General features: G+C 38.9%; 5 protein-coding genes and 2 non-coding genes across 8 annotated transcripts; 4 read left to right on the forward strand and 3 right to left on the reverse strand.

Annotated features, from left to right (window-relative positions):
* Window positions 1-12,483: 12,483 nt before the first annotated feature.
* Window positions 12,484-12,975, reverse strand: LOC148879818 (NAC domain-containing protein 91-like). Its single transcript, XM_088975269.1, has one exon. The coding sequence runs from the start codon at window positions 12,973-12,975 to the stop codon at window positions 12,484-12,486; it is 492 nt and encodes a 163-aa protein (XP_088831395.1).
* A 1,779-nt stretch (window positions 12,976-14,754) lies between these two features.
* Window positions 14,755-17,928, forward strand: LOC148879819 (small ribosomal subunit protein eS10z-like). Its single transcript, XM_088961527.1, has 5 exons — window positions 14,755-14,850; window positions 14,945-14,993; window positions 15,091-15,367; window positions 15,478-15,610; window positions 17,543-17,928. Exons 1-5 carry the CDS (start codon window positions 14,848-14,850, stop codon window positions 17,624-17,626), a joined length of 546 nt encoding a protein of 181 aa, XP_088817653.1. The 5' UTR covers window positions 14,755-14,847; the 3' UTR covers window positions 17,627-17,928.
* Window positions 16,771-16,865, forward strand: LOC148879820 (small nucleolar RNA snoR69Y). Its single transcript, XR_016106108.1, has one exon. It is a non-coding gene; the product is annotated as a small nucleolar RNA snoR69Y (small nucleolar RNA).
* Window positions 16,961-17,043, forward strand: LOC148879821 (small nucleolar RNA snoR53Y). The gene has a single exon (XR_016105996.1). It is a non-coding gene; the product is annotated as a small nucleolar RNA snoR53Y (small nucleolar RNA).
* An 8,471-nt stretch (window positions 17,929-26,399) lies between the features above and the next one.
* LOC148879822 (tyrosine--tRNA ligase, chloroplastic/mitochondrial-like) lies at window positions 26,400-28,794 on the forward strand. 2 transcript variants are annotated; one of them, XM_088961529.1, is made up of 2 exons: window positions 27,001-27,153; window positions 27,268-28,794. In XM_088961529.1, exons 1-2 carry the CDS (start codon window positions 27,098-27,100, stop codon window positions 28,697-28,699), a joined length of 1,488 nt encoding a protein of 495 aa, XP_088817655.1. In that variant the 5' UTR covers window positions 27,001-27,097; the 3' UTR covers window positions 28,700-28,794. The 2 variants fall into 2 exon arrangements, with proteins under 2 accessions (XP_088817654.1, XP_088817655.1); XM_088961528.1 differs by having other exon boundaries at window positions 26,400-28,794.
* Window positions 28,795-35,198: 6,404 nt separating this feature from the next.
* LOC148879823 (heat shock protein 83) lies at window positions 35,199-38,490 on the reverse strand. Its single transcript, XM_088961531.1, has 4 exons — window positions 37,757-38,490; window positions 37,515-37,656; window positions 37,110-37,390; window positions 35,199-36,984 (listed from the first exon to the last, which is right to left on the reverse strand). The coding sequence occupies exons 1-4, from the start codon at window positions 37,892-37,894 to the stop codon at window positions 35,434-35,436; spliced, it is 2,112 nt and encodes a 703-aa protein (XP_088817657.1). The 5' UTR covers window positions 37,895-38,490; the 3' UTR covers window positions 35,199-35,433.
* Window positions 38,491-55,089: 16,599 nt separating this feature from the next.
* LOC148879824 (uncharacterized) lies at window positions 55,090-55,491 on the reverse strand. The gene has a single exon (XM_088975279.1). The coding sequence runs from the start codon at window positions 55,489-55,491 to the stop codon at window positions 55,090-55,092; it is 402 nt and encodes a 133-aa protein (XP_088831405.1).
* Between the last annotated feature and the right edge of the window lie 695 nt (window positions 55,492-56,186).

A 56,186-nucleotide genomic window follows, 5' to 3' on the forward strand; every position in this document is an offset into this window, starting at 1 on the left:
CAACTCACCTAGAACCACCATAACAAGCTAGACTCAATCAAAATTGACCCACTCACCTATAACCCACCATTCTTAACCTAACCAACTTAAGTTTAATCAATTCATCTAGAATCCACCATTCATAGAAAGCCAAATCAAGTTGAAATTAACCAACTTACATAAAACCCAATATCTCTAGCCAAATACGTTCGAAGTTGATCTATTTGCCATGAACCCACCATCCTTAGCCAAATCAGTTCTAAATTAACCAATTCACCTTATAATCCACATAGAATAGACAAACCACTTCAAATTTGAATTTATCACCTAAATCAACCACCCTATGTAAACGAACCCAACATTATCTTGATTTATCTATACCCACTAGAAACCAATCCCAATCAAATCAAACCAACCCAAATTCTCCTAGATCCACTAGAAATCAACCTAACCAAACTCAAACCAATATAATTCATCTAAACCCTTTCAACCCAACTCACGTGCACCAATTATAAACCAAACCAACTCTATATCCACTAGGAAACACTCCAACCAAACCTAAACTAATCCAAAACACCTATCCTAACCAACTCAAACTTGAGCCATTCACTTTTTACCCATGTCCACTACCCTAACCAACTTAAACTTGACCCATTCATCTAAAACCCACCAACCTTATCACCTAGACGAATCAATTTAATTATGGATGTGATGATGGTTGATGCAAGTGTGCATCATGATTGTACAAATAATGAATGATGGATGTGGTGATGGTTGATGGAAGTATATATCATGAGGTAAGGATCACTTGTAGTTGGATTAATGTGAATAGATATAGAAGTGTTCTTTTCTTTGTAGGTGCCCATACCTTTTTATAGAAACTTAATCCAATCCAACGTGATTTACCTATGCCCAGTAAAAGTACATCAAATTCAAATTTTTCAACACTTGTAACTTAACCCAATTTACTTATATCTTTTAGAAGCCGATCCACCCCAATCTCCAACACTTAAAAGGACCAAATTCAACTTAATCCAATTCATTTATGCTTCTCAGAACATAATTCAACCCAAACCTCTAAAATCTACAATAACAAAAACAACCAAATTGTATCTCACTAATACCAAATTCACAACTCACCAAGACCTACAAAAGCTAAACCTATGCACCAAATCCCATATAAACCCACCCAAGTTACTTAGGCCTACATTTAACAAAGCTACCTAAACTTATTACAACTCAACCAAGCCTAACTGACCTATTCAAGACTATTAGAATTAAACACAATCTACCTCTAGCTTAACCAATTCAAACTTAACTTGTTCACTTATAACCCACCTCCATTAGCTTAATCAATTTAAACTTGATTTATTCACCTACAACCCATTAACCTTACCTAGCCAAATCAATTCAAAATTAATCACCTCACCTAGGACTCAGCATCCCAAGCCAAAGCCACTCCAAATTGACCCACTTACCTAGACTCCACCGTCCTTAGATTAACCAACTCAAACTTGACTAACTCAGCTAGATTCTATAATCCATAGAAAGCCAATTCAATTATAAATTAATCAACTTAACTAGAACTCAATATCCCTAATTAAACCCACTTAAAATTGATCCACTTACCTAAAACCCACCATCTTTAACCAAATTCAATTAAAAATTGGCCTATTCATCTAATAACCCACTTCCAATAGACAATTGACTCAAATTTGAACTAATCATCTAAAACCCACTACTCATGTTTAAATCAACTCAAAATTAGCTTAATTTACTTATACCCACTAGAAACCAATCTTAATCAGTACAAATCCACCCAAATTCTCCTAAATTCACTACAATTCAACCTATCCAAACTCAAACCAAGCTAACTCATCTAAACTATTATAGTCCAACACACTTGCAACAATTTTAAACCAAACCAACTGTAGAACCTCTAGGAAACACTCCAACCAAATCTAAACCAGCCTAAAACACATAGTTTCATAAGAAGTCAATCTTGCTCAATTCAAATTAAGCTAATTAAACCTAATTAAACTGACCTTACTAATCAAATTCAACCAAACCTACACCACTCTATAAAACGTAGATAATTTTAGTATGTTTGTATATGTTATATTCTTTTTATTTTATTTCGATTTTAATTTTTTTTAATTATTTTCTTGTGCATAGTGACCATGGATTAATAGCTAGTTCAATTCAGGATGTAGATAATGTTAATGGTACTATTGAAAAAACCACCAACAAGCCCAGTAAGTTTTTGCAAGTTTGATTTTATTTCTTATTTATTCACATCTGTTATCAAATAAAAAAAATATTTTATATTCATTTTGTCTTTTGCATCAGATACTTACTACCATAATAAATCCATCTCAAGTGCATATAGTGGAAGTTGGGAAGGGAAATAGGAAAGGGGAAGAGGAAGACCCTCTTCCAATGAGAGTTTTATTGTTTTATTTTAACTTTCTTTATTCCAAAACATAAATAATACATTGATTGTAAATATACATTATATTTTTTAATATTAAATTTTACTATTTAATGCATCTTTACTATTTAATTGTTACATGTATATGAATTAATAAAATATGTCATATTTAATAACATGTTCATTTAGACCTTATTGGGTTACAGGTTTTATACTGTCAAGGATGGGTAATTAGGCTAAAAGTACTAAACGTCGCTAAAAGTAATTTCTATGACATTTTTCCAAATGTCACCATAAATATTAATGTGTCTCAAATTTATCTTTTTAGTAGCATTAGGTAAATGTCCCCAAAATTTATTTTTTGTGACACTTATGAAGTGTCGTTAAAAGTACTTATTTGGTGACGTTTATGAAATGTCATAAAAATAATTTTATTGGCGACATTTAATAAATGTTGCTAGAAAATATTTTTAGCAATGATGAAGCACAATATATGCCCATCAATAGATAAAATATAGAATCTATTCACTCCTTCATGTCTGATGAGGTGGCTCTGACTAGGTTCAATCTTTGGTAAGCCAAGCTATGAAGCCGAGCTAAGGGTCCAAGCTGAGAGTTGCTGAAATGAAAGAGAGGTTAGAGTGCCTGGGCAAATTTTACCCAGGAAGACACTCTGATGCTTAAGTTAGTGAGTAGTTCTCTTAGAGAAATTGAGAGAGAGTGAGAGCTTATGTGTGCATACGTCTCAGAGTGTCCCTAAATTCATTTTATAGTTACTAGGTGTCCAAGTGTTGTTGATCAACGTCTTTGAGTTTTCTGCGGAGATGTTTCCACGGTTTGAGGGAGTGTTAGGCCATTAGTTGCTAAATCCGTGTAGCTGTTATACGTCGCCTGGGGGTCTTGTGGCACGCGGTTTGATGAGCTGTCCCAGTTGTTTCGATAATGGTGCTCAACCGAATATGGCGCGCGAGACGGTTTCGAGCAAGCTGTCATTGTTGGTGGGCCGAGCTCGCTTCAGCTTGGCCACGCACCTGTTATAAACTGCCACATGTTAAACTAGCGAGATGTCTTGCTGAGTTGGACGTTGCGTTGCTAACAACATCCACATGTCCTCCATCAAGTGGGTTTTAGTTTACCTTGCTTTTGTTCTTAGGTTCGGTTCGCCTTTTCAATCGGTTCGGTTCAGCTCGCGATTGTTGGTTCTGCTCGGTCGGTTCAGCTCATCCAGTTTGGCACGGTTGATTTTTCAAATTTTGAAACCGCACATCATTTTTTCAAATTTCCATGGTTAGCACGTGTCTGTTTGCAGTTGCCAGTAGCTTGTCAAGCGCAGGCGCCACTCAATCGTGGGAGACGTGCTCCTGTCACATTGCTTCCAAATATAAGTCGCTAACTCTCTTCTCGTAAGCTTTAAATATGGGGGACCTCGAGGTCCCCCCTTGTCACTATTCTTTGGATTTTTTTAGGATAGGTGTGTAGTGAGAGTTTGGAGTTTCCTACTGAGGCGAGTTCTGTTTTTCGTGGGTGAGTTGTTTTTTCTTCCTTTTCCAAATTCGGCAACTATCGCTCCGAGTCCCTCCTAGCGTTTTCCTGGTGAGTACTTCATTCTCGACATGTCTCACAATTCCGCTAAAAATAGAGTTCATTGTAGTGGGCCAGGGGAGGAGTCTAGCTCCTCTGGTGAAGAGTCTTTTGAGGCCTTTTATGATGGGGATTTGGTAGGCAAAAGGGAAGAGGTTGAGGCTACGACAAGTTCATTTGGGGGGACCGAGCTGTCGGGGGATGAGATAGTAGAACTATGCCATAGGTATGAGATCTCGGACGAGTACCAGTGGATCGCGCCTGGTCTTGGTAGCTATCCTTGGGAGCATGGCCCAGAGGGGCTATCTGACTATGAAGAATCTTTAGTGGCTAGTCTTCATTTTCTCCTTCATCCTTTCATTGTTGTAGTGCCGATGCGTTGCCAGGTGTCTTTGGGCCAGCTCGCCCCTAATGGGGTTAGGACACTGATTGGGTTAACTAGCTTGTTCCATCATTGAGATTTTTCTCTAAGCATTGAGGCCTTCTTAGATTTAGTGCATATGAAGCGGGTTTTGGGTCCCTTCTGTTTCTATCTTCCCTTCTACAGTGGGAGAAAACTTTTTAATTTCCCAAATAAGGTTAGGAATTGGAGGCGGCAATTCTTTTTCATTGAGAAGGCAGGTGGTTGGGACTATAGTACTGCCTAGTTCAGCAATCCTCAAAAGGTTCCTGAGTGCAAAGATGACAAGCTGCGGGTCGCTCTTCAGCAGTTTATCCAAGAACGTGTTAGAATTGAGGATTTTCTGGCTGAGCCGATGCTCGTGCAGGTGGGCTTGAGTAGGATAGGTGGATCGGATGTCTGGCCACTTGTTGCTCATTCAGTTCAGGTCACCTGTCTATTTATTTCTTCTGTTTGATTTGGTAACTAATATGTTTTGCTTTTTCCAAGTATGGCGAGCTTGGCTTCCATGATGTCTGCTGATGCTGAGCGGAGGTCTTCTTGCAAGAAGCGTCGAGCTGAGCGTAGGCTGTCGAGGGGTGGAGCTTCTTCTTTCAGGACTCCTCCCATTGTCGACCTGGAAGGAGAGGGGGATCCGATGCTTACAGAGTAGGATTCTTCTGACCTTCAGCCTGTGCAAGAGGCGGGCCCTTATCTCTCTGTCATCCCTCCTTTTGTTCCATGTAGTCCTGATGCGAAGGTGGTTGATCGGTCCAGTGATGCCCGGGTGGCGCTTCAAATCGGTAGGGGCATTCTTCTTCTAGCGGGCATGCAGCAGATCGCCGAGATGGATCTTGCAAATACTGGGGCTCGGTTGACCCAGTTCATTGTACATGTGCCTTCTCTTTCTCCTTCTCTCTCTTTTTTTTTTTGAAGTGCCTTACTCCTATCCTTTCTTTTTATAGGCAAACTCTTATGGGCAATCCTTACTGGATCGTGCATATTCCAACCAGAAGGAGTGAACTAGCCTGCAGACCAACATAGGTTTGCTTAACATCGAGGTGCAAAATCTCATGATGGACTCAAAAGGAGAGCGTGTGGAGCATCAGCGTTTGCAGCACGAGCTGTTAGAGGCGAAGTTGAAGTGTTCCCCGCGTACGAGAACCAGTGAGCAGTGGACGATATCCCTTCAATGGAGAGGGGTTTTGAGCTGTGTCGCCGCTATCTTAAGTCTCTTTTTCCCGACCTCGACATCAGCTCTGTTACTTCTCGGAAGGTGCCACTCAAGCTCGTCACCCAGGTGGACAAGGAGCCGCTGACCTCGTTAGAGGAAGAGGAAGATGACGAAGAGAGGTTTCAAGGGGGAGATGGCGAGGAGGCTCCGGATGACGCTAGTGGTGATGAGTAGCCTGCTTCTCAGCTCGACCGAGGAATCTGTGGTGGTCTTTGGTGGTTCTTCTCAATTGTTCCAGGGGCATTTATGCTCCTGTTAAGATCTTGGGGCATGCGTGCCCTATATTGTCCGAACTCATGAAACCTTGTTTTTAGGCACGTTGGGTAGCTCGTTCACCCACAATCCTTTCGCTCGAGATAGTCGAGCTTTGAGTCCTCATAATATTGCTCTATTGGTGACTTCAACTTGCCCATTGGCATGGGGATGTGCTACCAATGTGAATTTATGCCTTATTCCCATTTGACCACACCAATCTTGAAATTTGATATCTTCAAATTGTTTTCCGTTGGTAAGACAAAATTTGATATCTTCAAGCTTTGAGTACTCTTGGTAAGACAAATCTGCACACTATGCTCCACCAGAAAAAATTTTAAAAGTTGTGAGTTGTTATTGTTACTAAAGGTTCTACTTCCACCCATTTGGTGAAGTAATCCACAACTACTACCAAAAACTTCTTCTGTCCTTTAGTTCATGGAAAGGGTCCCAGTAAACCTATGCCCCACTGCACAAATGGTCATGGGCTATTAAGGTATCTTAGGTCGGCAATGGGCTAATGTAGGATGTTCACGTGTCATTGACACTTATCTTACCGTTGGACCAGCTCAACTCCGTCTGCTTTCATGGTGGGCTAGTAGTATCCTTGTCATAAGGCTTTCTGGGCAAGGGCCCTACTCCCCATGTGTCTTCCACAAAGGCCCTCATGGATCTCATGAAGAACTTGGCTCACTTCAGCTCGCCTCAGGCATCATAAGTATGGCAATGTGAAGGATCTTCTATAGAGCAACTCACCTACTATTACGTAACGAGCTTGTCGCTCTATCCGTCAAGATGTATTTCTTTCTGTTAGTAGTGTTCCGTGCTTTAGGTAGTTGTAGATTGGGTCAATCCAGCTCGGCTCTACGTTTACAATGCCAGTGATTTCCTCACCTATCCTTTCTATCGAAGGGTGAGGTAATTCTTCTATGTAAATAGTTCATTTTGTCAAGTCAATCATGCTCACAAGTTTAGAAAGGACATCAACATCTGTGTTTTCAAATCTCAAAATTTTTTGGAGATACCAAGAATCGAAACCAGGGAGTAGCTCTCTTACTTTGGCGAGGTATGCTGCCATGGAGGGTTCTTGTGCTCCATAATCTCCATTTACTTGGTTTACGACAAGCTGTGAATCACTACATATGATTATGTGTCTAGCTCCCACTTATTTTGTTAGCGCTAAGCCTACTAGTAGGGCCTCATATTCAACTTCATTATTCGATGCTCAGAATTGAAAATGGAGCACGTATTCTAGCTCTGTCTCGCAAGGTCCATATAGCATTAACCCAGCTCCACTTCCGCCCTGATTAGACAAGCCATCCACATGAAGTATCCAAGGCTTCTCATTCCATCCTACTATCTCGCGCACTGAAGAAGGTGCCACATTGGATGAAGCTTCTACTTCCTGCTCTGTCGGTTTGGGCGATGACAAGCTGAAGGTATACTCAGCAATGAAATCTGCCAGAACCTATGTTTCTATGGCTGTGTGCAGTTCGAACCGGATATCGTATTCTCTGAGCTCGATTGACCATTTAGTAAGCCTTCCTGAGACCTCAGGCTTTAGGAGGACTTGCTTCAAAGGTTGGTCAGTTTGCACCACTATGGTGTGGGCTTGGAAATAGGGCCTTAATTTTTCATGCGGCTAATACCAATGCAAAGGCGAGCTTATTTATGTTGGGGTACCTTGTTTCAACAGCATGGAGAACCCTACTGACATAATACACAGGTCGTTGTACTTTGTCTACCTCCCTCACAAGGACTGAGCTTATCACCTCGTCAGTTGCAGAGAGGTAGAACTTAAGCTCGTCTCCTTTTTCTGGCCTGATCAACAGGGGGGCGAGCTAAGGTATCACTTCAGTTCGCCAAAGGTGACTTGACATTCTTCAGTCCACTCAAAGGCCTAGTTCTTTTTTATGGCCTTGAAAAAGGGAAGGCACTTCCCAGCCAATTTAGACATAAACCGGTTCAAGGCTGCTACTCATCTATTAGTCTTTGGGTCTCTTTAACCGTCCTAGGTGGTCTCATATCTAGGATAACTTGGATCTTTTCTAGGTTGGCCTCTATACTACGTTGGCTGACGATGTAACCTAGGAACTTGCCAGAGCTTACACCAAAAGCGCACTTGTTTGGATTTAGTTTTAAATTATGTTTGCGTAGAACATCAAACACAAGTTTTAAATAAAAAACTAGATCTTTTGAAAAAAGTGTTTTTACAACCATGCCATCAACATAACATTTGACTTTATTGCCAATCAACTTAGAAAAAACAAAGTTTACTAAATGCTGATAGGTCGCCCCATCATTTTTTAAACCGAATGGCATGACCTTGTAGCAATACAAGCCTATTTCGGTGATGAAAGTGGTCTTCGGGGTCCATTAGAATTTGATTGTAGCCTGAATAGGCGTCCATGAAACTGAGCAGCTCAAAGCCTAAGGTCGCATCTACCAGGCGATCTATACTAGAAATGGGGAAGCTATATTTTGGATAGGCTCGGTTCAGGTCTGTAAAATCTATGCACATCCGTCATTTGCCACTTGCTTTCTTTACTAAAACTGTGTTAGCTACCCAGCTTGGGTATTGGACTTCCTCAATGAAGTCCGCTGCGAACAGCTTCCCTACCTCCTCGTTTACTATGTTCCACCTTTCCGGGGCAAGATTTCTCTTTGTCTGCTGGACTGGTCTAACTGTAGGGTCCACATTAAGCTTATGAGTTATCAAACTAGGGTTTATACCAAGCAAAAAATGTCTAAATTATTTAATAGAAAACTTTCCAATTTGGATCACAATGGTTCCTTTAGGTGGACTTCTATCTGGAGTACTTTTTCAGGTTCGGCTTTGGAGGCATGTACCGTTGTCGTGTTTTTGATTGGGCGAGCTCTTTCTTTCGTCTTTTCCGGTGGCGGTTCCAAGTCTATATCAATTGTTGCTTTGCCTTTGGATTTTAATGAAGCCAAATAACATTTTTAGGATTCCAGTTGATTGCCTCGTAACACTCCTACCCCGTATCTGTCGGAAATTTCAGTGCGAGGTAGTATGTTGAGACCACAGCTCGCAACGCATGTAGTATTGGTCATCCCAAGATTGCATTGTATGGTGACACGACAACCACTACCAGAAAATCATGCTCAAAGCGTATCGTGTGGGGTGGCGAGCCCGCCTCAACAAGCAACTTGATCCTGCCGATCGAGCAAACTACCTCACCACTAAATCCCACTAAGGGTACGTTGACAGGCTACAAGTCGCCTTTGCTAAGTTCCATCTTGTTTAAAGCTTCTACAAACAAAATGTCTGTCGAGCTACTTGAGTCCACCAGAATCCTCTTCACCTTGAAATCATTAATTAGCAGTTTTACCACTAGGGCATCATAATGAGGGTATTGGACCCTGCACACATCATCTTCCATAAAATAAATGACTTCCTCCTTTCGTGGGCGCTTACATGGTTGGTAGTTTTCTTGCTTCAATTCTCGTATTGCATTTTTCCCAGCTGATGTAGTGCAACCTGCTATTATTGAGCCCCTAACAATTACATTTATGGTCCCTCGGCCCTACCTCTCTTGTGTTTGCTTACTCTATGTAGTTTGATCCTGTTGCCTGGTGTCCTGAGGTACCTCCTTGTTGGTTCCTGCTTCGGGTTGTCACTCATCCTTGATGAAACATTTCAGGTAACCTCATTTGATGAGGTCTTCTATCTCGTTCTTTAAATTCCAACAATGCTCAATATCATGTCCAAAATCCTTATGAAAATGACAATATTTATTTGGGTTCCGAGTGTTGGGGTCTTCTCTCATCTTGGGAGGCCACTTTACATAATCATTGGACTGAATTTGCATTAGGATTTCCTTCCTCTTGGTGTTCAGTGGGATAAACACCCTCATGTTTGTTGGGGGCGTTACTACTCATTGTACTACCCTCCTAATCGATGACCTGTTTTTTTGGCGTGGCGAGCTGCTACGTCTTCTCCTTGGGGACTTGCTCTTTCTGGGTGACATGCTCCTTTGCTTGGTTCTACTAGTGCTTTCTTCGTCAGTTTGCTTCCTTTTGGTTGTCTCAGACTCTATGCCTATTGCTTCTTCCACTCTAATGAAATCATTGGCTACTTCAAGGAATTTCTCCATGGTAGTTGGGGGACGCAATTCAATTTCCCATTTCAACTCTTAGTGTTTTACCCCTTTCTTGGTCGCAATGAGCTATATAGAGGGATCCAAGTCTAGAATTTGTAGTTGTTTCATGTTGAATCGTCAAATGTAGTCCCTGAGTGTCTCATTGGGCTTCTGTATGATGTTGAATAGACATGTAGCTGATTTTGAATGCCGCTTGCTGGTGACAAACTGATTAATAAAGAGTCTGGCAAACTGTTCCCAGCTCTTTATAGACCCTAGGGCCAGCCTGGAATACCATAGCGATGCTTTACCCTTCAAAGTGGTGGGAAACACAATGTACATACTGGCGTCATTCGCCCCATATAGGAGCATAAGGGCCTGAAAGCTATTTGCATGTTCTACAGGGTCTGTTTTTCCTCGGTAGGATTCAAGGGTGGGGGCCCGAAAGTTCTTTTGGCCCAGGAGAGCTATACTTTCTTTTTCGCTCTGTGTCCATTTTTCTTCTTGGTATACTCGGCGAAACTAGCTGCATTGGACCTGGTTGGTGCATCTGCTTGACTCTCTATTGGGACTTGTTCATTTCAAACCGCTGCTTCTTCTTTGTCTGGGACCTGAATTTGGCTTCGCACTAGCTGAGGGGGTGGGTTTTCATGATTGGAGTTATGACAAGGAGGTTGCTGGCTGTTGCGAGGTTGACTTCCTCGCGGTATTTGCTAATTGTCTTGTTGAACCGGTTGATCTGGTACCGCGGGTGCGGTTGTCGATATTGCTGGTGCCGGTGCTGTTGTTGCTGCTACTGAAGAGGTTGTTGTTGGTGCCCAAAAATGAATACAAATATGTTTTCCCACGTTCACATTTGCTCTGTCATGTTGTGTATGCATCATACCAAATCATTAAAATGTTGTACGTCCACAGCTGCGGGAGATGCCATTGGAGGTTTACATTGTTCTAAGCATCAGCCGGTGGTAAAGGAACATCGATTTGGCCTATTGTGATCATTGGCATTTGGCCGTTGACGTTGTTAGCAGATGGGTTGCCGGAAGATGCCATTGAAAGGTTTCTTCGAGGAAAATGAGAGAGATAAAGAGATGAATTCCCATAGACGACGCCAATTGATGAAGCACAAAATATACCCACCAATATATAAAACACAGAATCTATTCACTCCCTTGTGTCTGATGAGATGGCTCGGACTGGGTTCAATCTACGATAAGCCGAGCTGTTGTACCAAGCTATGAAGCCGAGCTGGGGGTCCGAGTTGGGAGTTGCTGAAATGAAAGAGAGGTTAGAGTGTTTGGGTAAATTTTACCCAAGAGGGCACTCCGATGCTTAAGTTAGTGAGTAGTTCTCTTAGAGAAATTAAGAGAGAGTGAGAGCTTATGTGTGCATACCTCTCAGAGTGTTCTTAGGTTCTTTTTATAGTTACTAGGTGTTCAAGTGTCGTTGATCAACATCTTTGAGTTTTCTGCAGAGCTGTTTCTATAGTTTGAGGGAGTGCTGGGCCGTTAGTTGCTAAATTCGTGCAGCTGTTATAGGTCGCCTGTGGATCTTGTGGCGCACGGTTCGGCAAGTTGTCCCAGTAGTTTTGGTAATGGTGCTAAACCGGATATGGTGTGCGAGACGGTTTCGAGCGAGCTATCGTTGTCGGTGGGCCGAGCTCGCTTCGGCTCGGCCATGCGCCTCTTATAAATTGCAACGTGTTAAATTGGCAAGTTGTCTTGCTGGGTTGGACGTTGCGTTTCTAACAATGTCCACGTGTCCTCCATCAAGTGGGTTAACCAAAATGCCCCTCATCAAGCGACGTTTGCCAAGTATCGCTAAAAAAAAATTAAATGTCATCATTGTATAAAGTATGTGACTTTTGTAAAAAGGTTTAGTGGCATTTGCTAAATGTCATGAAATCTAACATAATCGTTGCAAAAGATTTTAAGACATTCGCAATCGTGACGATGATGTAAACATCACAAAAACCTTTTGGCAATGTTTCCTTAGCTTTTGGTGACATTTATGAAATGTCACGAAGAACCTTTTTTTTTTTTTTTTGTAGTGGTAGCTATAGGACCCTACCTCATAGATGGAGGAGCTTACAAACGGATCCCTCTGAATGGATGATTCTTGAAATTGATAACCTGTTATTATAGGACAATAACTGTGATGACCTATGAGATTGAAGAGTTGGGTTCTTGAATAATGTAAGGAACCATGGTGTTAAGATTTGATAAGTTTAGGCAATCTTCAATATGATTCTCAATATAAGGAGCTGGCACGCGAGCAAATAAGCATGACTAGTATTACTAATCTCATAAGCTATTGAGTGGTGGGCATGGATATAACGACGAACAGTTCTAGTCAGCATTATCCATTAGCACTATCTGAATTCTACAAATTAGAAGATAATTTTTCGGTCTTGGTGATCTTGCAGACTACAAATTGATTGAACCATTTCAGGTCAAAAACACAGAATCAAAATAAGGTGCACGGAATGAACAATAGAAGCAAGAAGAAAAAGAAAACAAGAAAACAACTAACTGACTTGTCTACTACGATTGGAAAGTGAGTGTTCGTGCATAATCCAATCTATCTTCAAAGCATTTTTGCAGCATCGATTACCATTTTTTACATACTGATTATACACCAAGCTTCGGGTGACACCCACTACCTTTTCCCTATGATTCTTAACATCAGTCTCCGGAACTAGCCTTCCAAAATCCCTCGCCGGCTCGACGATCAGGTCTCTATCCATTTGCCGACTTCCTTTTAAGGGGACAAAGAAGTAAAGAGCTTCATTACTTTTCTTGACTTCTTTGTCTTTGGTCCCGGCCACTATCATTCTATCAGCACCAAGAAGATTCCATGGCTCCACACTGTAAACATCGTAATCTTCAATGAGGCCAGGAACAATTCTTCCACCGTAAACCTTCTTCCTCAGATAATAGATGATGAGCTCCTGTGTCGTCGGTAGAAATCTAAAGCTTGTCATAATACGACGTCCACCTAAACAATTCATCTTCTTCATTCCGTTTGAGCTCCCGCTCCTTACTCTTATCTTCTTATAGCATTTGAGTTTATAATTACAGTTACATTGTTACCAAAATAGATGTTAGTCCAGATCTCCTCCTTACACGGACCTCCTCATTCCCAGCCATATATCAGGGACATCTTCCGTACATGTAAATTATTATTTAGGGGAGATGTTCCCAATACATGGTGGGATGTGGCCTATGAACTCGGTGTGAGGAACGCCCAATGAGAATTCTAATTACACCACACTTCCAAGTTCTAATTGATTTCTAGTTTATGAGTAAAGTGTCGTCAGTTCGTCTAAGTTTCAACTAAGGAATGACACGGCTAGTAGGACTCTCCAAACCGTGATGTGGTCTTTGTTTTGGTCCAAGTTTTCTTAATATCCAAAATTTTAGGGTCTCTTTGGTCTGCGGATAGGATTGAAGTCGAAATCAGAATCACTTGTTCCTAACACCTATTTGGCTCAATTAGAAAGTGGAATCGAATTCGAGTTGTTATCATTTGGTCGGTTCAATCGGAGTTGGAATCAAATCAACTAAAAACTTTCAATTTGTATTAATCTATGTATTATTTTACTATTACTTTATTAATATGTTATGAATATATAATTATTATTTTATTATATTTTATTATTATTTCATATTAGTTATTAATATTTTATTATTTTTATTTGTTATTTTAAAATTAATTTATTATATTTAATAATTGATATGTTAGCATTTTATTAATACCTTAATTATATTACATTAATATTTTATTTGTACTTGATTATTATTATTATTATTATCATCAAAAATTTCATTGGGCTACACTTTGGCTTCAATTTTATCTAAAAATAGTTAAAAAAACCAAAAATAATGCATGCATGGATTACACAACAATCTTAAAGCTGATAATACACTATCAAAAATTTCATTGGGCTACACTTTAGCTTCAATTTTATCTAAAAAAACAGAAATAATGCATACATAAATTACACTCAGTTTGTTTCAATTCAATTATGAATGTTACAATGTGTGCAACTTGAGTGGGTTGGGTTAGGATGAGGATAAATCCAAACCTAATCCAAAGTCTTAAACCTTATGCTTGGGCTTAGATTAATTTAATTATGATTATAGCCTAATTTCATATATTAATGATCTTTAAGTATTTTAAATATTTAAGTGATATTTACAAAAGTTGAAACATTTGTCATTAATAAAGTAAAATAAATAAAATAGAACACTAATAAATAATATAGAAAAAATAATTGTTTTATTAAGTACTAGCAATAATTTATTATTTTATTAAAAAATAATAATATAATTAATCCAAATTACTAAATTAGTAAAACATTTTTGTAATAAATTATTAAAATAAAGATTTAATTATTTTAAGTAGCATTACATTATTTCCTTAGTTATAAGTTTTGGTTAATTCACTTTCGTTGATAAATTCTATGTATCACAGGGGTCCCTATAGTGTGTATATATAATATTTATATATGAAATGTACTATAGAGTTGGATTTGGATTGGGTCGAATTGCCTAAAAAAAGTCGGATTCATAAATTCCAACCCTAACCCGAACATCAAACCGATTCTCGGTTAGGGTTGGATTCAGGCCAACCCGGCCTGCCTAATAAACGATGCATACAAAAGGGTTGCTCCGCAATCCGTACCCGACCGTTGGCCCCTCACCATCCTAGTCGCGGAAATTGAACGAGAACGAAACTAACCCTAGGTCCTATCCCGGCCCAACTCCAGCTATAAAAGAGAACATTTCTAGGGTTTTGGGGTCTCTACTGCGATTGAGTGAAGGAAAGACGACCGAAGAGCGACGGAACTGGTGTTTCCGCTTGTCGCCCATCTCTCACCTTCGCAACCATGGTAATGGCTCCATCTAATTTTTCTTCCAATGCCGCTTTGTCAATTACTTCAAAACCAATCCCGTTTGTTCATTCTCTCGACTTTGCTTTTGCAGATTATTCCAGAGAAGAACCGCAGAGAGATCTCTAAGTACCTCTTCCAAGGTCTCTCCTTTAGTTATGTAGGTATTTTTTTCATGTCTGTTACTACTCTTATTTACTGACGTTTGATTTCTCTTTTCGATTTATGGTGAATCTGCAGAGGGCGTTTGCTATGCAAAGAAAGACTTTAACCTTGCGAAGCACCCGGAAATCGATGTGCCGAATCTGCAGGTAATCAAGTTGATGCAGAGCTTCAAATCAAAGGAGTACGTGCGTGAGACCTTTGCTTGGATGCACTACTACTGGTATCTCACCAACGATGGGATTGAATTCCTCCGAACCTACCTCAACCTACCTTCGGAGATTGTCCCCGCCACATTGAAGAAATCTGTTAAGCCCGCCGGTAGGCCCATGGGACCTCCCGGAGATCGCCCACGGTAATTGATTTTTCTCACATTCATATCTGGTTTGATTGTCATTTGTCAATTCATTTTACTATTAGCCTTTCTAGTAATTGATCGTGACTAGTTTTTGGTATTGATTGTAGTGGTCCACCTCGTTTTGATGGAGACCGACCTAGATTTGGCGATCGTGATGGATACCGTGGAGGTCCCCGAGGACCTCCTGGTGAGTTCGGTGACAAGGGAGGGGCACCACCTGAATACCAGCCTTCATTTGGGGTAAATTGGCTTCTTATTTACTCGTTCTTCTTGGATTTATTTCCTCTTTATATGATTTTGTTGTAGTGAGTGAATTTTATTGGCTCATTGGGTCCTTTGCTAGTGGTATTGAGAGGCCCTCATGAGTTATCATATATGTGGCCGCTATGATGGAATTAAATCGCATCATGTTATAAATTATTCAATATCATTCGCTATTATAAATAATATTGAATGTTTCTGTTCCATAGTCTGTTAACAACAATAATAATAATAACAGTAAAAATAATATTTATATTGACTTGCATCAGTCCTTGTGTTGTTGTAAATGTTATTTTCCATAACCTCAAACTTAGCTCTGGAAAGATAGCTACAAGTTCTGAGAGGTGACGTTGTTTACCTATCTGTGGTCTTTATCCTTTTGTAAAATTGTGCCCTTACGTGTATGGTATTTTATGCAAAATTCTTAATTTGTCAAGTAGTTTACCCATTCAAAACTTGCTCCAAGAAGATGATCCAAGGCAGACGCATCTACTCGTACATTAGTTTTCATATGCATTATTCAAGGCTTGCACATATGCCTGCTTAGAAGTTTGGGAGGTGAATTAGACCAATCAAGCACCAACTGTAGGGCAAATGTGTAATCTCAAGATTGGTGCCCCTTACTTTGAGATGCTTTTTTTTTCTTGCTGAAAATTTTTAAGTATAAAAAGCATTCAGTGGCTAGAGCTGAAAATTTTCATGTATAAAAAGCATCAAGTGGCCAGTGGTCTATATATGTGATTGTGAGATCATAGGCAGGGTTTCTGTGGATTTAACAATCAACTAGCCTTTCATAACTAACTTAAAATGGAAACTGTTGAAGCAGATTTTGCATTGTGCATTTAGATTTGGGTTGGGATGGAGTGCTTAGTGTTTGGTCAAGCCTGTCTTTGGGGTTACAACTATGACTTACACTTTTTTCAGACTTTTGAGCCTATATTCTTGGCAGATATATGGTGTCTATTAACAGACATTAGTATTTGAACAAGCATGTTATCCACTTTGGTCTCTTAAAAGGTTTTCTCCAAGTAGCGAATCTTCTCTTCTGAATCTGAATCATGAACTATCTAATCGTTCTAACTTCTCTAGTTTTTATTCTTGAAACATCATATTTCCTCTTTTATTATTTATATATGCTTTTGTGGTGCAATGATGATATTGTAATTCCCAGCTCATTATGAGACCTTTATTTGGAGGTCCGGGAAAAGATTCCATAACATTTCTCTGAGCACAACTATCTCTGTCTTATGCGTTTCATATGTCTTATTTATTTTTATAGTTTTAATTTTGAAACCTATTTTTATGGTCTTATTATATTTTATTGAGATTGTTCCCAATGATGGTAACTTTGACCATGCTAATACTGATTATAGTTGATGATTGGATATCCATTTTAATATGCTGAGGGAACCATATATTCTTTTTCTTTGAAAATGAATATCAACAACTGCAACTTTTCTTATATTTATCAAAAAAAAACAACTGCAACTGTTTTTTCTTTGATACATATATTTTCTTCTATCAATGTTACTGATTTATTATGATGTTCACTTTGACCATCCAGCCATGCATGTTAAGTTTCTCTTTACCAAAACTTGTTTAGTTTCTAAGTATCTTCTCTTGATTTTATGTTACTTGTTCAGTTATCAGTTTTTCATGCTTTGTCAAAAAACTTCCCTGCTTTGCTCTCTCATTTTTCTAATTATTAGTTTACTCTCTCCAAAAATCTGGTCGAAATGGATGCTAATATTCGTGAATTGCATTGTTGACTCTTTGGTTAGAGTGCAATATAGAGCTGGCTAATATTCCTCCGAACATTTGGTTTCTGGAATTGCATTGTGAATTATATTTTTCCTTCCGTTTGATTCATTAGCACTCTTATAAGGTGTGTTAATTATGAGCTTTTTGCAGGGTCCCAGTGCAAGACCTGGCTTTGGCCGTGGTGGCGGTAGTTATGGTGCAGCAGCAGGGGCTACTAGCTCTAATCTTCCATAGATGATACGTTCAGTCTTGCAAATCATTTAGTTTTTTGACGGTTTAGTGGATGTAGAATCTAAGAGCCTGCTATTTCTTGAATTTGTTGCAGTTTCATAGCGTTAGTTTAAAGTTTTGAGCTTGTCATGGGATCTAATTGTGTCGATTCATTTTCAATGAAAAGAGGAACATAGAATCTCTCTTTGAATTTCCTCGACTCTCGATTACAGTCGTGACAGTCCGTCGAGATTTCGGTTGTTGAGTTAAAAGATTTACTATGTTTTAATTCTGGATTCAATTATAAAGATTATTATTTAGCTTAAGGCGCTTTCAAAAATGTTGAATGATTCAACAAATTTCATCCTATTACTTGTTTTATTCTGATCAAAGAAGCAATTTAGTATTTTTTGATGTTTGATCAACCGAACGCAAATTTAGTGAAATTCGTATTTGCAACCCATTTTAAATTGTGTTGTTTACAACGGATCACAGATTACCTACATTTTTTGTAAGCTGGTCTGCAAATAAACCAGAAGCTTACTAGCTGAGGGGCCCTGCTTCGTAGGGGCTGGAATGGAACCATGGACCTATTAATTCAGTCCCTGGCCAAATACCATTGATTGATCAACCATTCATTGACCTAAGCGGTTGAATCGTGGACCTCTTCAATGGGTTTTGGCCTTTTTGTTATTTTTTAATTGAGAACCATCTAGGAAAGCGGTTGTGTTTTATCCTAATTTCGATCCTTGGTTAAAAATCATTTAATCGATCAATGATTCATTGAACTAGGTGGTTGAACCATTTATTTGTTCATTGAAATTTTGTTGCTTTTTCTTAATTTTTTAATTTTTGTTGTTAAAATGGATCACCTGTTCGAATCGTCTACCCAAAAATTGGTGGTTAGAAAGGTTTCGTTTTCAGATGGTATGAATCACACGTTCGAATGATATAATACGTATGGTATTGTTTAATAGACCTCACAAATTTTTGCCTGTAATTTTTTTTGTCAGAACGGGTCGTCTGTTTTTTTATTTCTTTAATTGGGAATCGTCCAGGCAACCAGTTCTGTTTTACCCAAATTCCGATCCTTGGTTAGAAACTGTTGAATCGATCAATGAGCCATTGACCCGAGTGATTGAATCATTAACCCATTTAACCTGTTCAATGATTTTTGGCCATTTTTTATTTTTTTTAACTTTTTTTATCAGAACGAGTCACCCGTTCGAACCAGACAGTCAAACTATCAACCCACAAATCGGTGGCCAAAACGGTTCCATTTTCGAGTTGTATGAGTCACATGCTTGAATGACATAACATGTATGATACTGCTTAATGGACCTCACACTCAATTTTTTTGCCTGTAATTTTTATTGTCAGAATGGGTCGTCCATTCGAACCGGACAATCGAACCATCGACCCAAAAACCGATGGGCAGAACGGTTCCATAATTTTTTGCTTGTAATTTTTTGTTGTCAGAACAAGCTGTCCATTTGAACCGAATGGTCAAACCGTTGACCAAAAAACCAATGGCCATAATGGTTTGTTTTCGGGTCGTATGAATCACACGCTCAAATGACATAACGCGTATGATACTACTTAATGGACCTCACAAACTCAATTTCTTGCCTATAATTTTTATTGTCAGAATGGACCGTCTGTTCAAACCGTCGACCCGAAAATCGGTGGCCAGAATAGTTCCATAATTTTTTGCTTATAATTTTTGTTGTCAAAATGAGCCATCTATTCGAACCAGATGGTCAAACCGTCGATTATCAAAACGTTATTAACAACATTTATCAATAATAGTAAGTAATTATACTATTTAATTAAATAATCATTAATGATAGTTTTAATAATATTATTTAGTTATTTTTAATATAACAGTAAATATTAAATTTATGAATAGGATTTATTAACAATATTCATTAAATTAATAATTATCAAAATTAAATTAAATTAACAATTTTTATCAGTAAAAGTTAGTAATTATAATATTTTATTAAATAATCGATAACAATACTTTTAATAACATTTTTAATATAACAGTAATTACTAAATTTATTAACATTATTTATTAATAACAATATTTATAATTTTAATTTAAAGTAAAATTAAAGTAAATATCTATTTATTAACAATATTTATAATAACAGTAATTATTAATTATAACCACTAATTATATATTTATTAAATTACTGTAATAATCAGTAATTATTGTTCTTTTTATGACAATAATTACTGAGTTGCTCTAGGTGTGAATCTACTCGCACGAGTAGATTCCATTTCCTGCACGGAGAGAGCAGTTGTTATTTTTATGGCAATAATTACGGAATTCTAAGAGGTTCTTCACTTTCAGTTGTGACCCTTCTTCGAGATCTAACTTCTAACACTGTCTTCCTAATTTATTGATGTTGCCAATCTCTGATCCTTCTTCCTAATTTAAGCCTCTAACAGAAAAAAGGGTATAATTACTTGTAAATACATGAGATTTAAGAAAACTATTTGTATATATCCTAAACTTTCAAAAACTGCCTACACATATGTAGTTCCAAGTTTACCCTTCCATTTTGAGGACATTGTTGATCTTCTTCAAACTTCCCAATCTCAACTGAAACCCTAGAAAACCGATCTCTTCCAATCTTCTATGGTGTTTTCCAAGCACATTTGAGAATGAAGGGGTAATGGTGTGAAATATGGATTAGATCAAAAGGATGGAAGGTTAAAAACAGTGTGAAGTGTGAACTATGCATCTATGGGAATGTGTTAGTTGATATAACAAAGAAGGCAAATATCGTTTTGCAGAGAGTGAAAAAACCTATGGATTCACTGATTGGCTATGATGCCAAATGGACGGAAGAAGGGGTGCTTTGAATTATATTTCAAAGTGAGGAAATAGATTCATTGGTCGAATATGATGCTAAATGGGCAGAAGGGGTGCTTTGGATTATGTTTTAGAGTGAGGAATGATTCACTGGTTCGACTATGATACTAAATGGGCAGGAAGGGGTGCCCTAAAAATACGTCTCTGGCTCATCAAAGATCAATTTCTCTTAAAGATTAAGATGAACACTGATATAGTGACCTCGTTGACATCCTTTAAGAACTGTAGCTTGCATCGCACTTCCATCTGATACTGCATAGTTCCTAGAACCAAACCTTTTGATCACATCAACAACCGAGTAAATATGTAGGAGAGCTTTTTGCACCAGACTACCAGAGGCGGCTACTATGGGCCTATGGCTGCAACAATGGAGTTACCGAAGTCGCAAATTGCTCAAGATGGACAATGATGCATACGATATAGCAGATTCCTTTGTCGATCTTAAAGGCACGTATTTATATTTACTAGAAAAAGCAAATTAAGGAATGGTAATTATTTTTTAGTAAACTGTTGAAACCTCTCCTTAGAGTTTTTGAGTTTTTGACAGTTGCTGAAATCTTCCTTCAAGTTTAGTAATTTTAATTACCTCCTCTCCTCTTATCTTTTTAATATACTCTGATAGAATCTTTTGAAAAAAGGCATGAAAATGTCTAAAGTACCTATGCAATTACTATTTAAGTTGATTTTTATAAGAAAAAACAATACAAAATTTATGAACACTAAAAACAAAGAGAATTTAAAATTGCAGATTTATTTTGAGTGGTTGATATGAAGAATAAATTTGAAAAATAAATCAATTTCAGAAAAGAGATTGTAATTTTTTTAGAGTAGTGATTCAAATGAAGAGAAAATTTAGAAAACAAACATTTTTGTTAAAAATAATTACATGGGTATTCTGGACATTTTCAAGCCTTTTTTAGAAAATTATATTAGAGGGGTTCTACTTGCAAGTGTCATCAACTTCAGGGAAAGTTTCAACAATAACCAGAAACTTCAGGGGAGGTTTCAGCAATTTGAACTTGAATCGACTTTATCTATTATCAAACTCGATTGCATTCAGGTATTTTATACAACTAGCGGGGACCCATGCAATGCACGGAAAATCTGAAAATTTTAATAATTTTATTTATGATTAATTAATATTAAATTAATAATCAAAATTTGTTGCCAAATAACTAAAAGTATTCAAAGTTATTGTTAATATTTAAAATTTTAATAATTGTATTTTTCATTTAATGTTGATTTACAGAAATTCCCTAATGTTGAGCGAGTTTAGGGGCAAGGCACCCCACTCCTCATCAAGGATGGGGAATCCTCAAATTTTCCCGCCCCGTCCCCAATATTGGGTGAGTTCAAGAAAATGTGTAAATCGGGTCATGTTGGGCCGGCACAACACAACCCGCATGTGGCCCGCACTAAGTGTGGGTTATGTAGTGCTGGCCCACGGCGCATCCTGGGTCGTGCCTCCCTCCCTTGGAATAATTTTGGGGGTCAGTTAGGCACGGCCCACGGCCTGAGTCTGCATGGGCCCGTGCCATGCCGTGGGCCAAGCTGGTCCATGGGTCTAGCATTGGGTCAGGCCAGGCCACGGATCAGGCCAAGCTATAAGAGGTCCATTTAAGAAAAAATTGAAAATGATGTGTAAATTTTTATTTCATATGATTTTTTATGTATGCAATTGTTTATATATACAATTAGACCTATCCATAGGCCAAGTAGCCTAATGGCCCGGCCCGGCCTGACCCATTATTTTTCAAGCTTTGACAAAATTTCGGGTCGATGGGCTTGAGCTTGAGCTTTTTCAAATAAGCCCAGCCCGATACTATTACATATATAAAAGAGTACTTATGTTATAAATTAGTTTACTATTAGGAAATATAAATTAGTTTATTAATTTATTAAATTATTACTAAATTAATATAATATTAGTTTATGAAAGTGTACTAAAAATAAGGCATTTTGTGTACAGATCGGGCTTTGGGCTCGAGCTTTATGCTTTATATAAGGGTTGGGCTTGGGCTCAAGATCTAGGCCCGATGGTCGAATCGGGTTCGGGCTCGAGTTTGCACATTTTTTGTTGATAAAGAGGCCCTTGTTAATTATAAAACTATGATTTTTTACAAATTAAAATTGTTATTTAATTCTACTCTAGTATAACAATATATATGACATTTCTATATATTAATATAAAATTTGTTATTTAAATATTATATAATAATATTTACCATATATGCATATAACTTCAAAGCTGAGCTTATTAGGGGTTATTTAACTTGGGCTCTATCTACTAAAGTCATCATTGGACTCCAAAAGTTTGATACCAAATTAGACTTCGAATCTGATTATCCCTGATAATGTGTGGGCATGGTGCATATCTCAACTAGACCTAAGTCAAAAGAAAATAGTTTCTTGAGCCTGCAAATTTATAGATCTAATAGTTGCCTAAGTTATAAACAATTTATTACTTTTTATTAATTATTAAAATATTGTTAGCTATTAAAATATTGTAATGATTAAATTACTATATTTATTTAAAATACAGTAATTTCTGGAAATTATCATATTTTCATAAATATTTCTAATTTCTTGGCTAAAACTAATTAAATGTAATTTTTTGGTAATTAAATATAAACTTTTTGGTAATTAAATGTAATTTTCTACTATTTATAGCTTAAATTATAATTACTATTAATTATAGTTAAAAATTATCGTTAACTATATTACTATTAATAATGAAAACGCATATTTTTTCATTATTATTCAGTATTTTTTGCAATAAAATACAATTAATTTAATTATTTTTAGTATTTTAATTAAGCTTTAGGTTTTTCGGAGTTTTTGGATTTTTAATTAATTTTTGGTGTTTTTTCATTATTATTCAATAATTTTAGCATATGAGTATTTTTCAACAATTTTCAGTATTTTCAGCATTTGTTTTCGCATATTCTTTACTACAAAATCAATTTGCATTTGCTTTCGGTAAAAATAAATTAAATAACTACATAAATGCCATAGTTAATAAAAATACAACTAATTTTCAATATTTATCAATAATTTCTAGATTCGATATTATTTTAATATCTTTTTATATTATTTAATAATAAAATACTATTAATTATTTTCAGTAAATACCCTTATTAATATAAAATATTGTTAATTTTCAATATTTTTAATCATTTTTAGTATTTTAATTATGTTTAGGTTTTTCAGAATTTTCTGGATTTATAATTAATTGTTGGTATTTTTCATTATTATTCAATATTTTTTGCATATAACTAACATGTTTGAGTTCATTATGCACAATAAAGGTCTCAACTCATAAAAATCATTAATTATTAAAAATGCATTAATACAAAGTTCTCTAATAATATTTAAATTTCTTATTTGTAATTAATTGTTGGTATTTTTCATTGTTATTCAATAACTTTCGTAATTAAATACTGTTAATAAAATGGGTTCTGCATTTTAAATTTTCATTAATTTTTATCATTCTAATGAGTTCATTATGCACAATAAAGGTCTCAACTCATAAATTATCTAATAATATTATTAAAAGTTTAAAACTATCAATTAATATTTCTTATTTTTAAATTTCTTATTTTTATTAGCGTTTGTTAAGTATGATTTTTAAGTGGAATTGAAACACATTTTTAATATTTACTAAGTTTTGTTAATATTTATTTTTAGTCAAAGTTTAGTGAATTTTTAAATTAATATTTTTTTTATTATTTAACATGAACCTATTGATATTATTACTATTCTCTCTCTCTCTCTAAACCCAAAGGTCTCTCTCTCTCTCTCTTAAATGCCTTTATTAAATGTAACAATAGCATGCATTAAAATAAGAGGCCTCTTGGAAAATCCAAAGGTGTCTCTCTAATAGTGTGTAGCTTTATTAATCTAATCAATATAAGCAATAATTACTGTTTTATATTTTTAAAACAAAAGAAAATAAGAAAAAATGCAAAGAATGAAGAAAATAAATAAATAAATAGGTTCTCTCAAAGGAGAGGTATGCTGACATGGACAGACCAATTTTACTATATAATATATAGATTAGTAAAATAAAAATGATCAAATATATTATTTTATTAATAAAATGAAAATAGAAATGACTTGGATAGGCTTTATCAATATGATGAACTAAAGATAGCTTCAATGAGGCTTAAACTTAATGAGTTTCTAATTAAAATATGATACTTTAATAAGCTTTATCAATAAACATGTTGATTTTCTATATAGATATAGAGCTGTAAAACGGACCGTGTTGGGCCAACACGACACGGCCCACGCAAAATGTAGGTCATGCCTCCCTCTAAGATATTTTGGGGGGTCTACTCGGCATGGCTCACGGCCCGAGCCTGCACGGGCCCATGTTGTGTCGTGCTGTGCCACAGGTTTAGGTCAGGCAAGCTACAGACCAGGCCTTGGGTCTGGGTGGAATCGGGCCAAAAAGGCCCAAACTTTTTTTTTGTTTTGTTTTTTGACATTTTGATTTTATTTTTTTAATTTTTTTGTTAAGTAAAGCTAAAATACTTAATTTTCCTTTGGAAATAAATTGAAAAAAATAAAAAATTTAAGAAAGAAATGAAAAAATACTTACAAAAATACAAATTGTGCAAGAAATTGGAAAAATAGAAAAATTTTCATTTAAAATATAAAAAAAATTACAAATTGAAAATAAAAAATTACATTATTGAGAAAATAACAAATAACTTAAATAAAATTGAAAAAAAAAACTACTCCCATCTCTTGAATTCAATCGTCTGCTTCATCAGGTGTAGTAGTGCCATACCCTTGTTTGTCTTATAGTTTATCCTTAGAATCCAACAAATCTCTAAAATATGTCTTTTTCTTGTTTCTCTTGGAGTAAATGTCTGCCTAAGTGGCCAATGCCATCCTTGTTATTGAAACTAAGGTCAATCCTATACTTTTGACAAACAACTCTTTTTTCTTTCCCCTCAACCTCCTCTATTTTAAATACTTTTCAAATCGGGCTAGTGAACTTACTATTGGGGAATTGGTTTCAAGAGGATGAGTTGGTCATTTTTTTTTTTAATTCTAAAAAGGTAAAAATTAATTTAATTGCACTTACACGGCGACTGAATCAGAATCTCAACTTGATTTCAACGATTGAAGCCTCAAAGGCTTTGTAGCTCCTAAATTGCTAAGTGTATGTCACCATGACAATATGAGATGAGAGATTGAGAGAGAGTGAAATAATGAGAATAAAGAATTGATAAGAGAATTTAGAATTGATGAATTGGTGTGATGAAAATAGTGGAGGAAATGGCCATTTATAATAATTGAAAATAATTCAATTGCACAAATACCCTAAAAATTAGTCATTTTTTAATTGTTGAGAGGGATATTCTGGTCATTATAAAGTCATTTATCACTTTACCCAAATGCCCCCAAACTTTGTTATATTATAGGATATAGCTGTTGAAGGGGCATTATTATCTTTTCTTCGCCAAAATACATAAAGACCCCCCATATATAACTATTTATAGGCTTATGGTTGTTGATTGATAGGTATTTTTATAAAAAACCTCTAGAAAAGTTGAAACTAACCATTTGCAGGGGTCCCCTAAAGGCCCCAACTACTAGTTTTTTCGGATGGGCTGCACTCAATCTATTGTGGGCCCGTGGGCCGAGTCATATTGGGCCTTTTCGTGGCATGCTGCGGGGAAGGCCATACAAGTGTGCCAGCACGTGGGCCATAGGTAGCACAGCGTGCTGGCCCATGGACCTCAAACCCCTGGCCCACACCGCCCATACGGTTGTATCATGCCTGACACGACCTACACGACCGTGCCACGCCTGACACAGCTCAAGTATCGTCCGCCGGGCGGATACAAAATCATGGGCTATCTATAAAATCGAATGCCTCATCTAGCGACCCTAGACTCCCCAGCATCTTAACCATGCAAGCGAAATTCTCGGTGTTTGGCTGAATGCTATTTTGTTTGTCTAAGCTGTTGAAGAACTGGAAGGTCTAGTCAACAAATGCAGAAAGATGAAAGATCAAAGGCGACTACAGTGGGCTAATGAACACTGAACACCCAATTTTTTTCATTATTTTCTGAAAAAGAAGGTTAGATGTGGATTCTCATTAATTTCATATGCTGATGCCCGATGGCTGATGCTGCAATCATTGAACTCCAAGAACCAGCATTTTTAATCCCTGAACACCAACACAACAATTTATGCAAGGCCCATGTATGATGTATCCCTTCGCCTTGATCCTATAAAAACAGATAACCTCTGCAATCTGCATTGAGATACCGACGACATTATCTGTGTAACAGAAATATCCGCTTTTCATTGGTTAAAATTAAAAAAAAAAGAAAAAGAAAAGCTTGAGTCATGCTTACTTATTACTTTTGAACTGTTCGCCAAGAAAAAAACGCAAACAAGTAGAACTTTAGCTGGATAGTCTTCCATGTGTACGTGTAAACTTCTTAGTGGTTGTTGGTTGTTATTCCTCCTATAACTGCTACCTTGTAGACCTTCTCCCTGAATCCCTCCTGTCTGTACTCCCTCACAAGGTTGGGAGAAAGACCGCTTGCAGTTGTACAGCTTGGACTTGCAGGCTTGCAGCTTATGACATGGCAATCTCAGCAACTATGGCTGCTAGGAGGGTCTTTCACTGCAGTAACAATAAGCTCTCTTTCTTATTCCCTATTCACCCTCTAACTTCCACATTCCCCTCTCGCTGCAACAATAGTTGCTTTTTTCTCAGAACGCCTCTAAAATCTACCTTGTTCTTCCCTATCAGATGCATTCAGTCCTCACAAAGAGCCGCTGAAACGCAAAACAAAGATGGAGTTGTTGCTAATCGACCCAATGTTGTGGAAATTCTAGAAGAAAGGGGCCTTCTTGAATCGATCACCAGCGAGAATCTCAGGTCAGTTTGTTCAAACCCTAATCTCAGTCCTTTGAAGGTCTACTGTGGTTTCGATCCCACTGCTGAGAGTTTGCACCTGGGAAACTTGCTTGGTATCATCGTGCTGTCGTGGTTTCAGAGATGTGGTCACAAAGCTGTGGCCTTAATCGGCGGTGCCACCGGTAGGATTGGGGACCCATCTGGAAAAAGTGTAGAAAGACCTGAACTGGATGTTGAAATACTAGAGAAGAACACTGCAGGCATTGTCAATACGATATCCAGAATTTTGGGCAGATGTGATCAAATTAGAAATTTGAAAGCGAGTTCTGAGGGAGGATCAATTTTGGACGTGGATAGTGAGAAAAACACCACCTTGGGTCTGGACGTTGGTGATTCTTTTGTAATTTTGAATAATTATGATTGGTGGAAGGAAGTCAAGTTTTTGGATTTTCTTGGTAAAGTTGGTCGATTTGCCAGGGTAGGAACAATGATGGCTAAAGAGAGCGTAAGAAAGAGGTTGGAATCGGAACAAGGAATGAGCTACACAGAGTTCACGTATCAGTTGTTGCAGGGCTATGATTTTTTATACTTATTCGAAAACGAGGGAGTTAACGTTCAAATTGGGGGAAGTGATCAATGGGGTAATATAACTGCTGGAACTGAACTGATTCGAAAAATTCTTCAGGTAGAAGGAGCCTACGGCTTGACGTTTCCTCTTCTATTAAAGAGTGATGGAACTAAGTTTGGGAAATCCGAGAGTGGTGCCATCTGGCTGTCGCCCTCAATGTTATCTCCTTACAAGTTCTACCAGTACTTTTTCTCTGTCCCAGATGTGGATGTGGTGAGATTTCTAAAGATTCTAACTTTCCTGAGTATGGAGGAGATCAGAGAGTTGGAAGAAGGGATGAGGAAGCCAGGATATGTTCCCAATTCAGCTCAGAGAAGGCTTGCAGAAGAAGTGACCCGTTTTGTCCATGGTGAAGAGGGCCTATTGGAGGCCTTGAAGGCAACAGAAGCATTGAGGCCTGGAGATGAGACCAGGTTGAATTGGAAGACCATTGAAGGGATTGCCGAGGATGTTCCTTGCTGCACTTTAGCTTATGACCAGGTGTTGAATGCTTCTCTTGTTGACCTCTCTGTTTCCACAGGTTTGCTTGAGAGTAAGTCAGCTGCTCGACGCCTACTGAAGCAAGGGGGCCTTTACTTGAACAATAGTAGAGTTGAGAGTGAGGGGAAGACAATTGAGGTGGGAGATATTGTTGATGGGAAAGTACTATTATTATCTGCTGGGAAAAAGAACAAGATGGTCGTAAGAATATCTTGAATCTTAAGAGCTTTTAGCATAAATGCTGTATTTCATTTATTATTTTTGTGTCTTTAACCTTTTTTTCTCTCCAATACAAATCTCTAGATTCATCATATGTGATATTAAAACCCTTAAGTATGCTTGCTTCGATAGGAAAGAAGAGAGAAACAGAAACATTGAGAGTTTCTTTTAGGGATGTTTACTTTACCTCATAAGCACCAGGAGAATAGGAAGTAAGGTAGCTTTGGTTAATTGGGTAATATCAGATAAACATCACATTCTCCATTCTGTGATTACTGAAGTTACAGGACTGCAATAGGAGTATAGGACGCTTCCAAGCCCAAAAAGATAATAATTTTATTTATTTATTTTGGTAGTGAACATTAAGATCAGCACAAGAATCCTTCTTTAGCAACTAATGGTTACAAGGCATCTGGTATAAAATATATATAATATATATATATATATATATATATATATATATATATGAATTTGTCTTCCCTACTTGGGTTCCTCTCAATACATCCAAGAGAATGCTAAAAGCTTTACAAACATTTTAGTCAAATTCAGGCCTTGATGAATTTTGTGGTTATACCTAAGGGACTCAGAAACCTTCCAGAAAGATACAGCCAACCTAGTTTTTTCACCGCATCAACTCTCTGTAACCCTTTTCTTTTTGTTTTTGTTTACTACGTCAAATTTTGTTTAGATTGTTTAGCATATCTGCTTCTGTGTTTCATGGGAATTGTATGTATAGAGTGAAGTAAAGAGAATTGTGGGAATCTCTTCGTATTTTTTAGTTATATTGTTCTTTGAATTTGTGGTTTTCATTTTAGCTTCTGCTATCAAACAGTCCCTGCCCTTTGATTTGAACTCACCTGACTAGTCCAACTTAGAAATTGTCTACAAGTTTTGCTTGTTAATTGTTCTCTGTGCAACTAGATATGGTGCAAGTTCATCCTTGAAATCAGTGATTGACAACTTCAGGTCAAAGACAACAGAAAAGTTTGCACCAGAACTCAAGTAGCAGTTTGAACAGTGATTGACATCTCAAGAAGCAGTTTGAACAGACGCAGCTTAAATTCATTTGCAGCAAATAACAAAGCAGCACATGTGGGTACTGTTTGGCATTGATTCTTATAATTAAGTAATTAACCTAGGAAATCATTCCTATGTAACACTTCGTGTTCTGCCCCTATCTCTGATTCTTTAACAACTCACTTGAAAGCTGAAGTTGAACCTCACACTTTTTTTTTTATTAATATTTAAACTAAAAGCATCATTTTCCATGGTGTCTAGCCCGTTGAAGCCACAAATAAATAGGCAACTTTTATTAATAAGGAATTAGACGATCAGAGTTACAAAGGAGGGAGCTAAATATTCTTAACTCCCAACTACCCAAGGTACATTCTGACCATGAAGCAATTACAATTACAATTATAAAACAGCCCAGAACATATTATTCCTGTTTACCCCTTGTTTAGTTAAACCATCTGCCAATGCATTTGCAGTTCTCTTTATCCATGTACAATGTATTTCCATGTCCTTGGTGAGCCACTTGAATTTCCTCTTTTCATTGTTGTATCTCCAGAGTATAGAACTGCCTTTTGTTAGCCAATTCACCACAATTTCAGAATCACCTTCTATAATCAGCTTTTTAATATTCAGCTCTTTGGCCCTTTGTATCCCTTTAATAGCTTCTAGAATCTCAGCCCTCAAAGAGCTTCCTACCCCAATTGGACCATAATACATAGCCAACAAATTTCCTGCTTCATCCCTTATTATTCTCCCTATTCCAGAAGGCCCCGGATTGCTTATGCTGCTACCATCGAAATTCAGTTTGATAAGGCCTCCTGCTGCTCGTAGCGGAGACTTGGGATCGAATCCCGCCTGTACCTGGGTTGGGGGATGGGGCGACGGGCTACCCCCCATTGTGTAGTCCTTACAAAAAAGAATATCAGAAAAAAAGTGAGAAAACATCTATAAGAGGATGTGCAAGTTCTTGACAAGGCGGCATTCAGTCGATAGAAAAGCATCTCTCCTGAGTGACCGAACTGACAGTTTTTGTGTATTTAGTTCATAAAGAAAATTAGATGACACTCAGAGTATTTGTATCCTTTCACATGTCATTAAACGTCGGTTAATGGTTTTGGACTAAACTGACAGTTTTCAGAAGTTCAGGTACTGCATTGGCTTTAAAATTTGGGTACTAAAATGAGATTACCCCAAAGTATAGGGTACTAATCTGCAATTTACCCTAATAGCTCTTTAACTTTTCAGACTTCAAATTTCAGAGTTATCAAACGCCACCTAACATTTGTTTACTCTGATCCCTACACCCTGAAAAAATACACAAGAACAGAAGTCAACAAGGCAGTAAAACGGTTAATATCATAAAGCACATGGCATATGTAATGTAAATTCTTACTCAACCAAAACTCCTGGACAGGTCATTGCCAGCACCAAGTGGAATGATTCCTATTGGAGGAACTGGTTCTCAGTTGTCAATTTATATGTTCATTTGAAACAATATAAGCTTGTCAATTTCATCCTCCTGAAATCATATTTTTTTCTTACAAAGAATATAAACTAATAATGCAGCATCTCAAACAGTTCCCAAGGATATTGTACATTCATTAATTAAGTATAGTGGCACCATAGATTTTTAAGGGACCTAGAGAAAATGTTCTCTTATGTTTACAGTTTTTTTGGGCCTTGTTCATTTCTTCCTCTTCCATTAGATTCTGTGTATTGTGGGGGAGGGGGAGACTAGATAAGAAATACTGGGTGGATATCTCAAATACATCTTACCTTGTTAAGGAACTGGAAAAGTGTAATGAGTAAAATGACATAATAAACTTTACAATCATTGAATATTTAGGTCACTAGATATTTTTGTTAACCACTTTGAAAACTTAATATAAGAATCAGAGGTTCAATTTCGATTGCACAAAAAGAGGACCAGCAATGAAGCAGAGGAAAAGCAAATGATATTGAGATATTTGCACCATAAAGGTGTAAACCTGGGCTTATTGAAAGCCCAAGTTTTTCCAAGATAGAAACATAAAATAAGAAGAATCTATTTATGATAATAGGTTGAAAATCTAAAGCACAAAAAAGTCCTTAAAAAAGAAAGGACAAAACAGATATATAGATAGCCAAAGCAATAATGATCTTAAGACATCATTCAATCTAATGAGCCAAAGTTAAAGCAGTAATTCTCATCAACCTTATTGATCTTATATGCAGGTGAACCTTTTCCCTTTTTTGATGGGTAACGGATCACAATTTATTGAGCGATAGAAAGATATATTGTAGAGTACAGCAAAGTCACAATAAAAAAGGTTGTTACCCACCCACTTCTGGATACAAAAAGAGGTATCCCTTTTGTACCCTCCTACACATACAAATTACAAACTATCCTAGATAGTCAGAACAAGCATAATAATACCCAAAGTACTACCACGGGATCTGAATTGCATTATAGAGCAGCTATTGCCAAATTCAGAAAACTGAAGACAAGTGATCAAGGCTTTTCAGGCCATTGGCTGCCTGTGATTGTTCCATCAGCAGAGTTCTCTAATCCAGGAATCTGTTTGTTGTCTCTCCCTTTGCTCAAAGTATTGTTTTGACACTAAAGAAGCCAACACAAAGCAAAATTAGGACATTTAAAGTCTGAAGCACCTTAACCATGAGGCCTGCTTTCACCTCACAATGAAGATTGATGTTTGTGGTTCTAATCAGAATACTCTAACTTCCAGTAACTTAAACCCTGAAATGTGATTCACATTCACAGAGTTGGGTACCTTGCTGTGCGCTTTCTGTGTCAAAAAAGTGTGAAAACAAAGTTCTTTCATCTGTGTGTCTGTTATTTTAGTGTGTGTGTTTATGTGTGTGTCAGAGAGAACACCATCTTTACCCAAGATGTTTAAAAAACTGGTACAAACAAATAATGCTAGCGAGTAATATTCTTCTAATATTAATAAATTTTCCTAGTTTTCATCCATGAAATATCACAAAAGTATTATACAGTTGATTCTCTTTCCCACATGGCCTAAGAATGCTGTGGTTCTTTCTAGATTTTGATACTTATTTTTCTGTAATGAATCTTCCTTGAAAGGTCCAATTTATCAAAGTTTGTGATGACTGTTTTATGCTTGATGAATATCTTTCTAAAGCATCCTAGAGAATTATTTTGACCATGAAAGTTTCTACTTTATTTATTTTAAGTTCTATAATAACTTGTTTTCTGTCTGGGAATAAATATCACATTATGCCATATTCTTTACAAAAAGCAACAAAGCACTTCAGCTACCTATCAAAAGAAGAATAAAAAAAAAAAGAAGTGGATATTGTATAAGAAAGTCATGTGATCTAGAGAGCCAGGAACTACTGCTTTCCTGCACTTGTTTCACTGAACAATCAATGTGTCATAAGTGTTTCATTACACATGTTAAAGACCTGTACATGTGAGAGTAACTGGGTTTTACAGTCATGAACACCTGTCACTGTCATACGCTGATTACATAATGCAGCAAGTGTGGAGGAAAAGTGCAGCAGATCTGGATTCTGTCGTCTATGTATGAGAAAGTCTTAAATTCGATGTGATAACATGTGTTTTCCATCAGCCAATGATCCTAAAGTGAACTCCATTCATCTAGTTTCTTGCCCAGCTCAAACATGGAATTGATCATGATAAGGCCTTATTACAGTACTGATTCTCCAAGCACATTTTGATGTGTTTTTTAAGGTCTGAACAGACATAATTCTGGCCACTTGATGGATCTACCTTAATACCAAAAAAAAAAGTCCTGCAAAACTGCAACAGCTAAAAGAGTACTGGCATTTACTGGTCTGGTTGAGAATAAACCGAACTTTTAGATTACTGACCAACAGCTGAACCCAACAAGGCAACAACACCCTAAACCTGATGGTGGTAAGGGAACCATCAACTCAATTAGACTCAGCCTTGATCCCAACTTAATTTCAGCTAGACACTGAAATTAAAGACCACATATACTAATATACCTAGAAAAAGGTATGGATTCAACTTCCTTTACCTCAGAGTTTGCCCCACATCTTCGCACCCTTTACCTCTTTTTTTTTTCTTATTCCTTTCAGACCCCTAGATAGTGGAATGTGTATGATAAAAATACCTTGGGAGGAGATGTATCAGGTTGTGATTGGCTCTCTAAGAGGATCTGAACTCATTGTCTATGTCATTTTCTGCATATATCATTTTGTCCACTAACTCAAAAAAAACTATGCAACAATATTGAGAAAGTTATGCTTTAGAATGTACATCCAAATTCAGCAATGTGGGAAATGTGCTTTTCTGTTATACATCCTTGGGACAAACTTGTGAACTTCGAGGTTTCATGATGCTCTTCTTATGGCAATGCTTCTTTTTGAACTGGTGAAGTTGCTTTACTTCATAAACTTTAGAGACAATAAGGTTTTCTCGATTAAGATTTACCTTTTAATTATTTTTCGTGTGGACGAATAAAAGATGTGAGATGAAGTACAGAAATAGGAGATTCACTGTCATACAATGTTTGCAAGGCTTTGATTTGCAATCAGGTGGAGAGGTCTGATATAGGGGGGTTTGAGGCAATCCTATTCGGTTATTCCTCCAAGGGGAGAAGCCCCTGTTGGTTTGGACTTTGGACAACATTCTCAATTTCTCATGTCAGACAATTTAAAGAAAAGGAGGTTACAAATGGGAAGTGTTATGCTGCATGTGTAGAGAGAGTAGATTTCAGGCACCTTTTTCACTTTCTACAGTAAGACAGCATTTCTGTGGAGATTCTTCTTTTCATCGTCTTGGGTGCAATTGTTGCTTCAATATAGTCGTAAGGGAAACTTTCTGATTGGCCATGCAAATAAAGGAAGAAGAAAGGCAAATTATTTTTGACTTGCATCTAATTTGCTATTTATATGGGGGGATTTGGAAGGAAAGTGAATTTTTTCAAAAGAATGAAATATTGAAAAGATCTGTGCTGAAACATGGATATGATTGTGGATTGGCTGTTATTCTCAGATGTGTTCCAAAGATTCTTTTGATCTACTCTTGAATAGGTTATTTTATTTTTGAATAGGTGAGTTTATTTTTATATGGGGATGGTGTTGTCCGCTGGCATATGATGAACCTCATCCCAGGTCCCACAACTCAAACGTAGGCTACTTTCCTCACCAGTTACACAATTGTCAGAAGACAGGCTACTTTCCCACAACTCAAACATAAAAAGCTTATCAGAAGAGTCGTTGCTGTCGTCACCCAACCACCATTGTAAATCGCCAACCATAGTACCATTATGGTTCTACTTACACAGTTACACACTTGCAAGTTGCAACGGCCATCCTCCAGCATGCAATGCAAGTTTACAAGCCCTCTGTAAACTTAAAAGCATCTAAGATTCTCTCTTCAAGGGCTTCATCAATAAACGTGTGGTGAACAAGAATCCATAAATATGCCCGTCTTACTAAGCAAGATTACGATAGGGAGGACGCAAGGAAGTCCAGAAATCTGTATCAACGGAAAACTATATATAAAATAGAAGTTTGGACTTTGGGGTTTAACAAGTGAACAAAAAAGTCACAGACAGAGAAGACCCAAATTAGACCCAAAAAACAGAGAACCACTGCATTAACAGGATGTTGTATACCCTATTGCTCTCTGAACCCCCACCTCTATTGCTTGCTTTTATAGAAAAATCACACCCGCATATCCACAAGTCGTGTCGTAAAGAGGCCTAATCGACTTCCTCCATCTTGCTCTCCTCGTTTCCATCCTCCTCCAGTGGCGGCATATCAGTGTCATCTGCTCCTGTCTCCTCCTCATCAATACTCAGACCCAATTTCAGCATCCTGTGAATTCTCGAAGCAAAGGTGTTTGGATCGTCGAGGCTGAACCCGGAAGTCAGCAGAGCGGTTTCAAAGAGCAAAAGCACAAGATCTTTGACCGACTTGTCGTTTTTGTCAGCCTCAGCCCTCTTTCTCAGCTCCTCCATGATGCCATTATCGGGGTTTATCTCCATTGTTTTCTTGCTGGACATGTAAGAGCTCATGCTGCTGTCCCTCAATGCTTGTGCCTTCATGATCCTCTCCATGTTCGCTGTCCATCCATACTCGCCTGTAACCAAGCAGCAGGGCGAATCGACGATCCTGTCTGATACTACAACCTTCTCCACCTTATCTCCCAAAATCTCCTTGATAGTCTTGCAGAGGTTCTCAAACGACTTCTTTTTCTCCTCTTTCTTCTTCTTTTCTTCCTCCGACTCATCGTCAAGTTTCAATCCTTCCTTGGTGGCCGAAACGAGCTTCTTTCCATCATACTCCTTCAACTGCCCAACTGCATACTCATCAATGGCATCAACCATGAACAGCACTTCATACCCCTTCTTCTTGAGGCGCTCCAAGAAGGGAGAGTTCTCAACGGCTTTCTTGCTCTCACCGGTAATGTAATAGATATCCTTCTGACCCTCCTTCATTCTGGTCACGTAGTCCTTCAGGCTCGTCATCTCTTCACCACTCTTTGTAGAGTGGTACCTGAGCAGATCAGCTAGCTTTGCCCTGTTTTGGCTGTCCTCATGGATACCCAACTTCAAGTTCTTGGAGAATGCCTCGTAGAACTTGACATAGTCGTCTTTGTTCTCTGCTATCTCGGTGAACATTTCGATGCACTTCTTCACCAGATTCTTCCTGATGACCTTAAGAATCTTGTTTTGTTGAAGCATTTCACGAGAGATGTTGAGTGGCAGATCGTCAGAATCGACAACACCCTTCACAAATCCGAGGTACTCGGGGATGAGTTCCTCGCAGTTGTCCATGATGAAAACCCTGCGGACGTAGAGCTTAATATTGTTCATCTTCTTCCTCGTGTCAAAGAGGTCGAACGGGGCTCTCTTGGGGGCGAAGAGAATGGCCTTGAACTCGAGCTGCCCCTCAACAGAGAAGTGCTTGACAGAAAGGTGGTCCTCCCAGTCGTTGGTCAGGCTTTTGTAGAAGGAAGCGTATTCATCCTTGGTGATCTCCTCCGGCTTGCGCAGCCAGATAGGCTTCTGCTTGTTGATCAACTGCCACTCGTGGGACACCTCCTTAACCTTCTTCTTCTTAGACTTGGTCTCTTTCTCCTCGTCAACATCTTCGACATCCCCTTCCTCTTCTTTTTTGGTTTCCTCGTCTTCATCGTCGCTGATCTCCTTCTCGGTAGTCTTCTCCGTCCAGAGATAGATGGGGTAGCTGATAAATTCAGAGTGCTTCTTAACGAGGTCCTTCAACCTCCTCTCTTCCAAGTACTCCAACTGCAAAAGGATACAACCAAATTTTATTTTAACTTGTGTAGCCAGAGACGACCCAACAAATTAATGTTCCCTAATTCATCACTCGATTCGAGAATAATTTGATCATCTCTTGACTAGACACATACCTGGTCTTCCTTGAGGAAGAGGGTGATCTTAGTTCCCCTACCCAGTTGCTCTCCGTTAACATCCCTGGTGACGGTGAAGGAACCACCCGCTTGTGACTCCCAAATGTACTGCTCGTCATCGTTATGCTTGGTGGTCACTATAACCTTCTCCGCAACGAGATACGCCGAGTAGAACCCCACACCGAACTGTCCAATCATACTCACATCAGCCCCTGCTTGCAATGCCTCCATGAATTCTTTGGTTCCGGACCTCGCAATTGTCCCCAGATTGTTGACCAGATCTGCCGTAACGAACGATTTAGGTTTATTTAGAACCAATATAAAAGCCAAAATCAACCTCTAAACAGCAAAAACAGAGAATCAGTAACAGAGTTAACCATATTTGTGAACTCCTCTCCTCCCTACCTGCTTTGGTCATCCCAATACCACTGTCAATGATCGAAAGAGTCTTGTTAGCCTTGTCAGGGACAAGCCTAATGAAGAGCTCTGGCTGCGCATCAAGTTTGCTCTTGTCCGTCAAACTTTCGAAACGGACCTTATCCAACGCCTGCACCGAGCAAACACATTAGCAATCAGAACTATAAACCAAAAAAAAAAAAAAAACAATTTGTAGCAACTAAGTTCGAAGAAAGAAGCCATGTACTCACATCAGAAGCATTGCTAATGAGTTCTCGAAGAAAGATCTCTTTGTTGCTGTAGAATGTATTGATGATCAGGCTGAGAAGCTGGTTGATCTCGGCCTGGAATGCGAAAGTCTCCGCATCGCCCATCTGGACATCCGCCATGGCTCCGCCAACGGAACTTAAACCCGGACAATTACACACAGAACTCGTCGATCAAGAGAGAAGAAGAAGGTAGGGTTTCGCTCGCAAGAATGCGCAGAGAAATTGATTTCGATCAAGCTGGGGGCAAAGAAAGCACAAGGGAAAGGTATTTATATTCCTAACTGAGAGTTTCTGGGTTCTTCTTCCGATGAGCTTGCGAGGAGAGGATGGAAAGTCTCGTTTCCCGCCTTCCAGAATCTTCTATTTTGCTATTTCATGGTTTTTGATTGATTTTTACATCTCCTTTTTGCCAGAAGCTTAAACTACGATTTTTCATGTTTAAAATCCAGAAGGTTCCACCAGCTGTGGCAATCCAGAAAGTTCTTTGCGTGCCACTTTTCGTGGATAGAAGTAGACACTAATCAGCCGATGAGATGACGGACTCCAACTGCTCTCGTTACGGACGTCAAGCGAACGACCCAACGAGACACTTAAGGCCGTCTAATCAAAACGGTCGCTGTAACTGAATGGGGTTACCCGAATGCACGAATGGCGATCTCTCCCGAATCAACAGGAAAAGCTGCAAACGGAACGAATGGGCACGAACATGCCTAATTGTCTAGAACCGAAAGAACCAGTGACAATTATCTCCTGAAATTTCACTTTACAATAAAAAATTAAAAATAACAACAATTATTTAAGTTACATAGGTTCATTTCACTGACATGTTCATATAAAAATATAAAAATTACGGATAAGTACAGATACATACGATGCAGAATTCGAATTCTAGCCCCCTACTACTAGCCCTCTCCCCTATAAACCACATCTTATCCGTGAATTTGGTATCAATTCATATGCATTCCCCCTATATTAAGGCTATAAAATTCTGATATGGGCTGATTTTATCAATTTTTTTTAATAATTAAAAGGGATTCATGTGATACACGGAAAATCTAAAAGATTTAATAATTTTATTTATTATTAATTAATATTAAACTAATAATAAAAAATTATTATTATTTAAGTAAAAGTATTCAAATTTATTATTAATTTTTAAAACTTTAATAATTATATTTTTTATTTAATGTTGATTTATAAAAAATAATTACTATTAATTTAATATGAATAAACATTTTTAATAAATTTAATTTTACAAATAATTTGTAGTAATTTTAATAATTGGTATAATTTTTATTATTTTTAAATGAAATTTTGATTAACTTGAAATAAATAAAAATTGATGAAGGCGGATTTGGCCCCCCAATGGCATTGTGACACATGGCATCTCGGAACAACTAGGTGACATCCGGAACCACTTAGGCAACAACTTGCCTTAGCCAAGATGATGGTGTCCCAGGTTTCTCTGAAGTTGGCACGCGTACCGAATGTTTCGGAGGATGGTCAACGTGCATAGCGGTTACCTCCGAGGATTTCGGACCGGTAAGGCACGACCTCTCGGAATATCAGATGTGGTGCGTGAAGCCTACGCCAAACAATGCCTATATAAAGGCACTAACCCCAATGACACAGGGTACGTGTGATTTTTCTGCTCTCTAGCCCTCTAGCTTTCTACACTCTCAAAACTATTCAGCTCGCATCAGATTACTAACTTAAGCATCGGAGCGACCTCACCGGGCTAGCCACCCCAGGTTCTCTGATCTTGTTTTGCAGATCCATCTAACTCGTCGTCCGACTGGAAGTCAAATCATCCTCCAATAGGGAGCAGTCAGTTCAACACCTAACCTACCTAGCTCAGCCCATTCAGTTCGGTACCTAACCTGCCCAGCTCGGCACCTAATTTGCCCCCAGCTCGGCACCTAATTTGCCCCTAGCTCGGCATCCAGTTCCTCATCCAACAAAAGTTCTCTACTTCGGCCTCTGAGTCGTCGGCCACTTGGAAGCAAACCAAATGACGAAATACTTAGCCAAAAATTGATTCATCAATTGGCGTCGTCTATTGGAAACGCTACAAAAAGCTAAGTTCTCATCTTCTGAAAGGCTAAGTCCTCTTCTTCCAGAAAGCTAAGTTCTCACCTTTTAGAAACTAAAGCTCCCACTTTCTAATTTCCATTTTTTTATGAACTCAAAGACTAAGCCAGGTCTTGTTTTACAAATAAATTGTAGTAATTTTAATAATTGGTATTATTTTTTATTTTTAAATGAAATTTTGATTAATTTTAAATAAATAAAAATAATTACAAAAAGCAAACATTTTATTAATTTCACTAATAATTAATAATTATATAGGAATGACAACGGGGTGGGTTCAAGGCAGGGCACCCCATCCCTATCCCTGCCCCATAGACCCCACTGTCAAGCGGGTTCAGGGCAAGACAACCACACCCTAATGCCGGGTGAGTTTAGGGGCAAGGCACCCCACTCCTCATCAAGGACGGAGAATCCTCAAATTTCCCAGCCCTGTCCCTAGTATTGAGCGAGTTCAAGTAAAGGTATAAATCGGGCCATGCTAGGCCGGCACGGCACAACCAGCATGTGGCCCGCACTCATGAAGGCCCACGGGGCATCTTGGGTTGTGCCTCCCTCCCTTGAGATAATTTGAAGTGTCGGTTTGGCACAACCCATGACACGACACAGGCCCGACCATGGAACAGGCCAAACTATGAGAGGTCCATTTTTTTTTAAATTAAAAAAGATGTTTAAATTTTTATTTGGTGTGATTTTTTATGTATACAATTGTTTAAATATACAATTAGACCTATTCATGGGCCAGGTTACCCTACGGCCTGGATTGGCCTGACCCATTATTTTCCAGGCTTTGACAAAATTTCAGACCCGTAGGCTTGAGCTCGAGCTTTCTCAAATAAGCACGGCCCAATGCTATTTCATATATAAAAAAGTACTTATGTTATATATAATAAATAATATATATATATATATATGCTTCTTAAATTATTAATAAATATCAATTTACTATTACGAAATATAAAATAGTTTATTAATTTATTAAATTATTACTAAATTAATATCATATTACTTTATAAAAGTATACTAAAAATAAGACATGTACAGATCGGGCTTTAAGCTTAAGCTCAAGCTTCATGCTTTATATAAGGGTTGGGCTTGGGCTCAATATCTAGGCATGATAGTTTGGTCGGGCTCGGGCTCAGGCTAGCACATTTTCTCTTGATAAAGAGGCTCGTGTTAATTATAAAACTATGATTTTTTACAAATTAAAAATTTTATTTAATTCTAGTCTAGTATAAAAAATATATATAACATTTCTATATATTAATATAAAATTTGTTATTTAAATATTATATAATAATATTTACCATATAAGCATATAACTTCCAAATTTAGCTTATTAGGGGTTATTTAGCTTTGGCCCTATCCGCTAAAGCTAGGGGTGTCCACAGTTCGGTTAACCAAACCATGGACAATTTTTGTAAATTGAACCGCTTAACCGGTCCGTCGGTTTCGGTTTTTAACTAATTCGGTTCTTTGGCTATTTAGTTTTTAAAATTTATAATATATTATATAAATATATGTATAGTATTATATTATAAATAATAAATGATATATAATATATTATATTTATAAATATAATATATGTATATAGTTATATATATATTTATATAGTATATAGTAAACATGTGACATATATTAAAGATGTATTCAAAATATACATATAAATATATATACCGATCAATTCGGTTAACCGCATTTTCCAGTTTGGTTCGATTCTATTTTTTGGTTTCTCATGGACACCCCTAGCTAAAGCCATCATTGAACTCCAAAAGTTTGATACCCAATTAGACTTTGAATCTTATTATCCCTGATAAAGTGTAGGCATGGTGCATATCTCAGTTAGACCTAACTCAAAAGAAAATAATTGCTTGAGCCTATAAATTTATAGATATAATAATTACTTAAGTTATAAGGGATTTGTTACTTTTTCTTAATTATTAAAATATTGTTAGCTATTAAAATATTGTAATTGATGAGGGCAGATTTGGCCATCCAGTGAAATTACGACACGTGGCACCTCGTGACAAATAGGCAACACCCAGGCAACAACTTATCAAGTTGGTGTCCCACCCGGGCACAGGCCTGGTGCAACCTGCACGAGGCCCACGGGCAGCCTGCATGCAGCCTGCGCGGCCTGGCACGACCTGCGTAACGTGGCTGACCTGGATCAGCCTGGCACATGATCCGACCTGGCCGACCTAGCCGCCCATAAGACGCCCACCAATAAAACTCGGCATGCATACCCCACGAGCTCGGTAGCTCACCAAGGAGCTCGCCAAAGAGCACGGTAGCTCACCAAAGAGCTCACCAAGGAGCTCGCCAAAGAGCACGGTAGCTCACCAAAGAGCTCACCAAGGAGCCAGGCAGCTCGGCATAGCTCCCCCGGGTAGCTCGCCACTTGTAGGGTAGCTCGATACAGAAGAGTAGTTTGGCATATCGCAGGAAGATCTCCTAACCTAACAACCTAGCCCAGACACCGACCCGCCAACTGACACAGGTGCCAACCTGACAACCTGGCCCAAGCGCCGACCTGGTCGCCTGACACAAGCGCCAGCCAGACAACCTCAAGGAGTTCACCACTGTGCCCCGATTCTGACGGGATGTGACGAGTCTTACTTTTTGAAGGCTTTTCACCTACCTAACCCGCGAGGACTTCAGTATATAAAGACCTCGCCCCCCAAAGGGGAGGGAGGAGGAAAAAGGATGGTAACCCCTGCTCTCTAGCTCTCTCATTTCTCTCCAAGCTCTATGTAATCAGAATGCTAACTTAGGCATCAAAGAGTCCCCATCGATTAAACACCCCTGGGTCCTCTGATTTAGTTCTCGTAGGTCCCTCAGCTCCCGCCGCCTACAAAGGAGAGGAGATCACCTAATGCAGAGGGCAGTCGGGTTGCGCTGCACCAGGGAGCTCCACCGTCCTCTGAGTTGCAGGCCGCCTAGGAGCAGGTCAAATGACGAGTCCACCAAGCAGCTCTCCACCAGGGAGTTCGCCACCAGGCAGTTCTCCACCAGGGAGTTCGCCACCAAGCAGCTCTCCACCAAGGAGTTCGCCACCAAGCAGCTCTCCACCAGGGAGTTCGCCACCAGGCAGTTCTCCACCAGGGAGTTCACCACCAAGTAGCTCATCACCAAGGCACTTCACCACCAGGTCAAATGACGAGGTACTTAGCCAAAAAACTTGATACACCACAAAAAATTGGTACATGACCAGAAACGGTTACATCAACTGGCGCCGTCTGTGGGAACACACTACAAGAAGCTAAGTTCTCATCATACAAAAACTAAGTTTTCATCTTACCAAAGCTAAGTCCTCACTTTCTAGAAATTGAAGCTATCGCTTTATAGTTTACATTTTTTATGAACTCAAAGACTATGAAGAGAGCTAACAGACCATGTAAGTTTACTTTGAATTCAAATAAAGCCTCATAAGTCCTCTTCGCAAGGTCCCCCCTACAAAAATGAGCTCTCTGTGGCTTCCGCGGGAGTTGACGGCCAACAGACTACATAGGCGCCCTTATTGGTCGAGCCTTCCAAGGCTCCCTTGTGAGCTAGCGACCTAAAGTTGGTAGTGCTGCCCCCGAAGGTCGAGCTCCTAGTAGCTTCATGTAGGAGTGGGTGACCGGCATTACGAAGCTGATGCAGAGCAATCATAGCTCCAAGGCACCCACCTGGTCGGCTTGGCACCTTACAGGTAGCTCGGCACCTGGTCAGTTCGGCACCTCACTGATAGCTTGGGACCTGGTCAGTTCGACACATTGCTGGTAGCTCGGCACCTGGTCAGTTCAGCACCTCACTGATAGTTCGGGACCTGGTCAGCTCGGCACCTTGTAGGTAGCTTGGCACCTGGTCAGCTCGACACCTCACTAGTAGCTCAGCACCTGGTCAGTTCGGCACCTCACAAGTAGCTCGGCACCTGGTCAGACCGACACCTCACAGGTAGCTCAGCACCTTGTCAGCTCGGCACCTCACAGGCAAAGCCTACGGGCCACATTACTGCTTAAGACCCTGATGTGTGGCTCTTTGTGACACTAGCAAGTGCACTAGCCGCTCAAGTAATAGAGTAGTGAATAGAGTATCGTTCCCACGAGGACTTATGTAGCAATTACTAGTAATAAATCAGTCTACTGTTATCTGATCAGCCAAAATGTAAAATTAATGAAAATCTAAAATTCTAACTACAAAGCTATTTCTAACACATTGGACTAAACACCTTGTATGCAAGTGAGGAGATAAGCTAAAGATGCATAGAAAAATAAATTCAGCAACTAGTTTTCTAGGCAATTCGAGTAGAATAGGATTCAGCTTTGATTTGGTAAAATCCCAAAGCAATGAACAACCTCTCTCGAGCGCATGTTCAATCTATGCATGAGTGACGGTTCTTCTATCTCTAGCAAGAATCTAATCCCCATGCATACATTCAGATCTAGTAATTCTAGGGCTTCATTTCAGCTGGATGATCATCAACTCAGCTAAATAAACACCAACCGAATTGTGCAAATTATCTCTAACCTTGCACTCAATTCGGCTCTTGATTGGCAGATCTGAATTCTTAGAGTCTTTCTCAAGCACTCTAGGAATTCCAAGAAAGAGGAACACTTCGGCCAGGACTGAATTAAAAATACCAGAATTCTTTCTCAAGTAATTCAAGTATTACAAGTTCAGGACCTGAAATCATAGATCTGATTTTAAAGAATAGCAGTTCGGATCTCACTATTTCATGATCTGAATTTACAGATCTGAGATTGGAAAATAGCAATTCAGACCTTGTAAATTCATGATCTGAGATTTCAAACTAGCAGTTCGGCCAACAATCCACAATTAAAATTCCAAACAAGAAACTTCAAAATTGAATCTACTTTACTCAAATGAACTTAGAAAACAAATTACAGAATTGAATTTACATAAAACAAGCTTTGATTACAGCAAGAAAGGAAAGTTTAATGGAGAAATTACATAAATCTTAGCTGAATTCGATTACCAAATGGTGCAGAAATCAAGTGAGGATGAAACTTGATCTCCAATTGCTTTCTCTCCCTTCAAATTCAGCTTCTTCTTCTCTTGAAGTTGCTTATTCCTCCTCTCTTCTCCTCTCTTATGCCTATCTCTCTCTCTCTTTCTCTCTTAGAACAAGAAATCAAGGAGAGTTTGAAATCAGATGTTGGACCCTTTTTCCCTTGGCTCTCTTCTCCTTTTATAGCCTTCTCCTCAGCCCCTTTCCTCCTCTAGAAAGTTCTCCCATTTAAAAAGTTCTCTCATCTAGAAAGTTCTCTCCTCTGGAAAGTTCTCTCATCTAGAAAGTTCTATAGTGCGGTTCCAGATAATTCAGACTCGATTTTGACCCCGATTCAGTCCGTGTCTATCAAAACTCAAAACATGAAAGTTCTAGAATTTTCTTTGTCTTTCCAACTCATCTTGAATCATCTCAATCAGAGTCCGGATGAGAGAGTTATGCCCAAATTACTATTCGGTGCCGAAATTGTCCAGAATTACCCAATTAGCCTTGTTTTTCACTTAACGCCTTCTTTCTCTCTTCTAGAAAGTTTCCCGCCTTTAGGCTCCTTGGGCTGCACTTTGGGCTGCTCTTGAGCTGCTCTTGATCTGCAAATGGGCCTCCTCATTGCTGGGCCGAATAGGCTCCACTGGAGAGCTTCGGTTGTGCTCTCTTTTTGGGCTTTCCCAAAGAGTGCAGCATGGGCTGCATGGGCCGAATGGCCCTCCTTTGACCTCTCGGCTGGGCCTTGCTCCCAGCTGGGTTGTATCACCTTTTATTTGGCCTCATTTAGCATGATTTTATGCTCTTTTTCTCTAGACTTGTCCCATTTGACAATTTCCTAAAATCAAGCTAAATTGGGGTAAGAATTCACACAAATCAGCATCAAAACCATGCATAAACACCAGAATTTATATGTAAATTGTGCACACATCAGACCCGGTCGCCTATCCGGCACGGACAAAGTCAAAAAAGAGTAGACTACGAGTCACTCCCAGAAGCCTACAGGCCACATTGCTACTTAAGACCCAGTCGCCTCTCCGGCATGGGCAAAGTAAAAAAAGAGTAGACTACGAGTCACTCCCAAAGCCTACGGGCCACACTATTGCTAAATACCCAATCGCTTCCTCAGCAAGAGCAAAATCAGCAAAAGTGAACTATAAGTTGCCCCCAGAGCCTAAGGGCTACACTACTGAACTGGCGGAGACCTCCTCACCTTACTGGCAGCTCGCCACATATAGGCAGCTCCCAAAGCCTAAGGAATTGGATCAGCACTTACTAGCTCGTCGACTTATGCGCCAAAAGAAATCTACTCCCTTCGCTGAGTTGCTCTCAGCTCAGGAGTGGGGGGCAAATGATGAGGGTAGATTTGGTCCTCCAGTGAAATTGTGACACGTGGCACCTCGTGACAACTAGGCAACAACTTACCAAGTTGGTGTCCCACCCCGGCACCAACCTGGTCGGCCTGACGTGGCCTGGTGCGACCTGCAAGTGGCCTAGAGTGACCTGCACGCGACCTACGCGACCTACGTGGCCTGCGCGACCTGGACGACTAGGATCAGCCTGGCACATGATCCGACCTGGCCGACCTAGCTGCCCATAAAATGCCCACCAATAAAACTCGGCATGCATACCCCACGAGCTCGGCAGCTCACCAAGGAGCTCACCAAAGAGCTCGCCAAGGAGCCATGCAGCTCGACAGAGCTCGCCACAAGTAGCTCGGCATAGCTCCCTCGGGCAGCTCGCCACTTGTAGGGTAGCTCGATACAGAAGAGTAGTTTGGCGTATTGCAAAAAGATCTCCTGACCTGACAACCTAGACCAGACACTGACCCGCCAACTGACACAGGCGCCGACCTAACAACCTGGCCACCTGACACAAGCGCCAGCTTGACAACCTCGAGGAGTTCACCACTGTGCCCCGATTCTGATGGGATGTGACAAGTCTTACCGTTTTAAGGCTTTTCACCCACCTAACCCGCGAGGACTCCAATATATAAAGACCTCATCCCCCAAAGGGGAGGGAGGATGAAAAAAGGATGGTAACCCCTGCTCTCTAGCTCTCTCATTTCTCAACAAGCTCTCTGTAATCAGAATGCTAACTTAGGCATCGGAGAGTCCCCGCTGGGTAAACACCCTTGGGTCCTCTGATTTAGTTCTCACAGGTCCCTCAGCTCCCACCGCCGACAAAGGAGAGGAGACCACCTCATGCAGAGGGTAGTCGGGTTGTGCTACGCCAGGGAGCTCCACCATCCTCTGAGTTGCAGGCCGCCTAAGAGCAGGTCAAATGACGAGTCCACCAAGCTGCTCTCCACCAAGTAGCTCTCCACCAGGGAGTTCGCCACCAGGCAGTTCACCACCAAGCAGCTCTCCACCAGGGAGTCCTCCACCAAACAGCTCTCCACTAGGGAGTTCACCACTAGGTAGTTCTCCACCAGGGAGTTCGCCACCAAGCAGCTCTCCACCAGGGAGCTCGCCACCAGGCAATTCTCCACCAGGGAGTTTGCCACCAAGTAGCTCATCACCAAGGCACTTCACCACCAGGTCAAATGACGAGGTACTTAGCCAAAAAAATTAATACACCACAAAAAATTGGTACGTGACCAGAAATGGTTACAACAACTAGCGTCGTATGTGGGAACACGCTACAAGAAGCTAAGTTCTCATCCTACAAAAGCTAAGTTCTCATCTTACCAAAGCTAATTCCTCACTTTCTAGAAATTGAAACTATCACTTTATAGTTTACATTTTTTATTAACTCAAAGACTATGTAGAGAACTAACAGACCAAGTAAGTTTACTTTGAATTTAGATAAAGCCTCATCAGTCCTCTTCGCAAGGTCCCCCTAGAAAGATGAGTTCTTCGTGGCTTCCGCGGGAGTTGGCGGCCAATAGACTACATAGGCGCCCTTACTGGTCGAGCCTTCCAAGGCTCCCGTGTGAGCTGGCGACCTAAAATTGGTAGTGCTGCCCCTGAAGGTCGAGTTCCTAGTACCTTCATGTAGGAGTGGGTGACCGGCATACGAAGCTGATGCAGAGCAATCATAGCTCCAAGGCACCAACCGAGTCGGCTCGGCACCTTAAAGGTAGCTCGGCACCTGGTCAGTTCGGCACCTCACTGATAGCTCGGGACCTGGTCAGCTTGGCACGTTGCTGGTAGCTTGACACCTAGTCAGTTATGCACCTCACTGGTAGTTCGGGACCTGGTTAGCTCGGCACCTCACTGGTAGCTCGGCACCTGGTCAGCTCGGCACCTCGCAGGCAGCTCGGCACCTGGTCAGTTCGGCACCTCACAGGTAGCTCAGCACCTGGTCAGCCTAACACCTCACAGGTAGCTCAACACCTTGTCTGCTCGGCACCTCACAGGCAAAGCCTACGAGCCACATTACTGCTTAAGACCATGTCGCCTCTCTGGCACGAACAAAGTAAAAAAAGAGTAGACTACGAGTAACTCCCAAAAGCCTACGGGCAACATTGCTTCTTAAGACCCGATCGCCTCTCCGGCATGGGCAAAGTCAAAAAAGAGTAGACTACAAGTCAGTCCCAAAGCCTACAGGCCACACTATTGCTAAATACCCAGTCGCTTCCTCAGCATGAGCAAAATCAGCAAAAGTGAACTATAAGTTGCCCCCAGAGCCTAAGGGCTACACTACTGAACTGGCGGAGACCTCCTCACCTTACTGGTAGCTCACCACATACAGGCATCTCCCAAAGCCTAAGGAATTGCATCAGCACTTACTAGCTCATCGACTTACGGGCCAAAAGAAATCTACTCTCTTCGCTGAGTTAGTCTCAGCTCAGAAGTGGGGGGCAAATGATGAGGACAGATTTGGCCCTCCAGTGAAATTGCGACACGTGGCACCTCGTGACAACTAGGCAACACCCAAGCAACAACTTATCAAGTTGGTGTCCCACCCGGGCACCGGCCTGGCGTGGCCTAGCACGACCTGCACGTGGCCTACGAGCGCCCTACACGTGGCCTGCGCGCTGCCTGGCGCGGCCTCCGCGACCTGGCTGACATAGATCAGCCTGGCACATGATCCGACCTGGCCGACCTAGCCGCCCATAAGACGCCCACCAATAAAACTCGGCATGCATACCCCACGAGCTCGGTAGCTCACCAAGGAAATTGCCAAAGAACTCGGTAGCTCACCAAAGAGCTCGCCAAGGAGCTAGGCATCTCGGCAGAGCTCGCCACAAGCAGCTCGGCATAGCCCAAGGAGCTCGGCATAGCTCCCCCGGGCAGCTCGCCACTTGTAGGGTAGCTCGGTACAGAAGAATAGTTTGGCGTATCGCAGGAAGATCTCCTAACCTGACAACCTAGCCCAGACACCGACCTGCCAATTGACACAGGCGTCGACCTGACAACCTGGCCCAGGCACCGACCTGGCCGCCAGACACAAGTGCCAGCCTGACAACCTCGAGGAGTTCACCACTGTGCCGCGATTCTGACGGGATGTGACGAGTCTTACTTTTTGAAGGCTTTTCACCCACCTAGCCAGCGAGGACTCTAGTATATAAAGACCTCACCCCCCAAAGGGGAAGGAGGAGGAAAAAAGGATGGTAACCCCTGCTCTCTAGCTCTCTCATTTCTCTCCAAGCTCTCTGTAATCAGAATGCTAACTTAGGCATCGGAGAGTCCCTACCGGGTAAACACCCTAGGTCCTCTAATTTAGTTCTCGCAGGTCCCTCAGCTCCTGCCACCTACAAAGGAGAGGAGATCACCTCATGCAGAGGGCAGTCGGGTTGCGCTGCACCAGTGAGCTCCACCATCCTCTGAGTTGTAGGCTGCCTAGGAGTAGGTCAAATGACGAGTCCAGCAAGCAGCTCTCAACCAGGGAGTTTGCCACCAGGCAGTTCTCCACCAGGGAGTTCGCCACCAAGCAGCTCTCAGCTAGGGAGTTCGCTACCAGGCAGTTCTCCACCAGGGAGTTTGCCGCCAAGTAGCTCTCCACTAGGGAGCTTGCCACCAGGCAGTTCTCCACCAGGGAGTTCGCCACCAAGTAGCTCATCACCAAGGCACTTCACCACTAGGTCAAATGACGAGGTACTTAGCCAAAAAAATGGACACACCACAAAAAATTGGTACGTGACCAGAAACGATTACATCAGTAATTATTAAATTACTGTATTTATTTAAAATACAATAGTTTTTGGAAAATATCATATTTTCAGACATATTGCAATTTCTTGGATAAAACTAATTAAATGTAATTTTCTACTATTTATAGCTTAAATTATAATTATTGTTAATTGTAGTTTAAAAATAGTTGTTGTTAATTGTATTACTATTAATAACTAAAAGCCTCATTTCTTCATTATTATTCAGTATTTTTTGTAATAAAATATAATTAATTTAACTTTTTAATTACTTTTAGTTTTTTAATTAAGCTTTAGGTTTTTCAGAATTTTTGGTGTTTTTTCATTATTATTTGGTAACTTTGCATATGAGTATGTTTCAATAATTCAGTATTTTCAACATTTATTTTTGCATATTAGTCACTACAAAATTAATTTGCATTTGCTTTTAGTAAATAAAATAAATAAATAAATAAATATCATAGCTAATAAAAAATACACCTAATTTTCAACATTTCTCAATAATTTCTGGCTTGACTATTTTTTAATAATTTTTGATATTTTTTAATAATAAAATACTATTAACTGTACTTTTTAATTATTTTTAGTAAATACCCTTATTAATGTAAAATATTGTTAATTTTCAATATTTTTAATTATTTTTAATATTTTAATTATGTTAAGGTTTTTCAGAATTTTTTGGATTTTTAATTAATTATTGGTATTTTTTATTTTTATTTAGTAATTTTGCAATAAAATATTGTTAATAAAACATGTTCTATATTTTAAAATTTCATTAATTTTTATCATTTCTAATGAGTTCATTATGTACAATAAAGATCTCAACTCATAAGTTATTTAATAATTTTATTAAAAGTTTAAAACTATTAATTAATAAAATTGGTTCTGTATTTTAAATTTTCATTAATTCTTATCATTTTTAATAAGTTCATTATGCACAATAAAAGCTCATAAGTTATCTAGTAATATTATTAAAAGTTTAAATCTATCAATTAATATTTGGGTAAATTTTTTAAACTACCCTTATGGTTTAGCTAATTGACTAAGTGCACCCTTACTGTTTGAAAATTGACTGATGCTACCCTTCCTCACCAGAGGTCGTTTCTAATCTAGGTTTCAGATAAAAAGCAAGTAGCTTTTTATCTTAGATCTCCATTGCCATCGTCGATCTCTCTAGTGGCTCCATCCAATTGAATTTAAAGGTAAAACGGTCATTTTACATTTTTTCTGTCATGTCTAATGATCCTAGTAATGTTTAGACAATTGTCAAAAACAGTAAGGGTAGTGTAAGTCAATTTTCAAACAATAAGGATACATTTAGTCAATTAGCTAAACCATAAGGGTAGTTTAAGAAATTTACCCTTAACATTTTTATATTTAAATTTCTTATTTTTATTAGCATTTATTAAGCTTGATTTTTAAGTGGAATTGAAACACATTTTCAATATTTACTAAGTTTTGTTAATATTTATTTTTAGTGAAAGTTGAGTAGATTTTTAAATTAATATTTTTTTTATTGTTTAACCTCAACCTATTATATTAGGGGTAAAAGCATATAAGGGCAACTTTTGGGGTTTAATATCAATAAATGCAATATTTAAAAAAAATCAAAAATAGGTTAACTTTTTAAGAATAATATCAATAAAGGGCAAAAACATTGTTCATCGTCTTTTTCTTGCCATTTGTTCACCCGCACCGCCTGTCACCGCCATTCGCTACCACCCACCGCCTCCTCCGCTTCCGGAAACATTACCGGAGGTGGCGGCGGTGGAGCTGGTGGTCACTCCTCTGCCCAACACTTCCACTTCCGCCCACCTCCGTCTCCTCCTTCGGCAATGTTGTCGGAGCGGGTGGAGATAGAGGTAGTGGTAGAGGAGTGACCACCAGCGGTGGCGGTGGCAGGTGGCGGCGCTGGTGAACAAATGGCAAGAAGAAGATGGTGAATAGTGTTTTTGCTCTTTATTGATATTATGTTTAAAAAGTTAACCTATTTTTGAATTTTTTTAAATATTACTTTTATTGATATTAAACCCCAATAGTTGCCCTTATATGCTATTGTCCCTTTATATTATTACTATTCTCTCTCTTTTAAATGTAATAATAACATGCATTTAAATAAGAGGCCAAAACCCAAATGTCTCCCTCTTATAGTGTGCAGCTTTATTGTTGTAATCAAGATAAGCAATGATTACTATTTTATATTTTAAAAAAAGAAAATAAGAAAAATATAAAATATGGAGAAAATAGATAAATAGCTTCTCTCAAAGGAGAGACATGATGACATGGACAAACCAATTTTAATATATATATATATATATATATATATATATATATATATAGAAAGAGAGAGAGAGAGAGAGAGAAAAAGATTAAATAAAATTGAATCAAACCTTAAATTTATATTTATTAGAAAGAAAATTTTATCATTTCATTTGAATATTGAATCCAGACAAAAATTTACATGAATCTATTACAACAACCAAGATGGCTTTAGAAAACTAATCAAATCATAAATCTTTAAGAAAATGGTAATTAGGGAGTCAAAAAATTTTAAATAGTTAAATGAAAATATTTTTTTTAAGTTAATTAATGGAACCCTAATGAATGGAGTATTTGTTGTGAAGTGAAAGTTTAAGGGGGTCTATGTCGCAAATAAAAGTTCAAGGGGGTAATTGTCCCTAGCCCCACAGTAGAGGGGGTCTTTGTAATTTATCCAAAATAAAAAGTGATTCATTAATAATATCAAATCAAATGTCAAGTGTCAAATTCGAATAAAATATTATAATTTATTAATGACTTGAATTAAAAATTATTAAAATATTATAATTGATTAACAAATTGAATTAAAAATGATTGATAATATTTTAATAAAATGGTTTGAAAATAACTTTTATGAAACTCCACTTATTTTAGTAGAATTTCAACATTTAAGATTTTAAGACAATTTTACTAGTAGAATGATTTAAATTGAAGTAATATGAAAGGGGCGGCAAAAAATGAAATCAGTGGGAAAAGGTGCGCAAGCAAAAGGCAATTGGGTATTGGGTGTATCAAGGGGAAAAATGTAGCCTGGCTTGGTGAATGGCTATAGTGGCTTTTTCTAGTGATTGGCGAATCCAATGTTTAGTGGGTTTTGGTGGAGACCGGATTTCCTACACTCGTTTGATGTGTTGAGGTGCATTTCTAATGAGATTGGAAAACGTTGTAGTTCGCACGGATGCCCCGGCTCACTTGTGCAACAAAACTAAACGGTGCGCTTCCCATTCTTGCAGGAGTCGAGAAGACTGAATTAGTCCGCCATGCTATGTTTTTTTCATTGTCATTCAAATCTGTAAAATGCCACGACTTGTACCCCTGTTCAAGATTGACTGAAGCAAAGCTGAAATATCCTAGCATTGAACTGAATCAAATGCACCATTGTCGAAAGTTGACTTCATAAAAAGCTCAAACCCTTAAATTAACTAAGCTCATGGTTGACGATTTCAGCTATGGTGAAGAAGTCAGAGGACCCCGATTCCCCCAAACCAGGATTTTATTTGAAGTTCGATATATTAGAGAAGTATACGTTGAATTGAAGGATTTAGAGATGTTTCTCATCTCTGAACTGGTGACAAACCCATAAGGCTATGTTTGGAAAGAGTGTAAATACAAATTTGTAGAGTACAAAACTTGTATTTTGTATTATTTTATATGCATTTGCACTATATATATTTGTATTTGTATTCCTTTCAAATTGAGCCTAATGTCATCATGGATTCCTTCTCTAAGTTTTGAAGTCTATGTTTCGTAAATCCCATGTGTAGAGACTCCAAAATCCATATATTATTCACTTTTATTTTAGGGAAAATTCCCTATAGGTGTCCTGTACTTTGGCTCGACTGCCAATTTAGTCCCAAACTTTAAAATGCAACAATCTAGTATATAAACTTTACCTAATGTTAATGGACCGTCAGTTATGTATATCATGTGCCATTTTAGACATTTGAAAATGTCAAAATTACCCTTAAAAATAAAACATGTCGTTCATATTCTTCCTCAAGAAAATGCGTTCCACATCTTCTCCATTCGAAATTCAAACCAGTTTCTTCATAAAAAAAAAAAGTATTTCGCATCTTTTATTCTCACTCTCATTAGAGTACCAAAACGTTTGACGCTCTACACCACGAACGCGGGAGCCTTTCTCCTCTCGTCCGCTCCCGACCTCTCATACTTGCAAACTCGCAAGAAATCCAGTGTTCGTACGACATCTCGGAAGACTGCTTGCTCTCATTTGAAAATTGAATCCCACGCTCGATTTATTTCTCTCAAGCATCACCATGGCTTTCATGTTTACTGGAGAAACTCCCGTGCATTGGAAGGATCTAGTCAGAAAGACATTGGTATAATCTTGGCTGATGTCAAATCGGAGCCCTACGACGTTGCCGACTAGGCGCCGGAGTCGGTTAAGTTTCCGGATGGTTTCAGCCAGGTTGTTATAGCTGAGGACAGTTTAGTGTCTTTAGACGAGGGGCTTCCTTGGTGGGAGTAGTTTCCCAAGTGTTGGGACATCGTAATTCTATGTTTCTTAAGCAACGGAAAAAATTTCATTAACTAAGAAGATCACCAAACCGCTCAAAACAAAAGCAGCTGGCCTGTAAGTCTAACTACAACAGCTTCCTTCATTGAAGCCCACAAGAAAAAAAAAAAAAAAAATAGAAAGCTTTTATAAATTACAGCCAGACCTGGGCATCCCCAATCCAAACCAACTCTCCCTACCCATTTATTGCCAATTCACCTACTTGTACGTGTCAGGGTAGGATTGGAAGCTCCACTCTGTTAATGGAAAAGAAACTAACTCGCCCAGGATCTACATGAGAGAATTTTAAGGGAATGCCATTGCACTTCCTCTCTAGTTCTTCGATCTCATTTCTTGATGGTGGATGAGCCCTAGTTACATAGAGCATAAAACTTGGATCACTAGGAGATGATTTTCTGAACTTGTTGTTAGGAAGGTAAACTTAAAATCCGGTCTCAAATCACTAATCTGCAAATTTTTAAGTTGGTTGATGAAGGAAAACCTGTTCACCAATTCAGTGTCTGAAACTGCACTGGTTTTTTTTGTTCCTTGAAGAGCAGAGTTACAACCATTATTACTCTTCATGGTCCAAGGGACACATACCGACCAACAATGTACCCAAGGGATTTTAGGTGTCTGTAAACCTCAAAAATCTCCCAACAGCACCCACTCTTTCCTTCTGCAACCTTCTCATATAGATCTTTCAGGAAAAGTGTTGTATCATCAACATCCAACATATGCAGTGCCAATATTTCAACCAAAAACAAGGTTTCTTCAATTGTATAGTAGAGCTTTCCTCTTCGAACTATTCCTGTTGTTATCCACATTTTGCCTTTCTTTTCAATAACCTCAGCCATTCCCATCTCTGCATTCCAATGAGCCTTAGATGTATCTTTCTTGAATTGCAATTTGGGGATAGAACCAGATGTATATTGAAGTTCTTCATCATTCAACTCTTTTGATGTAACTTCCAGATCAGACATTCAGATTAACTTGCTAGATCTTCAATCTCCATTATGCCAGTTATTGGTCGTATTTGCTTTGTTCCGAGGATTGATAACCACCGGTGTGAGTTGCAAAGGGTTCTTCGATTAGAGTTTTTGCCGCCGTTCCACAATCATGGATACTGGTATGTGGCGAGTGGCCAGTGGGGTGTTTCGGGTTAGGACTCGGAGGAGAGAGTGGGGAGCGTTCTTCCATTTTTTTTGTTCTGAGAGGTTAAGTTATATATTTAATTATTCAAGATATCACAGGTTGATCACCGGTGCATTCAAACTCTAGTTTTGCTAAGCTCTTCAGCTTGTTTAATTGGAAAGGTGAAGTTGTGAAGAAAGAGAAGGAGGATGACTAGATGGTTGTGTCTATATCTAACGGGAAACTTCTTTCCAAGATTGTAATTGTATTAATCCACCGCTCCATGACAACAAATAAAACTGCAGAGATCCGTCAATCTATATTGTAGTCTAATCTAAAATCATCACGGCAACAGGAGTAGTCTTCTCTAGCAACGGCACTGGATTCTTTGATTTCAACTTTTCTGGCGTCGTGTTCGAACGTCAAGTTCAACTTTTCCGGCAGAGCATTCGCTTGACATCACTAGCGTGAGGGAGCTGGTTTTCGGAATCTCTGTAACTGCAAGTGTGAACAGTGGTTCCCACTTGCATTGGTCGAAATAGCT

The sequence above is a fragment of the Nelumbo lutea genome, chromosome 1 (genome assembly GCF_056320005.1).
Source record: "Nelumbo lutea isolate HS-2025 chromosome 1, American lotus-T2T, whole genome shotgun sequence".
In the NCBI taxonomy this organism is placed as follows: Eukaryota; Viridiplantae; Streptophyta; class Magnoliopsida; order Proteales; family Nelumbonaceae; genus Nelumbo; species Nelumbo lutea.

What these genes read in the sequence shown, in the direction of transcription:
- LOC148879824 (XM_088975279.1), bottom strand. Translation starts at nt 55,491, where the DNA reads ATGTCTGATCTGGAAGTTACATCAAAAGAGTTGAATGATGAAGAACTT.
- LOC148879819 (XM_088961527.1), top strand. An exon ending in CTCTAAGTACCTCTTCCAAG is followed by an intron (nt 14,994 to 15,090) that starts GTCTCTCCTTTA and finishes GTGAATCTGCAG; the next exon opens with AGGGCGTTTGCTATGCAAAG. An exon ending in AATACCAGCCTTCATTTGGG is followed by an intron (nt 15,611 to 17,542) that starts GTAAATTGGCTT and finishes AGCTTTTTGCAG; the next exon opens with GGTCCCAGTGCAAGACCTGG.
- LOC148879822 (XM_088961528.1), top strand. Translation starts at nt 27,098, where the DNA reads ATGGCAATCTCAGCAACTATGGCTGCTAGGAGGGTCTTTCACTGCAGT.
- LOC148879818 (XM_088975269.1), bottom strand. Translation starts at nt 12,975, where the DNA reads ATGAAGAAGATGAATTGTTTAGGTGGACGTCGTATTATGACAAGCTTT.
- LOC148879823 (XM_088961531.1), bottom strand. Translation starts at nt 37,894, where the DNA reads ATGGCGGATGTCCAGATGGGCGATGCGGAGACTTTCGCATTCCAGGCC. An exon ending in TATTGGGATGACCAAAGCAG is followed by an intron (nt 37,391 to 37,514) that starts GTAGGGAGGAGA and finishes TCGTTACGGCAG; the next exon opens with ATCTGGTCAACAATCTGGGG. An exon ending in TCTTCCTCAAGGAAGACCAG is followed by an intron (nt 36,985 to 37,109) that starts GTATGTGTCTAG and finishes ATCCTTTTGCAG; the next exon opens with TTGGAGTACTTGGAAGAGAG.